The sequence below is a fragment of the Pseudoliparis swirei genome, chromosome 5, assembly GCF_029220125.1.
Source record: "Pseudoliparis swirei isolate HS2019 ecotype Mariana Trench chromosome 5, NWPU_hadal_v1, whole genome shotgun sequence".
Classification (NCBI taxonomy): domain Eukaryota; kingdom Metazoa; phylum Chordata; class Actinopteri; order Perciformes; family Liparidae; genus Pseudoliparis; species Pseudoliparis swirei.
The window spans coordinates 154667-225884 of NC_079392.1; the positions used below are offsets into that span (position 1 = coordinate 154667).

The window sequence follows — 71218 nt, forward strand, 5'->3', positions numbered from 1 at the left end:
CCCATGAAGAGAGCGAAACTCTGGGACCTTGGTGGCGCTAGAGAGCCGCGTTCAAATGCCTATTTCGGGGTGATCCCTGGGGGGTACCAAGACCAAAGAGCCATATTTGGGACCGGGTCGACCTGGGCTATCACCCCAAAAAGAGATCCAGACTCTGGGACCTTTATTTAGAATTTACCCCTTGGTACATCTTCTTAAGGAGGTACCTGGAAAAGAACCACATATTCGGGATGGGGTGCCTCTGGGCCAGCACCCCAAAAAGAGATCCAGACTCTGGGACCTTTATTTAGAATTTACCCCTTGGTACATCTTCTTAAGGAGGTACCTGGAAAAGAACAACATATTCGGGATGGGGCGCCTCTGGGCCAGCACCCCAAAAAGAGAGCCAGACTCGGGGACCTTTTTTCAGAATTTGCCCTGTATCTCGAACGGGCCCCTGTTTAAAAACTATTTGACCCATGGGTCATGAGGACCGACCAACCGGGACCATGCACAGCAAATTTCAGCCCCATCGGACCTTCCCCGGAGGAGTTACAGCACAAGTACCGTATTTTTATACCTTGGGGGTGCCAGATAGCAGCGTTCAAACGCCCTTTTCGGGGTGATCCCTGGGGGGTACCAGGGAAAGAACCACATATTCGGGACCGGGCGGACCTGGGCTTTCACCCCAAAAAGAGATCCAGACTCTGAGACCTTTATTTCGAATTCGCCTGTTTCGGGGTGATCCCTGGGGGGTACCTGAAAATGGACCACATATTCGGGATGGGGCGCATCTGGGCCAGCAGCACAAAAAGAGACCCAGACTCGGGGACCTTTATTCAGAATTTGCCCTTTATCTCGAACGGGCCCCTATTTAAAAATTATTTGACACATGGGTCATGAGCGCCTAGTCCCCTAGAACATGTATACCAAATTTCAGACCGATCGGACCTTCCCCGAAGGAGTTACAGCACAAGTACCGCCTTTTTTGGATTTGGCTCGGATTGATGCGCACTTCTCCCCTCTCCTCCCCATGACCTTCCCTCGCTCTGGCTCTCTCGCCATGTCTTGTCTGTCTCTATACTAGAGACTTCTCTCTCCGCCTCAACTAAAACTAAAACACATGGGCGTAATCCCAGCATAATTGACACTGTATCTTCTCGACGAGAAGCCCGGTTTGAGAGAACCTGCCTGTCCTGCTGGGACGAATGTTGCTGGATACACGATGGGCACGATGGGCGAAGTGGCGGGTCTTGTGCCTAGCACCACTCTCCGTGGAGGACGAGAAGACATCTACATATTGAACTTTGATTACAGGATTTCTGCTGTTTGGATTTGGCGCTGCCCTGGCTTATCGGAAAATTAAGGAAAGCGGTGACAGCCGTTAAAAGCCCCTAAGGCTGCCCGACATGCGATTTGAAATCCTATTGGCAAACGGGAGGAAATTGGAGGAATAGTGGGTGAAAAACTGAATTGCAGCTACTGGAAGACCAAACAATCCCAATCTTATCTGCTTTCGGCTCCCTCTACCAGGGCGGGCCCAAGGCCGTGACTGGAATAACAACTCCCCCCCAGATCACTGAAGCGAGTCTCTCTCATTCCCCTTCCCTTCCCCCTATCCACAGACACCTGTGGTTGTTTTCTCCCCAGGCCCCTTCAAGGCCATCTCCATGGCAACGACCATCTTGTGGACTGAGAACTTTGTCTGTTGTGGACTGGGGAGGACGATACACGGGCCATTCACACAGACTTAACAAACTGAAATGCACTCACTACCCCCATCCCACGCCTTCGCCTGCTTTTGCCCCCAGGGTGACAGGACGGGGTTCTGTCCGCGCCGGACGGCGATGGACCGGGCTGGCTGCTTGTCGGTGCTGGTTACCTTCTGCCCCCAATGACGGGCCATCGCCCAGTCTTTGGATTACCTCCCTCCCCTTCCTACCAAGCAAGTCATGTCTAAGATGTATGTGCTTATGTGCAATGGTGTTTTGTTTCTCCTGCTCCCACACTGTACCCTCTAGGGGCATAGTCGGGGTGGCTTTTTTTTCTCGCCTCTTCCCTCATGTTATGCTGTCATCTTTCATCCACCCTTTCCTAGATGGCGCCGCGGACGGCGCCTCGGTGTATTGGTGCGCGATTCTTGCACCTTCCGCCAAAAAAAGTTCCTCGTTTGTTTGTGTTTTTAATATGAACATTCTTTGGCAATAAACATGTTTCTGTTTCTGATTCTGATTTCTGATTTTCACACCTATGTGGCGCTAGAGAGCCCGCCTATTGCGGGGTCATTCCTGGGGGCTACGGAGACCACAAGGACATATTCGGGACCGCGTGGACCGGGGCTATCACCCCATGACGAGATCGAAACTCTGGTACCTTGGTGGTGCTAGAGAGCCGCGTTCAAACGCCTATTCCGGTGTGATCCCTGGGGGGTACCAAGACCAAAGAGCCATATTCGGGACTGGGTCGACCTGGGCTATCACCCCAAAAAGAGAGCCAGACTCTGGGACCTTTATTTCGAATTCGCCTGTTTCGGGGTGATCCCTGGGGAGTACCTGGAAATGGACCACATATTCGGGATGGGGCGCCTCTGGGCCAGCACCCCAAAAAGAGACCCAGACTCTGGGACCTTTATTCAGAATTTGCCCTTTATCTCGAATGTACCCCCTCTTAAAAAATATTTGACCCATGGGTCATGAGCGTCTAGTCCCCCAGAAGATGCACAGCAAATTTCAGCCCGATCGGACCTTCCCAGCCAGAGTTACAGCACAAGTACTGTCTTCCACACCTTGGAGGCGATAGAGAGCCGCATTCAAACGCCCTTTTCGGGGTGATCCCTGGGGGGTACCTGGAAGAGAACCACATATTTGGGACCGGGGGGACCTGGGCTTTCACCCCAAAAAGAGACCGAATCTCTGGGACCTTTATTTCGAAATTACCCCATTTTAAAAAATCAGTGACCCATGGGTCATGAGCCTCTAGCGACCCGGACCATGCATACCAAATTTGGGGTCAATCGGACGTTTCCTCGAGGAGTTATAGCCTTATAAAGGTCTGTCACACGATGGCGATAGAGAGCCACATTCAAACGCCTTTTGCGGGGTGATCCCGAGGTGGTACCGGGACAAGAACCACATATTCGGGACCGGGGGATCAAGGGCTTTCACCCCAAAAAGAGACCCAGAATCAGGGACCTTTATTTCGAATTCGCCTGTTTCGGGGTCATCCCTGGGGGGTACCGGGACCAGAACCACATATTCGGGACCGGGGGGACCAGTGCTATCACCCCAAAAAGAGAGCTAAGCTCTGGCATGTTTGGATCAAAAGTCACCCAAATGTCAGCCGAATGAGTGCTGTCTGGAAATACAATGTCATTGAGGTGACATTGTGCCATCTACTCATTCAACTCGTTCCAATTGGGTGATAAAAAGCCTGTCTGGACCTTCCCTAACCCACATTGCTGGACTTCTCGACTCGGGGCTGAGGGTACAGTAAGAGGGGCTCAGTCGGTTGATTTAATAATTAACACAAATAAGAAGTATAATTAATACTCACCTTTACCTTAATACTCAACTCATGTATAGGTAATGTCATCCTGTTTTCCTGCTGTGGACCAATCTTCCTGAAAACATCATTACTCACGACCCAAATCTGTGGGCCCTACAACATAAAATGTATATTCTGACTGCAATTCCCAGAATACATTGTGGTAGGTCAGAGTTCATAGGACCTTGGCTGAGATCTCTGTGACCCTCCATTGTCCGTTCTTTTCACGGCGGCTCCCCGCGAGGGAGGACCTCCTCCGGAGCCGCTAAGAGGTTTAACTTATAACCTGTTTATTATTATTTTTGTCGCCTGATGAAGGTCTATACTGACCGAAAACGTTTGCGACCGATTTGTTTATTTGTTTTGATTTCGCCGAGTGTAATAAAAAGTTTTAAAAGACTTTATTGAAAAACTCATTTTTTGGCACAACATTTTTTTTAAAGGCTAATTAAGCCGCCACGGAAGATTGGAACCATCCAAAACGACACCAGCAGTATCCGGTACGTGATTTAAGACTTTCTTCAACCCGGAGAGAGGGAGAGAAGCCTCACTGCCGTGAGCAGAAAAGGTGGAAATAGAAAATAAGAGGAGCCAGCGTGCAAGATGGCGTGGCGTTTGCCGTCCTTCTTCATGCCTCGGAGGAGACGGGGGCGCATGCTTCACCACCGCCGGCACGCGCGGGACCGCGGAGCTCAGCCGGCCGGTCTGCAGTTCCCCTCCTCGCCACCAGGGGGTGATGACAGCCCAGCAGCGGCACACGTCAGCAGGTAATGCAGCACGGAGCAAGAAAGAAAAGAAGAACGGACCTCGTCGGCGCAGAACCTCAACCAGGACGTCCGAAGTCTCCTAGCTGCCCTGTACTCACCACCCCCATAACACTGCAGGAAAAGAGAAAGGCAGAGAGAAGGATTCATGAGTCCAACTGTAATACTGTCATCTGTTGTGGTGTAATGTATCACATGCGCCAAAAGGTGGCAGCATTGGACCATGAGTCACTTCCAATATATTTGTTGTGGGGATGCTGCAGCTCTGTGGAGGGAAGTGTGTGATGGGTGGCTGGGCTTTGGGTACGACCCGTACATCGGGTCCCTCACTGTGGAAACACAGTGGGGGACCCCACCCCCACCGAACCTAACCCTAACCCTAACCCTGGTCTCGGTAGCCCCCTGGGATCACCCCGAAATAGGCGTTTGAATGCGGCTCTCTAGCGCCACCTAGTGGTGGAAGACGGTACTTGTCCATGTGATCACCAGTAGATCACACGTCCATGTGATCACCAGGTCAGAGTCAGTCTGACGTCACGGCGCCATGACGAGGCAAAGCTATATCGTGTATCCGTCACTGTGGTTGTGTGGCGTTGGCTTGAAGGGGAGTTCAGTGAATGGGCCTCTGACAGGAGACCCGGGGAAGGTCATGACCTCCATCGTGGCAGAGTGTGTCCTCTTGTGTAACAACACCTGTCACACTGAGGCTCCACTCAGCTCCACGGAGTGACATCATCCGAGCTGTTGGGGTCATGAGGGTGAGATCCTCTGGAGAGAAGTCAACTCTCCCCTCGTGTGCCGCCGGTTCCAGTGCGTCTTGAAAAAGGCTCAGTGTGGTAAGCCAGGGGGCCGTGAGGCAGCAGGTTGTTCTGAAGAAGAGGAGGATCACCACTGGGGTCGTGTTCCCTTACATCTGTCACTCATGATCACTGAAACAGTTACTGAGACATCAGAACACAATTACTTTAGAATTAGCAAAACATAAGTTTAAGGGCAAAGATTCAGCCAGTGAGCCCACCTGGGAAGCCCCTCCTCATCCCTGCAGCTGCTCCCAGGCAGAGTGATGTACGTGTGATGGATGTTCACCACTCTCTCTCCATGCATCACACTCCTCACTGGATTCCTATCCATCATGTTTAGCAGCCTCTCTGCCGGCCTCTGTTGACTTGTTGTGTTGCTGCTCCTTCAATCAGGATGAAGTGTGTGTCTGAGGCGCTGTGGAAGCGGCCGATGCTTCCTTCCTGCTGAAGGAACGAGCTCCATCTCTTGTCCGCGTCACAGTTTCTCCTCACGTAGTTCACAGGACTGTCTTTGTGTCTTCCTGTTTGCTGAGTTTTGCCTCCTGTGTTCCTCGACTGCCTTTCAACTGACCTCCTCTGGATCAGCATCCTCAGTTCTTCCTGCTTCCAGAGTTCTTCCTAGCCAATCAGCTCCTTCCCTGCTTCATATGCGTTTCCCCTGCCAGTAGGCGTATTACCTTTTGTCCCCTCGCCTGAGCTTCTCCGCCCTTCTCTCCACCGACACCACTTCCCCTTGTGGGATAGGTTTGGAGCTGCTGGGTTTCACTGGGTCCCTGGTTTTGTTTGGTCTTGTTCAGTTTTTCTTTGCAAAGACTCTTTAAGTTCCTGTTTCGGCTCCCTGCTCTGTCCTCGGGAGAGAAGGATGCATCCGCCGTGGGCCCAGCAGCTGATCTTTTGATCTATTGCGCCACAGCACTTGGAACGCCCCACAGAAAGAGGTCAAAACAACAGGTCTGGGCGTGGTCCAAACATTTGTGTTTCATCGTTACCTATATGCCTGATCGTAAATATTACAATATATTTATCTCAAGTCATGCCTGGAAGAATCTCGTAAAAGGATTTCAGACACCCCTAAAGTGGACCGTACCATTCCTTAACCAGTCCTTGATGTTAGTGAATGTCTCGTCTTTGATGTGAAGCTCAATCCAGTGGAGACATTAGCGTAAGTAGCTTCAGTCGCTGTCTTGCTACTTCAATACACTTCACATCCTCTGTGAATGTGCAGCGGTGTGGCATGTTGGGCTCCATGAGCCGGGTCCCAGCATGCCACACCGCTGCAGCCAGACTGAAACAAGACACTGTAAGGATTGAGACTCCCGACTGCACTGGGCCACAACATGGTGCAGGAGCTCCATTTACAGAAGGATTTACAATAAACATGCAGAATTTGTTTGTAATAATAATAATAATTAAAGCTGCAAGCAGCGTCGAACGGGTCCTCGCTCACCCGCGCCGGTCGGGGGAGCCGGCGCCGAGGACCCGGGCGCGCCGGTCGGACTCGACTCGGGCCGTGACTTGCGGATTCGACAAAGTCCAGTTCAGCCACTAGGTGGCGCTTTAACTACGTGAACATATTCATGCGTCATGTGTCCCTACGTGAAGTATAGACCACGTCATGGAAGAGAGAGGAGAGAGAGAAGAGAGAGGAGAGAGAGAGAGGAGAGAGAGAGAAGAGAGAGGAGAAAAAGAGAGAGAGAGAGTTCTTATTCCATTCTAAATAACGGGCTAGTCAAACAAATTTGGGGCGGACTGAAGGAAGTCCAGTTGAGCCACTAGGTGGCGCTTTAACTACGTGAACATATTCATGCGTCGTGTGTCCCTACGTGAAGTATAGATCACCTCATGTAAATTCAATGTAAAAAAAAAGTGATGAAAAAAAGCTGCCTTGTCTTGGAATCGAACACGCATCTCCAGGTGTCCAGACCAACACTTAACATGGTGAGCTATGAGCCAGCTGGTTTAGAGGCAGCCGTAGGAGCTCACATTATTTTGGGCAGAAAAATTTGGTTATTTTACTTCTCAATAGGTGATCAATAGGTGTTCCTGGAAGAAATGTGCTTGTTTCTTCATGTGAATGTGTTCAGGCCTTGACTGGCATCACACATGATTTTTTGGGAAAGTATTGGATGAGATTAAGCAATAGTTTTTAACATAAAGAAATCACAGAAAGTAAAAAATTATTGGCAGTAAAAAAACGTAAATTTTTTACCGACGAAAAGTCCGTTTTTTTTCACAGTGTTCATTATTCAAGTCTTGAGATTCTATAAAACTGATTTTTAGCCGATTCTGTTGGCGTTTTGTGGGAGAAATAATCGATGGGGGAAAATTGGAAAAGGGCCAAATCAAGCAAAAAACGCAAAAAAACGCCAAAAACGGCCAACTTTGGTGAATTATTGTAGCGCCCCCTACGGTTCAAATTGCACGAAATTTGCTGTGAATGTTCAGGCTCCATTCTGCACATATCCTGAGAGTCTGTTATTTTTTTCCCAATAGTGTTGAAGTTATGAGCATTTCAAAACAGGACACGCCCCTAAAATGTTCGTTGGGCCATAGATCCTTACCACAATGATATATTTGAAAAAGGATGATAGATCTTAGATGATGTAGCTTCCATAATCATTATCTCCAATAGGATTGGTTTGAATTGGACCCCGTAGGTCGGAGCAAACGCCTCTGATGTGTTTTTCACCAAAAAAAATATGGTGGAAAATTTAAGTAGGCGGAGCTTAGGGTACTGAGAGGCTTTTTTGTAGAGCAGGTCCAAGTGGACTTGTGAAAAAAAGAGCTAGTCATTTGAACAAACTGGGTGAGGGGCGTCGCCGGTCAAACTTCCAGGTGGCGCTAGAGAGCAATTTTTGAAAGCCGAATTTCGAGGTCCATGTCATCTGGCTATTTTCACCAAGCCTGACAAGCTTGCCAAATTTGGTGAGTTTTGGGATATGATACATACCCCCAATATGCCCCCAATGTTCAAAAATAAAAAGTGGAATAATAATAATTCCCCTAACAATTTCAATAGGTTCCTCTCGGTCAGACTTCGTCTGTCGCTCGGACCCTAATAATCATTTATTTTATATAGCGCTTCTCTAGACACTCGAAGTCGCTTTACAGTCCAGAGTCCAGTAGTCATACACACACACAGTCATACCGGTGGTGGTAAGCTACATCAGTAGCCACAGCTGCCCTGGGGCAGACTGACGGAAGCGTGGCAGCCAATCAGCGCCTACGGCCCCTCCCCCACCACCAACATTCATTCACATCCATAGGAACCGGGGTGAGGCTGCGGTGTATTGTAGTCGACTTCTTCCTCCCTGTTACCTCCTGACTTTGCAGACTTTGAGCAGTCCTATTTCTCTGAGGAATTAAGGGGTCAAACACCTTAGGGGAAACATAGGTCTCTAAAACATTGATTTTGTTATAACCTTGAGTCTCTACAGCCCAGCACCAAACCAGACCCTGACCCAGACCCTGACCCAGACCCTGACCCAGACCCTGAACCAGACCATGAACTAGACCCTGAACTAGACCCTGAACCAGACCCTGAACCAGACCCTGAACCAGACCCTGAACTAGACCCTGAACCAGACCCTGAACCAGACCCTGAACCAGACCCTGACCCTGACCCAGACCCTGAACCAGACCCTGAACTAGACCCTGAACCAGACCCTGAACCAGACCCTGAACCAGACCCTGAACCAGACCCTGAACTAGACCCTGAACTAGACCCTGAAACAAACCCTGAACTAGACCCTGAACCAGACCCTGAACCAGACCCTGAACTAGACCCTGAACCAGACCCTGAACCAGACCCTGAACCAGACCCTGAACCAGACCCTGACCCAGACCCCGAACCAAACCCTGAACTAGACCCTGAACTAGACCCTGAACTAGACCCTGAACCAGACCCTGAACTAGACCCTGAACCAGACCCTGAACTAGACCCTGAAGCAGACCCTGAACTAGACGCTGAACCAGACCCTGAAATAGACCCTGAACCAGACCCTGAACCAGACCCTGAACCAGACCCTGACCCAGACCCTGACCCAGACCCTGAACTAGACCCTGACCCAGACCCTGAACTAGACCCTGACCCAGACCCCGAACCAAACCCTGAACCAGACCCTGAACCAGACCCTGAACCAGACCCTGAACCAGACCCTGAACTAGACCCTGAACCAGACCCTGAACCAGACCCTGAACCAGACCCTGACCCAGACCCTGAACCAGACCCTGAACCAGACCCTGAACTAGACCCTGAACCAGACCCTGAACCAGACCCTGAACCATTCCCTGAACTAGACCCTGAACTAGACCCTGAACCAGACCCTGAACTAGACCCTGAAGCAGACCCTGAACTAGACCCTGAACCAGACCCTGAAATAGACCCTGAACCAGACCCTGAACCAGACCCTGAAATAGACCCTGAACCAGACCCTGAACTAGACCCTGAACTAGACCCTGAACCAGACCCTGAACCAGACTCTGAACCAGACCCTTAACCAGACCCTGAACCAGACCCTGAACTAGACCCTGAACCAGACCCTGAACTAGACCCTGACCCAGACCCTGAACTAGACCCTGAACCAGACCCTGACCCAGACCCTGACCCAGACCCTGAACTAGACCCTGACCCAGACTCTGAACCAGACCGAGTCAGACATCCTGACTCATGTTGCATCTGCTCCTGAATCGGGGTCCCAGCGGTCGTCAAGGTCCCAGCGGTCGTCAAGTCCTTTCCAGAGTGTAAGACGCCTCATCTGTTCTCAGGTGAGAGTCCGGCCCCCTTTGCTGGGTCCCGGTACTGCAGCCTGTTGAAGCTCCTGAGCTGTTTGGAGTCCTTTAAACCAGCTCCTCCTGTAAGGGTCACAGTCCGAGCTGCAGTGAAATGTTTCAGTACGTCACACACCCAGAGACGCTGCCTGTGATGACGAGGGCAGTCCCCCATGGACGAGCAGCAGCACTCACGTCTTCCACGTCATTGGTCTACACTTCTGTTCCTCCACAGATAAGTGGGAGTGAAGTGTGACGTGCCGTTGCTCTACAGCGTTATCTCAATGAGCGTTTCTGTCTGCGAGGAGACAGATCCACCTCTCTGCACCTCCGGGGATCAGACGTCCTGCTGCCGGGCTTCACCACACACACACCTTGTGAGACGTTTGAGTTCAGGCAAAGGTCAGCCGGGTCTCTCCTCCATGACAGTGCACAGCTCTTTGAAGCGAACAGTGTGCCTGGAGCTGGTGTTCATAGGCAGATGCATGGCGCTAGAACCATTTACGGTAGATTGAACTATTTTTGTTTATCCGAAGATAACTGAGCAGGAGCCATTTCCCCCTCCAGTCCCCTTCAGGGAGATGAGGTTCACACCGAGAGATGAGGTTCACACTGAGAGAGATGAGGTTCACACCGAGAGAGATGAGGTTCACACAGAGAGAGATGAGGTTCACACCGAGAGATGAGGTTCACACCGAGAGATGAGGTTCACATAGAGAGAGATGATGTTCACATAGAGAGAGATGATGTTCACATAGAGAGATGAGGTTCACACAGAGAGAGATGAGGTTCACACCGAGAGAGATGAGGCTCACACAGAGAGAGATGAGGTTCACATAGAGAGATGAGGTTCACACAGAGAGAGATGAGGTTCACACCGAGAGAGATGAGGTTCACATAGAGAGATGAGGTTCACACCGAGAGAGATGAGGTTCACATAGAGAGAGATGAGGTTCACATAGAGAGATGAGGTTCACACCGAGAGAGATGAGGTTCACATAGAGAGAGATGAGGTTCACATAGAGAGAGATGAGGTTCACATAGAGAGAGATGAGGTTCACATAGAGAGATGAGGTTCACACAGAGAGAGATGAGGTTCACATAGAGAGAGATGAGGTTCACACAGAGAGAGATGAGGTTCACACCGAGAGATGAGGTTCACACCGAGAGATGAGGTTCACACACAGAGAGATGAGGTTCACACACAGAGAGAGATGAGGTTCACATAGAGAGATGAGGTTCACACAGAGAGAGATGAGGTTCACACCGAGAGAGATGAGGTTCACATAGAGAGAGATGAGGTTCACATAGAGAGAGATGAGGTTCACATAGAGAGAGATGAGGTTCACATAGAGAGATGAGGTTCACACAGAGAGAGATGAGGTTCACATCGAGAGATGAGGTTCACACACAGAGAGATGAGGTTCACACAGAGAGATGAGGTTCACACCGAGAGATGAGGTTCACACACAGAGAGATGAGGTTCACACACAGAGAGAGATGAGGTTCATACAGAGATGAGGTTCACACACAGAGAGAGATGAGGTTCACACAGAGATGAGGTTCACACAGAGAGAGATGAGGTTCACACACAGAGAGAGATGAGATTCACACAGAGAGAGATGAGGTTCACACCGAGAGAGAGATGAGGTTCACACACAGAGAGAGATGAGGTTCACAGAGAGAGATGAGGTTCACACAGAGTGAGATGAGGTTCACACACAGAGAGAGATGAGGTTCACAGAGAGAGATGAGGTTCACACAGAGTGAGATGAGGTTCACACACAGAGATGAGGTTCACACACAGAGAGAGATGAGGTTCACACACAGAGAGAGATGAGGTTCACACAGAGTGAGATAAGGTTCAGATGAGGTTCACACACAGAGTGAGATAAGGTTCACACACAGAGAGAGATGAGGTTCACACAGAGTGAGATGAGGTTCACACACAGAGAGAGATGAGGTTCACATAGAGTGAGATGAGGTTCACATAGAGAGAGATGAGGTTCACATAGAGAGAGATGAAGTTCACATAAAGAGAGATGAGGTTCACATAGAGTGAGATGAGGTTCACATAGAGTGGGATGAGGTTCACATAGAGTGAGATGAGGTTCACATTGAGAGAGATGAGGTTCACATAGAGAGAGATGAGGTTCGCATAGAGTGAGATGAGGTTCACATAGAGTGAGATGAGGTTCACATAGAGAGAGATGAGGTTCACATAGAGTGAGATGAGGTTCACATAGAGTGAGATGAGGTTCACATAGAGAGAGATGAGGTTCACATAGAGTGAGATGAGGTTCACATTGAGAGAGATGAGGTTCACATAGAGAGAGATGAGGTTCACATAGAGTGAGATGAGGTTCACATAGAGAGAGATGGTGTATCTATGGGCTCATGTACAGCATCAGAATCATGGTTTGAAGTCACTGAAGTAAGAAATAATCTAAGTTTTAAAAAGAATCAGATTTGATTTTTGTGAGATAACAGGGAGTATCCAGCATGTTCTGTATGAGGAAGGTGTACTGTCGGGTTCCAGGAGGGACATCGTTCCTGACTAGAACTTGTGGTCCAGCTGTTGACGTAATGTTAAGTCACTCTCACCTGTGGAGCGGCTCTGGAGGATCCTGGCTTGTGCATTGTGAAGTCAGATGCAGGTGGAGGGATGGTGACGTCTACTTCACTGGAATGGAATGCGTTGGGCAGCCCGGCGTGGCTCACAGCAGGAGGGACGGGTTCTGACCCGATCCCGGTCCTTCTGGTGGACTGTGATCTCCCTGTGATTCCCTCCGGGTTCTCCGAGCTCCTTCTTTTAGCTATTAATGTGGAATGTGAGGATATTTCATAACAGTGATGAGATGAGGAATACAGGTCAAATGTATTGTGTGAATCCTGCATCATAAACTATATGATTGTGAACGCGTCATAAACAGATGAATGAAACGGGGAAAAGGAAACATTCCTTTCTTCAACAGATGTACAGACGGTTGCTCAGGGAAGAGAGTTCTGGAATGTTTTATAAAGTAGACGTGTGCATATTTATTTATTTAATGTTTTCTACCACCACTAAACGCTTCCCATGTTGCATCTCTCCACAGATGTTCCCCATGTGTCTCCACAATGGCCTGGTTATGGTTATTTACTTATGGTTATTTACTCCTGGTTATGGTTATTTACTCATGGTTATTTACTCATGGTTATTTACTCATGGTTATTTCCTCATGGCTATGGTTATTTACTCATGGTTATTTACTCATGGTTATGGTTATTTACTCATGGTTATGGTTATTTACTCATGGTTATTTACTCATGGTTATGGTTATTTCTCATGGTTATGGTTATTTACTCATGGTTATAGTTATTTACTCATGGTTATTTACTCATGGTTATTTACTCATGATTATTTACTCATGGTTATTTACTCATGGTTATGGTTATTTACTCATGGTTATTTACTTATGTATTTATTGATGTATTTACTCATGTGTCATGAAGCAAAGGAGGAGCATCTTCTTCTGGAAGTTGCCGGCGTGCCACACGGACCGTCTGGACTTGAAGCTCCAGCTGTTTGTCCTGAGTCTGGGAACCGGCCGTTCCCTCCGAGCAGATTGCCTTGATGGAGATGACGTCTTCCTGTTGCTCTCCGGCTGCAGCCCGGTGCCGGTTCTGGTTGCGTTGATTGGATGTCGTACATTCCTGTGCTCATCTGGTTTCTCTCTGCACGCTGCATGTGTTTTTAGAGGTTTTCTTTCTTTGTTGCATGTATTCTCTCAGACTGTGTATCACTAGATCTCAGCAGCTGAGGCTGCACCACGGTCTGGAGGAGCTGGCCTTGAACCCACAGGAGCCTCCACCCCCCAAACACCGCCCTCACATGGGAGACGCAGAGAAGACGTGACGTAGCATTGCCGCAGCTTAGTGTGAACATCGTGTCAGAGGTCACAACATTCACAGCAACACTTACACGAAACACTTGAACTGGAGGAGGAGGAGGAGGAGGAGGAGCAGGAGGAGGAGGTTCCGTCTGCTTGTTCAACGCCGCGTCTCATCTGGGCTTCACTCTGCTTCTCTCACACACCAAGTCTGTAAAGCCCAAAGGATTCAGTGTATAAACTGAAGAAATTCATGATCTCAAGGGATGGATGAGGATGGATGAGAGGACGGATGAGGGATGGGTGAGAGGATGGATGGATGATGGATGAGGGATGGGTGAGAGGATGGATGATGGATGGATGAGGGATTGATGAGAGGATGGATGAGGGATGGATGAGGATGGATGAGGGATGGATGAGAGAATGGATGAGGGATGGATGAGGGATGGATGAGGATGGATGAGAGGATGGATGAGAGGATGGATGAGGGGATGGATGAGAGGATGGATGAGGGGATGGATGAGAGGATGGATGAGGGGATGGATGAGAGGATGGATGAGGGGATGGATGAGAGGATGGATGAGAGGATGGATGAGAGGATGGATGAGGATGGATGAGGGGATGGATGAGAGGATGGATGAGAGGATGGATGAGGGGATGGATGAGAGGATGGATGAGAGGATGGATGAGGATGGATGAGGGATGGATGAGAGGATGGATGAGGGATGGATAAGGATGGATGAGGATAGATGAGGGATAGATGAGGGATGGATGAGGATGGATGAGGGATGGATGAGAGGATGGATGAGGATGGATGAGGGATAGATGAGAGGATGGATGAGGGATGGATGAGAGGATGGATGAGGGATGGATGATGGATGGATGAGGGACTCTCTCTGGTTGGGGGGCTCTACTCTCTCTGATCGGGGGGCTCTACTCTCTCTGATCGGGGGTTCTACTCTCTCTGATCGGGGGTTCTACTCTCTCTGATCGGGGGGCTCTACTCTCTCTGATCGGGGGTTCTACTCTCTCTCATCAGGGGCTCTACTCTCTCTGATCGGGGGTTCTACTCTCTCTCATCAGGGGTTCTACTCTCTCTGATCAGGGGTTCTACTCTCTCTTATCGGGGGGCTCTACTCTCTCTGATTAGGGGGTTCTACTCTCTCTCATCGGGGGTTCTAATCTCTCTGATCGGGGTGCTCTACTCTCTCTAATCGGGGTTCTACTATCTCTGATCGGGCGGCTCTACTCTCTCTCTGATCGGGGGTTCTACTCTCTCTGATCGGGGTTCTACTCTTTCTGATCGGGGGTTCTACTCTCTCTGATCGGGGGTTCTACTCTCTCTGATCGGGGTGATCTACTCTCTCTCATTGGGGTTCTACTCTCTCTGATCGGGGGGCTCTACTCTCTCTGATCGGGGGTTCTACTCTCTCTGATCGGGGGCTCTACTCTCTCTGATCGGGGGTTCTACTCTCTGATCGGGGCTCTACTCTCTCTGATCGGGGGTTCTACTCTCTCTGATCGGGGGGCTCTACTCTCTCTGATCGGGGGTTCTACTATCTCTGATCGGGGGGCTCTACTCTCTGATCGGGGGTTCTACTCTCTCTGATCGGGGGCTCTACTCTCTCTGATCGGGGGTTCTACTCTCTCTCATCAGGGGCTCTACTCTCTCTCATTGGGGGTTCTACTCTCTCTGATCGGGGGGCTCTACTCTCTCCGATCGGGGTTCTACTCTCTCTGATCGGGGGTCTCTATTCTCTCTGATCGGGGTTCTACTCTCTCTCATCAGGGGCTCTACTCTCTCATTGGAGGTTCTACTCTCTGATCGGGGGGCTCTACTCTCTCTGATCGGGGTTATACTCTCTCTGATCGGGGGGCTCTACTCTCTCTGATCGGGGGTTCTACTCTCTCTGATCGGGGTTCTACTCTCTCTGATCGGGGGTTCTACTCTCTCATCAGGGGTTCTACTCTCTCTGATCGGGGGGCTCTACTCTCTCTGATCCGGGGGCTCTATTCTCTCTCATCTCATCGTGCGTCTCCTGTGATTGGTCCACAGCCTTCAGCCCGCTGCTCTTCATGAGGTCAGATTCAAACCTCAAACAGAGGAAACATCTGCTGATGGAATGTCGAGCGCTTATTTATTTATTTATGTATTTATTGTGTCCCGACTGTTTGAGGATCTATTGTCGGTGTTTTTAATGACTTCACTTCATTTGCTCTGTTTCCAGTTGTTGTTGTACAGCTTTGATAGAAATTATATTATTCAGGCTTTAGACTTAGAAACAGATAATATAATGTAAAGTATAATACAATGTAAAGTATAATACAATGTAAAGCAGGGGTGCTCAATACGTCGATCGCGATCGACCGGTCGATCGCGGAGACCTACCAGTCGATCGCGGAGACCTACCAGTCGATCGCATGAAAAAAAAAAAAATTGACGTCAGGCGCTGGTTGTCGGCCGTCGGCTCGCTGGTCTGGGATCAGCTCCCGGGGTTGCTGAATCCAAGATGGCGCGACGCATGTGTGAACATAACCTCTACGTGCGACGTAGAGGTTACGTTCACACATGCTCCCGTAGAGTCTACTCTATGAAGTCAACACGTCTTGTTTATTTAATGGATGATAGGCTGACGGTCAGCCCACCGCGCATGCGCCAACAACGGCGCTAAGTGCAGCAGCAAAACGAACAAGCTAGTCAGCGAGTTACCTTCAATTTTAAGCCCTCGCTTTTTTTTTAAGTAAAGAAAGCTTATGGTCATCAAAAATGAGTGAGGGAGCTGAATCAAGTAGTAAGAAGACAAAAACGTATCACTTTCACACGGAATGGGAGGTGGACTTTTTTTTCACGATGTCATTTTCAAAGTGCGTTTGCCTCATCTGCCGGGCTACCGTCGCAATACCAAAGAAGGGACATTTGGAGAGGCATTTTCGGACTGTTCATAGAAAATACGACACCGACTTCCCGCTGAAAAGCGATCTTAGAAAGAAAAAGTTGAAGGAACTAAAATCCCAGTTGTCCGGTCAGCAGTCATTGTTCACGCACCATCATTCAAAAGCGAAAGCCGCCACCGAAGCATCGTTCCGGGTGAGTCACGTCATCGTTAAAAACAAGAAGTCCTTCCAAGACGGAGAGATGGTAAAAGAGGCATTCGTTGAAGCAGCTGACTCATTGTTCCAAGACTTTAAAAATAAGGCAGAAATAGCATCTTCAATCAAAGCTCTGCAGCCGTCAAGAAGTACAGTTACACGCTCCTGTGAAACCATGGCTGAGGATGTCACCCAGCAAATGTGGAAGGACATCGGAGATTGTGAGTGTTTCTCACTGCAGTTGGACGAATCTACGGACGTGAGTGACACTGCCCAGGTGTGCATTTTCATTCGTATGGTGTTTCGTGATATCACTGCAAAAGAGGAGCTATTAACAGTACTTCCCATGAAAGAACATACACGAGGAGAGGACATGTTTCAGTCGTTTAAAAACTTTATTGAGAAAACTCAGCTCCCAGTGTACAAATTGGTGTCTATCACCACGGATGGAGCACCCGCAATGGTTGGCCGCGTGAATGGCTTTATTGCCAAGTGCAGGCAGGACGATGCTTTCCCAGACTTCTTGAATTACCATTGCATAATCCACCAACAAGCGTTATGCGCTAAAATGCTCAACATGAAAGAGATCATGGATGTGGCAATGAAGATCGCCTGTTCTATTCGAGCCAGATCTCTTCAAAGACGGTTATTCCGTGCACATCTGGAGAAGGCTGACTGTGACCACTCTGAGTTGTTGCTACATACAGACGTGAGATGGCTTAGTCGGGGGAAATTCCTGCAAAGATTTCGAGAGCTCTGTCCGGAGATTAAGGAGTTTTTCCGTGTAGCTGGACATGCAGAATACGAGCAACTAAATGATGGTCAGTGGCTGTTAGACTTGGCATTTTTAACCGATCTGACAAACATGTTGAGTGACCTCAATCTAGAGCTGCAAGGAAAAGACAAAACAGTGATCAATATGATCAGCTCAGTTAATGCTTTCAAACGAAAGATGAAACATATCTCCTCAAAGCTGCAGCGCCATGATTTGGCAAATTTCCGGAACCTGGAGTCAGAGCTGGTGATGCAAGGGAAGGCCTGTGTGCAGCTTGACGGTGCACGCTACACAGAGCAGATTGACAATTGTCTGTCAGAGTTTGACAGACGCTTTCAAGACTTTTCTTTGCTCGAGCCAGTCGCTACATTCATGTGCTATCCTTTTCAGGAAGATGCTGATGTTGATTCACTCGCATCAAAAATTGCAACACTGTTTCACCTGAACTCTTCTAGAGTGGAAGATGAGATGTTGACTCTACAAGACGACATTGAGCTTAAGTCCAGAGCTCATGGACAGTTCTGGAACTTACTGACAGAGATAAAGTACCCCAACATGAGGAAATGTGCTACCTCCTTGACTGCTTTATTCGGCTCCACTTATTTATGCGAGTCAGCCTTTTCCCACATGAAGATGATTAAATCCAAGTACCGTTCCACCATGACTGATGAACATTTGGAAGTGTGTTGAGGCTGGCTGTCAGCAGCTACTGTCCGGACTATGCATCCCTGGCTGATTCAATTCAGTGCCAGTCATCAAAGTAAACGTGGGTAATTACAAAAAATGTTCATAGTTAATTATGTTGTGTTGTGTAATATTGGCTCATGCGGTTATGCAAGGTATATCAACATTCATTGTACATTATAGTCCTCAATATATTTGAAAATAAATACATGTTCCACATTTTTGTCGTGGGTAGATCATTTTGACTTGGTCATTTCTATGCTTAAAAAGTGTGAGCACTACTTCTCGGCTCCCCTGCTCGCGTGCCGCAGAGCTCCGGTTAAAAAAATAAATAAAAAATAAAAAAACCTCACCCCCCCCCCCCCCCCCCCGGTCGATCGCCTTGACTTGACCACATAATAAGTAGCTCGCAAGCTGAAAAAGTGTGAGCACCCCTGATGTAAAGTATAATATATGTAAAGTATAATATAATGTAAAGTATAATATATGTAAAGGATAATATAATGTAAAGCCTCTCGTTTAGCTTCTCTTGTCTCGATGCAAAGAAGAAATCACATGTTGGAGTCTTTCATTAACCCTTTATAAGCTGGTGGGACCCCTCCACCTCTCCACCCCTGCACCCCTCCACCTCTCCATCCCTCCACCTCTCCACCTCTCCACCCCTCCACCTCTCCACCCCTCCACCCCTCCACCTCTCCACCCCCACCTCCACCCCTCCACCCTCCCTCCACCCCTCCACCTCTCCACCCCTCCACCCCTCCACCTCTCCACCCCTCCACCTCTCCACCCCTCCACCTCTCCACCCCTCCACCCCTCCACCCCTCCACCTCTCCACCCCTCCACCCCTCCACCCCTCCACCTCTCCACCTCTCCACCAAAGAAAAATGGTGGATTTCTTTTGGGAGGGTCTACACTGGGTGCCACAGGGGGTGCTGTTTTTAACCAGAGAGGAGGGGGACCAGGGCCTTGTCCACCTGGCCAGCCGGATGGCCACTTTTAGATTACAGTTTGTTCAGAAGTTTTTAACGAGTCCGGGGTTTTTAGTGTGGCGAGACGTGGCCAGCTGCATCCTCAGATGTGTTGACAACCTGGGGCTGGATACTGCTCTGTTTTTAATAGACCCCAGCTTTTTTAAACTAAGTGGGCTGCCTCCTTTTTATCAGGGTGTTTTTAAGTCGTGGGCCCTTTTAAACACGAAGGTGCCTACAGTCTGACTCTGTTCTGGTTGTTGAGAGAACCATTAATTTATAATGCAAGAATGGACATTAGCAGCGTCACCCCTGGACTAACGGGGCTGCTGCGAACAAAGACTCTTTGACTGCAGCAGTTGGTGGATGCAGTGGGGCCGACGCTGAGCGACCCCCGGCCCTGGGCTCCTGCTGGGGATGCATTCCGACTGGTGGCGAGGAGGCTCCTGGAGCTGTGGAGGCAGAGGCTGACCGGGTTGGAGAGGAGCCTCCTCAACGACTACAGCCAGCAGAGAACAGAGCCGGACCCTGCAGACCCCTTCCCAAACATCTCCTCAGCCGGGCTAGGGGGACTCACCGGCCCCCTGCTAAGAACGAGCCACCCAGAAACATTTACAGTGAGAAAAGCAGACAAAAAGACTTTGTATTTTAACCTCGTGAAGAGCATTAACAGGTCCAGACTGTGCAACAGACCGCCCACTGTGTGGTCAGAGAGACTTGGGCATGGAGGCCCTGGCCCGCAGTGGGGGGTCCTATACAAGCCTCCCCTGAAGAAAAGGACCGCTGACCTCCAGTGGCGGATTTTACACGGTGCTGTCGCGTCCAACGCTTTTATTTCCGTAATTAATCCCGCTGTCCTCAGAATCAGAATCAGAAACAGGTTTATTGCCAAAGAATGAATGTTTTCACAAACAAACGAGGAATTTTTTTTGGTGGAAGGTGCAACATTTGGACATGACAAACAACAATCAACGCAAGGAGGGAGGAGGAGTGGGAGGAAGAGGGAGGAGGAGGAAGAGGAAGGAGCGGGAAGAAGGAGGAGAGAGGAAGGTGGAAGAAGGTGGTAGTCCTGGGGTGACAGTCAGTCAGTCCCGGGGTCCATTGATGAGCCCGACCGCCGGAAAAAGCTATTGGTGTGGCGGAGGTCGTGGTCATGATGGACTGCAGCCTCCTCCCGAGGGAGGGACTCGAACAGGAGTGTCCAGGGTGGGAGGGTCGGCGACAATCTTTCTGGCCCGCTTCAGTGACCTGGAAGTGAACAGGACCTGGAGGAAGGCAGATTGCAGCCGATAACCCTCTCGGCCGAGCGGATGATGCTCTGCAGCCTGCGCTTGTCTTTGGCTGTGGCTGCAGGGTGCCAGACGGTGATGGAGGAGCAGATGATGGACTCAACGATGGCCGTGTAGAACTGTACCATCATCTTCCTGGCAGGTTGAATTTCCTCAGCTGCCTCAGGAAGAACATCCTCTGCTGGGCCTTCTTGGAGATGGAGCCGATGTTCAGCTCCCACTTGAGGTCCTGGGAGATGATGGAGCCCAGGAAGCGGTAGGACTCCACAGCGCCGACGGGGGAGTCACACAGGATGTGAAGGGCGGGTGGGGCTGCATTCCTCCTGAAATCCACAACCATCTCCACTGTCTTCAGAGCGTTGAGCTCCAGGTTGTTCTGGCTGCACCAGGTCACCAGGTGGTCAGTCTCCCACCTGTAGGCGGTCTCGTCCCCGCCAGAGATGAGTCCAATGAGGGTGGTGTCATCCGCGAACTTTAGGAGCTTGACGGACTGGTGACTGGAGGTGCAGCTGTTGGTGTACAGGGAGAACAGCAGAGGGGAGAGAACACAGCCTTGGGGGGAACCCGTGCTGGTGGTCCGGGAACCTGTGTTTCCCCAGCCTCACGTGCTGCTTCCTGTCGGTCAGGAAGTCTGTGATCCACCTGCAGGTGGAGTCGGGCACGTGCAGCTGGGAGAGCTTGTCCTGCAACAGGGACGGGATGATGGAATTGAAGGCAGAGCTGAAGTCCACAAACAGGATCCTGGCGTAGGTTCCTCGGGAGTCCAGATGCTGGAGGATGTAGTGAAGGGCCATGTTGACTGCATCGTCTGCAGACCTGTTGGCTCTGTAGGCGAACTGCAGGGGGTCCAGGAGTGGGTCGGTGATGGTCTTGAGGTGTGACAGGACCAAGCGTTCAAAGGACTTCATGACCACAGAGGTCAGGGCGACGGGCCTGTAGTCATTGAGTCCTGTGATCTTGGGTGTTTTGGGGACGGGGATGATGGTGGAGGCCTTGAAGCAGGCTGGAACGTGGCATGTCTCCAGGGAGGTGTTGAAGATGTCGGTGAACACCGGAGACAGCTGGTCCGCACAGTGCTTCAGGGTGGAGGGGGAGACGGAGTCCGGGCCCGCTGCTTTGCGGGGGTTCTGCTTTTTAAACAGCCTGTTGACTGCTCTCTCCAGGATGACGAGGGGTCGCTGAGTTGATGGAGGGTGCTCCAGAGGTGTGAGCCCCTGATGGGCTGGGGGAGGGTGGGCTGATGGTCTGTGGCTTGTTGGTGGGGCTGTGGGGGATGGTCTCAGGACTGCTCCATTGTCTTTCAAAGCGGCAGTAGAACTCATTTAGCTCGTCTGCCAGAAGCACATTGTTCATGGAGTGGGGTGATTTGGGCTTGTAGTTGGTGATCTGCCTGAGCCCTCTCAGACAGAAAGCAGAGTCGTTTGCTGAGAAGCTGTTGTGCAGTTTTCTCAGAGTATCGTTTTTTAGCATCTCACCTTTGCTAAAAACCTGTATTTTGACTCTGTGTACAGGTCCTTGTCCCCACTCCCTGAATGCCTGGTCTTCTGCAGTCTTAGCTTCTGGCCTGAGCCTCTCCAGGGACAGAGCAGAGTCGTTTTGCTGAGAGCTGCTGCAGTTTCTCTCAGAGTACAGTCGTAGCATCTCTCACTTGCCTCTAAAACTCCTATTTGGACTCTGTGTACAGGTCCTGTCCTCACTCCCTGAATGCCTGGTCCTTCTGCAGCTTTCCTTCCGCTGTGAACCAGGGTTTGTCGTTGTTATAACTCACCCTGGAGCTGGATGGAATACAGCTGTCCTCACAGAAGCTGATGTAGGAAGTTACAGCCTCTGTGTACTCATCCAGGCTGTTGGTAGCAGTCCTGAAGACATCCCAGTCAGTACAGTCAAAGCACGCCCAGATCCTCCAGAGCCTCACTGGTCCACTTCTTGAACTTCCTCACTACAGGTTTGCAGAGCTTTAGTCTCTGCCTGTATGAGGGAATCAGATGAACCATGACGTGGTCAGAGTTTCCCAGTGCAGCTCGAGGGACGGCGTGATAGGCCCTGCTGATTGTTGTGTAGCAGTGGTCCAGAATGCTCTTCTCTGGTAGGGCATTTAATTAACTGTCTATATTTAGGAGTTCGTGGCTGAGGTTTCCTTTGTTAAAATCCCAGTACAATAACTAAAGAGTCCGGAAGGTCCGCTCCACACCGTATCTGTTCAGCGAGTGTCTGTTGTGCCTCGTTCACGTTCCCCCGCGGCGACATGTAAACTCCGGCCAGGATGAATGAAGCAAACTCACGTGGGGAGTAGAAGGGTTTGCAGTGAATGATAAAGATTCCAGGTCCGGCGAACAGTGCTGTAGTAGAATCACCGCGTTGCACCAGCCGTTGTTGAGGTAAAAGCAGATTCCTCCACCCTTTTTTTACCGGAGAGCTCCGTGACCCGTCCGCTCGAACAGCTGGAAGCCAGCGAGCTGGAGCGCAGAGTCTGGTATCGAGCCACTAAGCCATGATTCCGTGAAACACAGAACGGAGGATGAGGAGAAGTCTCTGTCTCTCCCCACCAGCAGCTGGAGTTCGTCCAGTTTGTTGCACAGTGAGCGGACGTTGGAGAAATATGCCCGGCAGCGCTGTACGAGATCCCGCTTCCGTAGCCGCATAAGCGCCCCGAACGTTTCCCTCTCCGCGGCGTTTCACCACGTGGGCGAAGGTGAGCACACCTTTTACAAAAATGTCCAGTAACTCCACAGAAGTTAAAAACGTTGGAAGTAAATCCGCTGGAGTTGTTCCCCTGATGTTCAAGAGCTCTTCTCTGGTGAAAGAGCTCTGGGAATCCCAGCAGAAAACAGTATTTAAAACGAAAACAATAAAAAACATCGCGCACCAACACACCGAGGCGACCTTTCGCGGCGCCATCAGATCATTGTGGCCCTTCTGTGACCTCCGGGAGACTATTTACCATGTTTTTAACAAGTGTAAGAGACTTTTGAGTTTCTTCGCTCTTTTAACATTGGTTTTTACTCTTTTTAATGTGGTTTTTACAGAGAAGGTTTTTATCATGGGAGCTGCCTACAAAAAGACAGAAAAAGAAAAGTGGCAGCTCCTTAATTTTTTATCCGGCGAAGCAAAAATGGCAATTTATTTAACTAGGAAGTCCCGGGTGGAAAACAGAGAGGGGCAGGAGGCCGGGGCAGTGTGGCTCTGTAACATCAGAGCCAGACTCTGTAACATCAGAGCCAGACTCTGGCTGGATTTCAGGTTTTATAAACACAGGAGGCGACAGGAGGGTGAAACATTGAATCGGGTCAAATTGACCCGAAGGCAACACAAGGGTTAAACAACGCTGGTGTTTTAAAGATATTGTTTGTTCTGTGGTGGAGGACGAGCTGGTATTTGCACCATTTTTTTATTCAGTAAAACATGTTTTCTTTTTTTAATGTTTTTTTGTTTTGTTTGTTTGCTTTTATTTTAAACAACCTGATTTTTTAAAACACTTTATTTGTAGAGAAACGTTGTAATGTAAAAAATGTAAATAAAGTGTTTTTCAAAAATCAAAACAAAAAATCTCTATCTGTCTCTCTCTCTCTCTGTCTCTCTCTCTATGTCTCTCTCTCTCTCTCTCTCTCTCTCTCTCTCTGTCTCTCTCTCTATCTCTCTCTCTCCTCTCTCTGTCTCTCTCTCTCTGTCTGTCTCTCTCTCTCTCTCTCTCTGTGCTCTCCTCCCCCGAGCCATTCCCCTTCTGTCTTCCGGGGAGGGGTGAACTGAGCTAAAGGAAGCCTGACTGGAGGGAGAGAGATGAGTATCTACGGGGGAAGGGAGATGGTCACAGCCGGCTGCAGTACTTCAGGCCTTCTTGAGCTGGGACTTGGTGTACGTGGAGAAGTTTCTTCTTCTTCTTCTTCCTGTGACTCTTCTTTGGGTTATTCGTCTCATCGTGCAGTAAGATGCTCGGCACGGACACACTTCTCCAATGAGACTCAGCTTCTGTGATGGTAAGACAAATGTTTTTATCACCCAGTCAAACACGTGTGAAGCCAACAGCGATGCTCGTGAGTAGATGATGTCACAGATGCAGTGGAAGTTTCATTAACGTACAACAATGTGAAACAGAGGATGTTTTACAGGCGTCAGGAGACGTGTGTGTTAGCCTCGACATTTAGGATCACAGTGCTCAGGATCAGTTATTCAGATGAGCCGTCAGGACACACAGCTGGGAGAAGAAGTCTTCAATAGTTGCTTTGGTGCTTTCAGTTAGCAACCAATGTGCCCGTGTTGGGCAGAGTGTAATGTTGGCTTCTTTGTTCACCATTTTAAAGAGAGGTCATTCGAAAGGTCACGGCACATTTAGAGAAGCGTTCACTTGAGCCCAATGGGTGATGCATGACATCAACAGACTTCATCAATGAACTCCCAACGATGTTAAAATACACCTAAGACGGACTGATGTGGGAGGAGTGAAACTAATTCTATTGCCCCTAGATTTGGGGGAAGGTGTGGCTCCAGGGCAGTTTCAGAAAATACCTCCTCAGGTCTGAAGGCTGCACAGCGTCCGTGTGTTTTCCTCTGAGGCCCACAGCTGGGGGAAGATAGTTATCTAGTCATGTGGACTTGGGTCAAGCATCCAAAGAGTTGTAGTTGTTCTCAGACCGACTTCTTGCTATCATCCTGTAAAAAACACAAAGTAATTTCCTCAGAGCCAGCTCCAAAATATTCAAAATATATAGTCAGCATCAACATCGTGTCAGACTTCTTGCATAAAATCAGATTTTTTAAAGAAGGTTGTCTCTGACTCCAGACTGAAATGATGCATTGTACCAGGTACCTGCTCCGGTGTCTATGGTTGATAGGATCCATTAGATCAAAGCATTTTACACCAGTTCATTTGATATTCTGCTTCTTTATTTTGAAATGTTGATGAAGAAAACCCAGTGAATCCGCTTGCTGTCAAGTGTCTGTTATTCATTCGCCTCACAAATCACTTTATTGGCCAAATACACTCAAATGGGTTTCTGATTTATATTCCACATATTTATTGTTCACTTGTGCTTTAATAAAGTAAAGTATATTAACCTTTTATATAAAGGGACATTATAAATACAAGGAAGACAAATCATCGTAACTGGTGGATGGAGCCGACTATTCAGAAGGCCTCAATGTTTCCATGTCATGCCCCCATCAGTGCAGTAGATCCCGTGTGTGACCACAACATCGATGTGAACCGTCTCTTGTGGAAGCCGAACATCTGAACTGTTGTCTTTGGGTCTGCTGCTTGGGAACCTCTCCACATGTGTTACACACATTCTGCCTCCGAGGGGTTTGAAGATGTCGGGTTGATTTAGAGTCACGGCTCGTCTGGCTAATGCCTCACAAGGTTTCTAGGGGCAGCTGGCGCCAAGCACCGTCTCCTCTGATTATTCTCTCAGGTGTGAAAGCACCTGATAATAGTGCACTTAGCTTTTAGCAGAAGATCCAAAGGTTTCCTTCCATTTCACTCGTTTCTTTCACTTACTTGATTCCACGTCAGTGTCAGCAACACGTCGCCCTCCATCTTGCTTGTTGCCAGTCAATGAAGTGTTCAGCGTGCCGTGTGTTGAGGAGAGACCACTAGGGGCAACATAACCGTACAACATGAACTGATTGTGACACCATGTTGGTTTCCTGTTAGTAACTCTGTCACGACTGCATTTCCTGCCAGGACATAACAGCTCTCTATGAGTCGATATTGGTCTCGGCGTCGCTCTCCATCCCTGTCCTGTATTTCCCCGTCTGCCTCTGTGGGTCCTGATGATGAGAGTTGTAAAACGTATTTTACTAAATGTTCTTTGTCCATCGCAGCTTCCAGTCCAATCTCCTGGCGGAACTTGAACTTTAACACCTTCCCTGCTCAATAAGCCATTGACAGCAACACTTTGAGTGCATTGTTTCTACCTCCAGTCTGGATAAGACGTGGTGGAGCGTTTATTGCCTTTTTGTTCCATTTATTTGTGTTGTATAATTCAAAGTTTACCCTTTCCCTTTTTTGCTTTTGAGGTTGAAGAAAGAAATGAAACTCCTCAAACTGCCGTCGCATTTCCATTTCTGAGTCCTCTGAGATCAACGATCCACCCCAGCTGAACACCATGAACGCCTCAGTCCTGCCATTTGCCAACCACACCCCGATCTGCTACTCCATAAACAGCCCTCCCTTCAAGTACCACCCGACCATCGCCTCGGCATACTTCTCATCCATCTTCACCACTCTGGGAATGATCTCCAACCTCATCGCCTTTGTAGTTCTCCTCAAGTCCTTCCGGCGGACTCATAGCCGCTCCCGCTCGTTCCTGATCTTCCTGGGTGGCCTGGTTGTCACCGACTCCATGGGCCTCCTGATCACCGGCTCCATCGTGATCTCCTTCCACGTTACGTACTTTAACTGGCGCCGGTTGGATCCAAACTGCCACTTCTGCAACTTTATGGGCATGTCCATGGTCTTCTATGGACTGTGTCCACTGCTGCTCGGAGCCGCCATGGCCACGGAGCGCTTCATTGGCATCAACCGTCCCTTTGCACGCTCCGCCAGCATGCCCAAGAGCCGGACCATCTCCATGGTGCTGATGGTCTGGTTGGTGGCTGGCTGCATAGCTCTGCTGCCCCTCACGGGCGTTGGCAGCTACCACATGCAGATGCCTGGCTCCTGGTGCTTTTTCAACATCAGCTCTGAGGGCAGCGACCTGGCCTTCTCCCTGCTCTTCTCGCTGGTCGGCTTGATGTCCGTTGCCGTTTCCTTTCTGCTGAACACGGTGAGCGTCGTGACCCTGATCAAGGTGTGCTGTGGACAGGATCGGACCCAGCGTCGCCGAGACCACGAAGTCGAGATGATGGTCCAGCTCATCCTCATCATGGCCATTGCTTCTATCTGCTGGTGCCCCCTGTTGGTGAGTTTGCCTCTTTGAAATAAGTAAGCCTTATTATACGTGTGTATGGAATGTTCAGAATTGGTTTTATAACCAACGATAAAGCTGCAATGAAAAGTAAATGTTCAACGAGTAAACATATGTCAGTGTAGCATTCTGAATTCCTGGTTCCTTGAGTTGCATTTGCCAACATCCCACTCAAGACAACGGCTGCTTTACAGCTGCAGTCAGCAATTATGAGCCAATGCACTTCGTCAAATTCAACAAACATCTGGTCCCAGTCCTCCTGGAGTCCTCCTAGAGTCCTCCTAGTGTCTTCCTGGAGTCCTCCTAGAGTCTTCCTGGAGTCCTCCTGGAGTCCTCCTAGAGTCCTCCGGTCGCAATCCTCCTAGTCATCTGGTCCCAGTCCTACTAGAGTCCTCCTAGAGTCGTCTGGTCCCAGTCCTCCTAGAGTCCTACGAGAGTCCTCCTGGAGTCATCTGGTCCCAGTCCTCCTAGAGTCCTACGAGAGTCCTCCGAGAGTCATCTGGTCCCAGTCCTCCTAGAGTCCTCCCAGAGTCCTACTAGAGTCCTCCTGGAGTCCTCCTAGAGTCATCTGGTCCCAGTCCTCCTGGAGTCCTCCTAGAGTCATCTGGTCCTAGTCCTCCTAGAGTCATCTGGTCCCAGTCCTCCTAGAGTCCTCCTGGAGTCCTCATAGAGTCCTCCTGGAGTCCTCCTAGAGTCATCTGGTCCCAGTCCTCCTAGAGTCCTCCTAGAGTCATCTGGTCCTAGTCCTCCTAGAGTCATCTGGTCCCAGTCCTCCTAGAGTCCTCCTAGAGTCATCTGGTCCCAGTCCTCCTGGAGTCCTTTCTGACAAAAAGTCTGAAACTTGTCCAGAATTCAGTCAATGAGATAAATGTTATTATCCTTTGTCAAAATGACTTTCATATGAAGTGTTTTTCTCTCCAAATGAATTCTTGGACAAAACGCATTTAAATGGATCACTATTCTTTTCATAAAGAGCCCTAAGCCACTGACACAAACTGACACTGACTCGATGAGTCATTGGGGAGCTGCTCTGGCACCGGTTCTGCTTCAATAAGGGGGGCCTTGGTTCTGCTTCAATAAGGGAGGCCTCGGTTCTGCTTCAATAAGGGGGGCCCCGGTTCTGCTTCAATAAGGGGGGCCTTGGTTCTGCTTCAATAAGGGGGGCCCCGGTTCTGCTTCAATAAGGGGGGCCTCGGTTCTGCTTCAATAAGGGGGGCCCCGGTTCTGCTTCAATAAGGGGGGCCTTGGTTCTGCTTCAATAAGTGGGGCCCCGGTTCTGCTTCAATAAGGGGGGCCTCTGTTCTGCTTCAATAAGGGGGGCCTCGGTTCTGCTTCAATAAGGGGGGCCCCGGTTCTGCTTCAATAAGGGGGGCCTCGGTTCTGCTTCAATAAGGGGGGCCCCGGTTCTGCTTCAATAAGGGGGGCCTCGGTTCTGCTTCAATAAGGGGGGCACCGGTTCTGCTTCAATAAGGGGGGCCTCGGTTCTGCTTCAATAAGGAGGCCTCGGTTCTGCTTCAATAAGGGGGGCACCGGTTCTGCTCGAATAAGGGGGGCACCGGTTCTGCTTCAATAAGGGGGGCCTCGGTTCTGCTCTAATAAGGGGGGCCTCGGTTCTGCTTCAATAAGGGGCCACTGGTTCTGCTTCAATAAGGGGGGCCTCGGTTCTGCTTCAATAAGGGGGTCCTCGGTTCTGCTTCAATAAGGGGGGCCTCTGAGGTATGTGATGCTGTATGTGGTGTTAAGACCCTGAAGGGGCCTTCAAGCAGAAGAGGAATATGAACGTGTATCTTTTTGCACATTTTTACACAATTACCTACTTTGAGTATCCAGCAGAAATCTCTCCATGAAACACAACCCTTCATATGTCTTTATATGTCTTTATATGTATTTTCATGTTTTCATGTCTTTATATGTCTTTATATGTCTTTACATGTCTTCATGTCTTCATATGTCTTTATGTCTTTATATGTATTTTCATGTTTTCATGTCTTTATATGTCTTTATTTGTCTTTATATGTCTTTACATGTCTTCATGTCTTTACATGTCTTCATATGTCTTTATTTGTCTTCATGACTTTATATGTCTTTACATGTCTTTATATGTCTTTACATGTCTTCATGTCTTTATATGTCTTTATATGTCTTTACATGTCTTCATGTCTTTACATGTCTTTATATGTCTTTACATGTCTTCATGTCTTTATTTGTCTTTATTTGTCTTTATATGTCTTTACATGTCTTCATGTCTTTACATGTCTTTATATGTCTTTACATGTCTTCATGTCTTTACATGTCTTTATATGTCTTTATTTGTCTTCATGTCTTTATATGTCTTTACATGTCTTCATGTCTTTACATGTCTTTATATGTCTTTACATGTCTTTACATGTCTTCATGTCTTTACATGTCTTTATATGTCTTTATTTGTCTTTATTTGTCTTTACATGTCTTCATGTCTTTATATGTCTTTACATGTCTTTATATGTCTTTACATGTCTTCATGTCTTTACATGTCTTTATATGTCTTTATATGTCTTTATTTGTCTTCATGTCTTTACATGTCTTCATGTCTTTATATGTCTTTACATGTCTTTATATGTCTTTACATGTCTTCATGCTTTTATATGTCTTTATTTGTCTTCATATGTCTTTATATGTCTTTATTTGTCTTTATATGTCTTTATTTGTCTTTACATGTCTTTATATGTCTTTATTTGTCTTTATATGTCTTTACATGTCTTTATATGTCTTTATATGTCTTTATGTATTTATATGTCTTTACATGTATTCATGTCTTTACATGTCTTTATATGTCTTTACATGTCTTCATGTCTTTATATGTCTTTACATGTCTTTATATGTTTTTATATGTCTTTATATGTATTTATATTCAATTAATTTCAATTCAATTCAGTTTATTTGTAGAGCCCAATTTCACAAATTACAAATTCCCCTCAGTGTTTTACAATCTGTACACATAGACATCCCTGACCTTTGACCTTTGACCTCACATCGGATCAAGAACAACTCCCAAACAACCCTTCAAGGGGAAAAAAGGTAAGAACCCTTGAGGAGAGAACAGAGGAGGACCCCTCTCCAGGATGGACAGAACAATAGATGTCATGTGACCAGAAGGACAGATTATAGTTAAATGTCTTCATATGTCTTTACATGTCTTCATATGTGTCTTTATGTGTCTTTATATGTCTTCATATGTGTCTTTTCTCATACCCAGGTTATGATTCTCATGTGTTGAATACTTTAACATCTCGATGTGTGACCTGAGAGACGTTTAGGGACAGTGAGACATCACGTATATGAGAACCAATGGGAGGATACACATAGTATGAGATTGCAATAGTGTCCACCAATAGAATGTGTTCCTCAGGTAAAACCGCCGACCCGATGAATTCAGCTCTTGTTCCACTCAGCGTTGCCAAACGATTATTCAATCCATATTACAGTTTTTCTCCATTGCTTTGGCTCAATTCTTGAAACAGAAATTACATTCTCAAAGATCTTAGTGCATTTGGTAAAATAGCATATATGGTTCAGCACAACTACATAGATCCCCTTCAAAAGGTCATATCTCACCCAAAACAGTTAACTCAAGCTTCAAACCCAAATCATTTTCTCATAAAAATAGTCAGTGCCCCCAAAATGAAAACTTCCTTCTCGATTGCTGTGGCTCATCTCTCTCGGAAAAAAAAGGACGTTCTCAAAGCTTTAAATACATTTGCCAAAATAACCTAGATGGTTTAGCAAAACACTTTGGCACACCTGCAAAAGGTCATATCTCTCCCAAAACACACAACTCATCAGTCAAAACTCATTCCTTTTCTCATAAAAATAGTCAGTGCCCCCAAAATGAAAAGTCCCTTCGTCATTGTTTAAACACTGCAGGTCAAAATGTTTAGATGTTTTGTCAGTATGGCAGTGGACCATAGAAATATCCCTCATGTGCACATTTCAATCTTGGCTTCGTCCTTTGACACTGAATGGTTACTGTAGGAGATGTTGTCTTTCCAGAATACTATGTGTATCAAACAGAAAAAAGATTCATTCAAGAGGAGCCAACAAGGTTTCACATCACATACTGTATTGCACTTATACTGCCATGGAAATTCTTACAGTAATTGCAAAACAGAAACAGAAAATGTGTACAGCAAAAAATAGTGTCAAACAAAAAGCACATAAAAAATAAAATTAAGTATAGCCTACACGACTGTAACAAAACATACAGTAGGAAAGTAAAGCAAAGCTGGAGTTCAAAGCTGGAGTTCATCCTCACTCTCCTGCTCAACATCGCATCTGATGTTCTCCCTTGCGATGCAACGGGGGAAGAATCGCCGTGCATGACCCAACCATCCCCTGCACTGATCTGCCGTGACATCGGCACAAGCAGCATCCATTGCCTGGAGAAGGCACCTCTGGTTTAGAGCCCGATGCTCATACACCCTCCACCACCACGCACCCTTGCTCCTCTTCCTCTTCTTCTTCCTCCTCTTCCTCGAACAGGCAGTTGCCCTTGTTCATTTACCTGGCCAGGTGCTTCCATGTTCATACTGTAAACTGTACTGAACTTTGTCAAGCCCTAGATATTTGATGGAAGCATTTATACTCCTGGATAGCACCTGTCAGCTCACTAAAATGACTGTGTGATTGGTGATCGGATGTGAGAAACTCCCCCTTGAATAGTAAAGTTCTAGTTGCACCTGAAAATGAAACCGATGATCCAAGAGATCCATATTACAGTATATACCATGATATTTTTCATGGTATTATGTGCCTGAACGATTTTGACAGTGGAGTGAACTATTGTGCAGGTGATGATGTACACAAGGAAAGTATGCCAAGATGTTTTGCAGAGAACAACCACTTGACTGAGAAGCAACAGTCGGTTTAGACCAGCAAGATGTATTCAATTGGTAATTGGGCTAACTGAAGGCAATTGTACCGAACCGTTTGCACAGATGTGCTTAATCATTTGAAATGTGTGCAAGCTGTAGGCAATTGTACTTGTCATTTGCAAGGAGTTTCTAAAACAATTGCAATTTGATTAAAGGAATGAGAAATTCAAATCTGTTGTGAACAACTGCCCAGTGGTTTGGAGGTTTGCACGAGTTGTTTTGAGAATGTCATTTCTGTTTCAAGAATTGAGCCAAAGCAATGGAGAAAAACTGTAACAGTCACTGCCTAGGATAGCTGTGTGTGTGTGTGTCTCTGTGTGTGGGTGTGGGTGTGTGTGTGTGTGTGTGTGGGTGTCTCTGTGTGGGTGTGGGTGTGTGGGTGTGGGTGTGTGTGTCTCTGTGTGTGTGTGTGTGTGTGGGTGTGTGTGTCTCTGTGTGGGTGTGTGTGTGTGTGTGTGGGTGTGTGTGTGTGTGTCTGTGTGTGTGTGTGTGTGTGTGTGTGTCTCTGTGTGTGTGTGTGTGGGTGTGTGTGTGTGTGTGTGTGTGTGTGTCTCTGTGTGGGTGTGGGTGTCTCTGTGTGGGTGTGTGTGGGTGTGTGTGTGTGTGTCTCTGTGTGGTGTGTGTGTGTGTGTGTGTGTGTGTGTGTGTGTGTGTGTCTCTGTGTGTGTGTGTGTGTGTGTGTGTCTCTGTGTGTGGGTGTCTCTGTGTGTGTGTGTGTGTGTGTGTGTGTGTGTGTCTCTGTGTGGTGTGTCTCTGTGTGTGTGTGTGTGTGTGTGTGTCTCTGTGTGGTGTGTGTGTGTGTGTGTGTGTCTGTGTGTGTGTGTGTGTGTCTCTGTGTGTGTGTGGGTGTGTGTGTCTCTGTGTGTGTGTGTGTGTGTGTGTGTGTCTGTGTGTGTGTGTGTGTGTGTGTGGGTGTGTGTGTGTGTGTGTGTCTCTGTGTGTGTGTGTGTGTGTGTGTGTGTGTGTGGTGTGTGTGTGTGTCTCTGTGTGGGTGTGTGTGTGGGTGTGTCTGTGTGGGTGTGTGTGGGTGTGTGTGTGTGTGTGTGTGTGTGGGTGTGTGTGTCTCTGTGTGGGTGTGGGTGTGTGGGTGTCTCTGTGTGTGTGTGTGTGTGTGTGTGTGTGTGTGTGGGTGTGTGTGTCTCTGTGTGTGTGTGTGGGTGTGTGGGTGTCTCTGTGTGGGTGTGTGTGTGTGTGTGTCTCTGTGTGTGTGTGTGTGTGTGTGTGTGTGTGTGTGGGTGTGTGTGTCTCTGTGTGTGTGTGTGTGGGTGTGTGTGTCTCTGTGTGGGTGTGTGGGTGTGTGTGTGTGTCTCTGTGTGGGTGTGTGTGTGTGTGTGTGTGTCTCTGTGTGTGTGTGTGTGTGTGTGTGTACCCGCACATTTGCAATAATAACCCATTTTATCTTTTACCATTTGTTCCTTATGTCCATCCCTGTCTATGTTCTGATTCTTGTGTCCCAAGCTACTTGTTTGACTTCCTCTCTTCCTCCACACCTTCCCTCCATACTTTCTGTCCTCTCTTGTTCTTTCCTTCATCCTGACCCCCACTCCATCCCTCCACCAAAAGGTCTTTATTGCACAGACGGTGCTGTCCGGTGGACCCCTGAGGATCAAGTACCTGCTGCTGTGGCTACGCTTCGCCACCTGGAATCAGATCCTGGACCCGTGGGTTTACATCCTGTGTCGATGGGCCATCCTCAGGAGAATCTACCCCCGCTTCCACTGGCCTGGCGGCTCCGTCGCGGCCGTGTACCCGTCCTTCAGACACGCGGTCCGGAGGTTCACGCGCTCGTCCCTGGGGAGCACTCTGGGTCCAGATGAAGCAGAAGAGGCTCACAAGTCCAATGTGACCCCCCCATCCACATTGAAGCCCCCCCCTCCGGCCCCGTGATGGGCTGAGTCGCTGCAGCAGTGGCAGAATGTGTTTGACTGTTAGCGCGGAAGCTCGTTGAGGAATGTGAACCGTGGCCAGAAGCAGCGGTGCACTCATGATCTGAAGGAACGGAATCGTGTTAATTCACTGCATGAAACTGAACTGTTCAACAGCTTATCAACGACCCGTTAGCGCTAGTGTTAGTGCTGGTGTTAGCGTTAGTGTTAGTGCTGGTGTTAGCGTTAGTGTTAGTGCTGGTGTTAGCGTTAGTGTTAGTGCTGGTGTTAGCGTTAGTGTTAGTGTTAGTGCTGGTGTTAGCGTTAGTGTTAGCGTTAGTGTTAGTGCTGGTGTTAGCGTTAGTGTTAGTGCTGGTGTTAGTGTTAGTGCTGGTGTTAGCGTTAGTGTTAGTGCTGGTGTTAGCGTTAGTGTTAGCGTTAGTGTTAGTGCTGGTGTTAGCGTTAGTGTTAGTGTTAGTGCTGGTGTTAGCGTTAGTGTTAGCGTTAGTGTTAGTGCTGGTGTTAGCGTTAGTGTTAGCGTTAGTGCTGGTGTTAGTGTTAGTGCTGGTGTTAGCGTTAGTGTTAGTGCTGGTGTTAGCGTTAGTGTTAGTGCTGGTGTTAGCGTTAGTGTTAGCGTTAGTGTTAGTGTTAGTGTTAGTGCTGGTGTTAGCGTTAGTGTTAGCGTTAGTGTTAGTGCTGGTGTTAGCGTTAGTGTTAGTGTTAGTGCTGGTGTTAGCGTTAGTGTTAGTGCTGGTGTTAGCGTTAGTGTTAGCGTTAGTGCTGGTGTTAGCGTTAGTGTTAGTGCTGGTGTTAGTGTTAGTGCTGGTGTTAGCGTTAGTGTTAGGGCTGGTGTTAGCGTTAGTGTTAGTGCTGGTGTTAGCGTTAGTGTTAGTGCTGGTGTTAGCGTTAGTGTTAGCGTTAGTGCTGATGTTAGTGTTAGCGTTAGTGTTAGTGCAAGTGCTGGTGTTAGCGTTAGTGTTAGTGTTAGCGTTAGTGCTGGTGTTAGTGTTAGTGCTGGTGTTAGCGTTAGCGTTAGTGCTGGTGTTAGCGTTAGTGTTAGTGCAAGTGCTGGTGTTAGCGTTAGTGTTAGCGTTAGTGTTAGTGCTGGTGTTAGTGTTAGTGTTAGTGCTGGTGTTAGCGTTAGTGTTAGCGTTAGTGTTAGTGCTGGTGTTAGCGTTAGTGCTGGTGTTAGCGTTAGTGTTAGCGTTAGTGTTAGCGTTAGTGCTAGCGTTAGTGTTAGTATTAGCGTTAGTGTTAGCGTTAGTGTTAGTGTTAGCATTAGTGTTAGCATTAGCGTTAGCATTAGGGTTAGCATTAGCGTTAGTGTTAGCGTTTGTGCTAGCGTTAGTGTTAGCATTAGCCTTAGTGTTAGCATTATCGTTAGTGTAGAGTTGAGTTGGAGTGAGATCGTCCCGCTGCTTCTCAAACTCAAAGTTCATGTTTTAAATCTTTTCTACTGTCAACTTAAGAAACGCAAACTAGATATAATAGTAGAAAAAGGAGATGTTATGCTGCATGAAAGGTCTTATATCAATACTTACATAAATAGTTTGAAAATCTCTATCTACTTCAAAAACTACTTGAAAGTTGCTCTTCAGTATTTCTAATTTAAATATCTGAGGAATGCAGTGAAATGAAGGTTTAGAAGTTGCTTGGACAGTGTTGTGTACATTACAGTTTTTCACAGTTGTTAACACCCAAAAAGCGAAAATTCTGCACAATTTGCACAACCTTCTCTTCATGTACCAATCGTTCGAACCAATTTGGCACTACTTCACACTGCCTTATCTGCATTAGACTCTGATTTTCTTTGTTTACACTCTGATGTCAATTACACATCACCTTGTTGTCAAAACACGACACACAATGTTCAGTTGTTGCACACACTTCTCAAGTAAAATCTCAAAGCATCAACCTACAACACACAAATAGTCAAATCTCTAAACATTCAGGTCTGTTGAGCAATTTGCAATTAGGACTGCAGCATTACAGTTTTTCTCCATTGCTTTGGCTCAATTCTTGAAACAGAAATGACATTCTCAAAGCTCTTAGTGCATTTGGTAAAATAGCCTATATAGTTCAGCACAACTACATAGATCACCTTCAAAAGGTCATATCTCACACAAAACAGTTAACTCAAGCTTCAAACCCAAATCATTTTCTCATAAAAATAGTCAGTGCCCCCAAAATGAAAACTTCCTTCTCGATTGCTGTGGCTCATCTCTCTCTTGAAAAAAAGGACATTCTCAAAGCTTTAAATACATTTGCCAAAATAACGTAGATGGTTTAGCAAAACACTATGGCACACCTGCAAAAGGTCATATCTCTCCCAAAACAGACAACTCATCAGTCAAAACGAATTCATTTTCTCATACAAATAGTCAGTGCCCCCAAAATGAAAAGTCCCTTCGTCATTGTTTAAAGACTGCAGGTCAAAATGTTTAGATGTTTTGTCAGTATGGCAGTGAACTATAGAAATATCCCTCATGTGCACATTTCAAGGCTTAGTCCTTTGACACTGAATGGTTACTGTAGTAGATGTTTTCTTTCCAGAATACAATGTGTATCAAACAGAAAAAAGATTCATTCAAGAGGAGCCAACAAGGTTTCACATCACATACTGTAATGCACTTATACTGCCATTGAAATTGTTACAGTAATTGCAAAACAGAAAATGTGTACAGCAAAAAATAGTGTCAAACAAAAAGCACATCAAAAATAAAATTAAGTATAGCCTACACGACTGTAACAAAACATAGAGTAGGAAAGTAAAGCAAAGCTGGAGCTCAAAGCTGGAGTTCATCCTCACTCTCCTGCTCATCCTCGCGCTCACGTCTGTCTGGCTACAGATTTTCGTCAACATTGCATCTGATCTGTGACATCGGCACAAGCAGCATCCATTGCCTGGAGAAGGGACCTCTGGTTTAGAGCCCAATGCTCATACACCCTCCACCACCAGGCACCCTTGCTCCTCTTCCTCTTCTTCTTCCTCCTCTTCCTCGAACAGGCAGTTGCCCTTGTTCGTTTACCTGGCCAGGTGCTTCCATGTTCATACTGTAAACTGTACTGAACTTTGTCAAGCCCTAGATATTTGATGGAAGCATTTATACTCCTGGATAGCACCTGTCAGCTCACTAAAATGACTGTGTGATTGGTGATCGGATGTGAGAAACTCCCCCTTGATTAGTAAAGTTCTAGTTGCACCTGAAAATGAAACCGATGATCCAAGAGATCCATATTACAGTATATACCATGATATCTTTCATGGTATTATGTGCCTGAACGATTTTGACAGTGGAGTGAACTATTGTACAGGTGATGATGTACACAAGGAAAGTATGCCAAGATGTTTTGCAGAGAACAACCACTTGACTGAGAAGCAACAGTTGGTTTAGACCAGTGGTCACCAACCTTTTTGAGCCCAAGATCCCTGACCTCCGCCTTCATGACCGGCAAGATCTACCTTTGAGGCGTTGAGAGAAAACGACTGTCCAGACTGGACTTACAACTTTTTATTTGGCCTAATTGTCATTTTGGTCCAGCGTTCAAATTGATGTGACCAGGTACACAGAATTTAAGTGTAATATAACAAGTACGATATTTGTTAACCGCACACAATATGAACAAGAAAAAACACATTTGCAATGAGCAGCTGGATGAACTACCAATATAAATGTTGTATTTATTTACATTGCAGCACAACACTGACAACATGATCAGTCAGTGCAACTCATGTAAGTTCAGCTCTCATCATAATGCCATCAAGCCATGTGACTCCAGTCAGTGTGACGGCTGTGACTGAACTCTGTCTGTGAGCTTGTAGTTAGTTCATAATCTCAGACAGCCAGTCTGGGGCCGTCTGTCAGCTGTCTGTCAGTAATCCAGCTCCTGGTCTTTGATTTGGTGATTTTCTCAACTCCACTGACGAGTTTTTCGGGGCAAAATTGGTATTCATGAAAGTTTTCTCATCTGGGATTGGTTCTGAACTCAGACCGTTGGTGATTACGTTCACATCAGCTCTACAGACATCCTCAGATTTAAATAATGTTCATAATAATAAATATGAGAATCACCATTTGTGACTCCTGCATCTGTCCCTTTTCAAATAATAGAATAAATGCAATTGCAATCACTTTCAAGTAAACCAGATTGCTCTATCAGACAAGAAAAAAAGCTCAATGTTGAGCTTTTGTTTTGAAGGACAACAGCAGAAAAGCCCAACTCACGGAGGTAAGACCTGGCAAGTCGCCAAGAATCTCGGCTGTCGCGCATGCGCAGGCGTAACCTGTTAATGCCGTAACGTAAAAATGTACACGAAGGTACAGGCATTTCAACATTTATTTATTGATGACTTAGATGTATGTCGGTGTACTTTGAGCTTGTGTAATATGTGAAGTTATCAATAAAGGTCTTTCTGCATTTCCCCCTGCCTCACCTGTAGTGGTACGTTCCCCTCTTTCAGGGCGCACAGCTGACAACACGGCTGTGTAAGCAAACCCGTTTTCAGGCGTTCATGAATCAGGCGGAGATCTTTTCTGGCCTCAATCTTCCAGTCAGAAAGGAAACATTTCAGAAGACACCTCAGAAAATGTTCGAAAACAAGGAACAATGTGTTTCTGAATTTATTTTCATTTTATTTTGGAGATCGACAGGGAACGTCTCCGAGATCGACCGGTCGATCGCGATCGACGGGTTGGCGACCACTGGTTTAGACCAACAAGATATATTCAATTGGTAATTGGGCTAACTGAAGGCAATTGTACCTAACCGTTTGCACAGATGTGCTTAATCATTTGAAATGTGTGCAAGCTGTAGGCAATTGTACTTGTCATTTGCAAGGAGTTTCTAAAACAATTGCAATTTGATTAAAGGAATGAGAAATTCAAATCTGTTGTGAACAAGTGCCCAGTGGTTTGGAGGTTTGCACGAGTTGTTTTGAGAATGTCTTTCTATTTCAAGAATTGAGCCAAAGCAATGGAGAAAAACTGTAAAAGCTAGGATCCTGGCTGACCGTGCTATATTTAGAAATGTCCAGACTGTCAGCCTATCCACATTAGGAATACTATGAGGATGAAACAAGTGTACAGGGTCCCATTTGAACGGAACACAGACCGTATCAAGGAGTTTTCGGCGAGAGTTTGTGCTTGTAAGAACCATACATTCAGCACTGACACATGCATGTACCTGTAATTCAATATTGTGCCTTCTCTCCAGTGTCTCACTGTAGCCCACTGTGTTGACCTCTCTGTGTCCATACTGTAACTTGCATTCTCATGCTCTGTGTCAGCGGATCCAGGAACATGACACAGCAAATGTATTTTACCAGTACATCTTTATTGATGAGGTGGGTTTCAACCTGGTAAAGAGGAGGCGAAGGGGCAGAAATGTCATTGGCCAGCGGGCCATTGTTGAGGTCCCCGGCCAGCGTGGTCGGAACATCACGATGTGTGCTGCGATGAATCAACATGGGATTTTGCACCGTCATGCCCACCTAGGGGCCTATAACACCGCCCGTCTCCTCGTCTTCCACCTGGCCAAATAGGTGACCAACAGAGGGTCGATCATGTTGTCATCTGGGACAATGTGAGTTTCCACCGGGCTGCTCAAGTGCGCGAGTGGTTCCAGGACCACCCACATTTTTCCGTTCTGTACCTTCCACCTTATTCACCCTTCCTGAATCCTTTGGAGGAATTCTTTTCAGCTTGGAGGTGGAAGGTATACGAACGGAACCCACAGGCCCAGGTCCCAATGCTCCAGGCCATGGAGGAGGCTTGCGGCGACGTGACTGTCGAGGCCTGTCAGGGCTTCATGCGTCACTCGAGGCCATTCTTCCAACGCTGCTTGGACAGGGATAACATTGCCTGCGATGTAGATGAGGCCCTCTGGCCAGACAGGAACCGGAGGCGTGATGCCTAATTACTGGAATTTCTGCGAAGGGGGGGCGGTTGAGCAGGCCGGTTTACAGTACTGTACTGTTGTCTCTGTGTACCAGAATAAACCTATTTTTGCTGCATATTTGTGTGCTGTTTTAAGTTTGACTTTGAAAAAAGTAGGCCTAAAATGTCTCAGTGTACTGAGACATTTTACAAAAGGAGAAATGGCTCATTCTCCTGAGTCATTGTCATTCGTATGGTGTGTTCCATTTCGATGATTGTGTTTTCAATTTTGCCCTTCTGTGTGCAGCAAATGCTTAATTGTGTGCACTCAATGAATGTATGTGTGTGTCTTTTGAAAAAATGGCTGTGTACCAAATGAAAAAACGAGTTCCATTTTGTGAACAGTAAAGAGATTTGATGGCAAAGAGTCATCTTGCAAAGGGAGTGTCAGGTTTAGCATTTTGTGTGTGAGGTTTTCAGTTTTCTGTGTGCAGTTTTGAGAAAGCCATTATTGTTTTGAAAAACGTGTGTTAACAATTGTGAAAAACTAATAATATGACTTGATGGTATCACTATACTGATTGAGAAGGTTTTATGTAAATAAGGGTAAGTGAGAATACACATGTTTAAATATGAACTGACCCTTTAAAAACTCCAGCTCCATGATCTTTTGTCCGGATCCTGTCTCGGGTTTAGATCTCGTCTTCAGGGCTCGAAGTCTGGATGTCACGAAGCAGCAGTGAGGTCATCAGCTCCTCCGCGTAGAGCGTCGTGTCTCTAGCGACGTTTCACTTCACGTTGCTGTCGGCGTGAAGCTGTTCGTGACTCAACAGGGAGATGAATCCACCAGCTGATTATTAGAGGAGTGGGAAACATCGCAGCAATAACACGTTGGAGGACATCACAATTCAACTGGTGCGGCTTCTCTTCATGTTCATCTGTGATTATATCATCAGTCACGCCTCCACCAATGAGAAGCTTCGCTCTACCGCCGCTGCAGTATCATTCATCCAATTCACAGGAAGTGTAAATATTGAATGTGCAGGACAGAAATGTGATTTTACATATAAATAAAGGATTCAAATCTCAACTCTTCTTCATGGGCTTGTCTGTTCAACAGAGTTGACGACTACTCTATGATTGAAACCTTTTGACCAACATGTGAAGGTGCAGTACCCAGGTCTTCATCAAGAGGTGGCATCATACAAAGTGTTCCCCGTGAGACACACAGCAACAACACAAGGAGCAGGAAGAGGATTCACAGCAGGAAGCTGGCGGCTTGTTTCTCCTGGTTTATTGTGAGCATCGTGTTCTGGATTCATGTCGTCATGGTGACGATCATGTGACCGTCTTCATAGTTTTAGGTTTGAGTTGCTCTGCGGCCACTTTATTCAAAAATAGAAATACAATGACAACCTTATCATAAGTTATTGATCATGTAGACCTCTTCATTCAAAAATAGAAATACAATGACGACCTTATCATAAGTTATTGATCATGTAGACCTCTTGATAGGTTATTGATAACGGAGAAATAGAACACTACATTTTAACTGTGGGATAAAGCCCTCTCTCTCTGTCTCTCTCTCTCCATTTCTCCCTCTCTCTCTCTCTCCCTCTCTCCCTCTCTCTCCCTCCCTCTCTCTCTCCCTCTCTCTCTCCCTCCATTTCTCTCTCTCTCTCTTTCTCTCTCTCCATCCATTTCTCTCTCTCTCTCTCCCTCTCTCTCTCTTTCTCTCTCTCCCTCCATTTATCTATCCCTCTCTCTCTCTCTCTCTCTCTCCCTCTCTCTCTCTTTCTCTCTCTCCCTCCATGTATCTCTCCCTCTCTCTCTCTCTCTCTCTCTCTCTCTCTCCCTCCATTTATCTCTCTCCCTCCATTTCTCTCTCTCTCTCTTTCTCTCTCTCCCTCCATTTCTCTCTCTCTCTCTCCCTCTCTCTCTCTTTCTCTCTCTCCCTCCATTTATCTCTCCCTCTCCCTCTCTCCCTCTCTCGCTCTCTCCCTCTCTCTCCCTCTGTGGTGGTAAACATCTACATCCTCCCCCTCTTCACGTCTCCTATCGCCCCCCAGACGTCAAACAGAAACACGTCAGGGAAAGCGAAGTCTCCCAGCACGGAGTCCAGCGCCTCGGCGAAGTCATCCGGGCTCTTCTTGTCTCTGCCGGCCTCCACGATGGTGGTCGCTGCAGGGAAGAAGGGATGCAACATGTTTTCATCCATCCCCTTTGGACCGTAGTTATTGCAAGTTTTCTTTCTCAGCAGCCGAATCCAAAACAATGCATCAAACACCCATCGTGAAGTCCGATTAAAGACATTTACCTCGTGAAATTGACCAATGAATCATTCAAATTACCTTTGGGATTTGGGATCAGCAAGCAAAAGAAATGTCCTCCCCACTATGACTGTCAGACTATTTAAATGGTTTAATACGATCTCAGGAGGACATAACAAGAACACCTCAAAAAGATCACATTTGGTACTTTTATTTGACCATTAATTTTAAATTAACACGATATTTCTTAGAGATTTTAGAGGATTAACTATAAAACAGAGAGCCGATAAATAAATCATGAAGCGGTTTTGAATGCCGGCCTTGGAGGTCTTAAAGGACTCGCTGCCGTCGCTGGACGTCTGAAACATGTCCACTCACATTCCTTCAAAAGGGTCAAGGCAAAGTAAGTTACACGACACTGCCGTGTACACACACACACACACACACACACATTACAGCTCCCTGAAGGAACACTTCATCCTTACGGTTATTAGTGGTATGTATAAATCCTGAGGAGGAATTCTCCTTGAATACGAGCCAGGTGAAGTGGGCAGGCCTCTCTCAGCATAGAGGGTGAGGTGTGTGTGTGTGTGTGTGTGTGTATGTGTGTGTGTGTGTGTGTGTGTGTGTGTGTGTGTGTAGGTGTGTGTGTGTGTGTGTGTGTGTCTGTCGAGCCGACAGCAACACAACTGACTCCGGATCAGTTTGTGAACTCACAGCTGAAGTCCATCTGAAGGGCTCGGGTTCATGTGGGTGACCTTACCCAGCTCCAGGTCTCTGATGCCCATGTAGCTCTCCAGCAGGTCGTCCACTCTCCTGGTGGCCTGCTCTTCAAACTCGTTCTGCTGAGAGCACAGAGGCGTTAGTGTGTTTTTGGCCTCCACGCTCTCACTCTGGCGGTAGAACTCTGACAGGATACCTTCTCCCTCCAAAGCACGGGAGAGACGATGCTGTAGAGCAGTTATCTTTATGTTACCTACATACATCAACATTATAGATGAAGTATTACTTCACTGCCTGCCAAGTGTTCTGTCACATGAACTCCAGTCAACCTTCTGTGTATCGACCTCACACTTCAGTTGAAGTGAGACGTCCTGCGTTGAAGTGGAGGAAGTGAGAGTTCTTTGTTTCCTGAGATCTGGTCCAGTGAAAGTGAGAGAGGCATTGTCCCACGAGGAACCACGGATACGGTGTGTGTGTGTGTGTGTGTGTGTGTGTGTGTACACGTCCGAGTACATGAGGAGGTGAGTGTCCATCAGACCTCTGAACTCACCACTTCCTGGACCGTGGCTGAGCCCTTGGAGCGAAGGCGAAGCGTCTCCTTCCCGCTCACCATCTTGCCCTCAGTGGACTTGGGCGCTCTGGTCCTCGTTCCGATCATATCTACCAACACACAGGATGCTCTCCGTTATCTGAAGTAAGCATGTTTAAGTTGCTGTGGCTCTCAAAGCTAACTCCTGAGTTCTTCTATCATTACCCAACAAACTGCTGTGCTGTCAGGAATCAAAACTACATCTGGTTTCATGGTCAGATGAACAGAGAGCAGCCAGGCTCCATCCTTCACATGGCCTGCCCTCATGTGTACCCCTTGTCTCACAAATGTACAAAACATCCAACATGTGTAACTGGATGGATCGTTCTTCATCCTCCGGTCACCCTAACCCTCCCGTGGTGTCATCACATACGGCGGCCTGTATTCCTATCAGCCTGCACATGTTAGCATGCTAACTGAAGATGGTCACATTCAGGACTATAATTTGTTTGATCAATAATCTAATCTGTCCGATGCTGATTTGGCAGCCAGCCATCAATTACTGAGGGATTGAAGCCACGCCCATGATAATTGTGACTGGCCGGTCCATCTGGAGGAATGAGGGATGTGTTCCATCACTTCTTTAACTTGCTGTTTCTGCTGAAGCCTCTTGACCTCAACACAGCAGCTCACAACATGGATGAGTTTCACCAGCAGCAGTTCCATGACAGCTCAACCCGCCGGCGAGGACCTGAAGTTTAAGTCGATAGTTGGCAGGGTGACAGTGCTCGATACTGATTGTTAACAGGAAATAAGACTGCTGCCCATGGCTTCAGCTTCCTGTCTGGAACATGAGGCTGCAGACAGCTGTGCTATAGTCTGCTTCAGCATCCTGAAGCGGGAACCTACTTTCTTTCTCCATGTTCTTCACCAGATGCAATCAATCAGACACGCATTGTTCTTTTGACGGATCAAACATTTCCTGGAAGGGAAAAGGTCGTCGCCGGGATGAAAGAGACCTGAGACGAGGTCACCGGTTCACAGTTAACTCAAACTGTAAGAGCAGATTACAAAGATTAAATCAACTTCTCAAACTTCAATCATAACCAATCTAATCCCAGTGGTATAGATAGAAACACGTTAAGAAATATAGTAGAACTCAGAGAAAAGCCAAGTCCCTTTACCAGTGAGTCTCTTGGTGTTGCTGGCCGATAGATAAATGAACATGAACGTTCTGCTGCAGGGGAAGAACAACAAGACACCGGGATCAGATATTTACAACTTCTCTGGCAGAGTCTTCTGTGACTGCAAAGGGAACGATGAGCTTCCACAAGGTTGTTTCTGTTTCCCCATCACACGTTCGCTCTGTTTCTGTCGGCATGTCTTCTTCCTGGAGCTAGCAAACTAAAAGATAGTGAAATGTCTTCTTTCTGAAGAGCTTCAGATTCTCCCTAAAACATTTCAAGAAATGTTAGCTATACATGATTGGGAATGAAAGTGTATCTTAGTAACTGAATTGACAGAAGTTATTTCCTATGCTCTTCCTTTTTACTCCCCTCCCCCCAAACAATGATCTTCAATGTTTCTGCAATATTTCAGACTCTAGTAACAAGAGCTGAATTTACTGACAGCCATATTCTTCCCTGCATAGCTACTTTGGAGCATCTTCTGTAGCACACAGTGCTTATAGCCTGAGGCTCGGCAGCCACGGTCTACTGTTCAGGTCACTGGAGCGACATCCTTTAACTCCACAGGCTCATTGGCAGAGAGCCAGTGAGCCTGAAACATGTTCCCGTCACCCCTTCATGGTTAGCTGCTGAGATATGGAAAGTTACCAGAGAAGGATGAAATCCATGGCCCACTGGGCGCTTCTCTGGACCCCAGGGGGGGTCCTTCAGAACAATGTGGTGCCAGGTCAGTCCTAACATAACATACACCCTGGAGGAAGCTGCTGAACCAATCACAGCCAGCACACACGGAGAGCTACGCAAGAAACAGATAGGTTTATATGTCAAGGAAGGAAGGAAGGAAGCAAGGAAGGAAAGAAGGAAGGAAGCAAGGAAGGAAAGAAGGAAGCAAGGAAGGGTCAATAAGTCATTGTGCAATGATGCCAAGCTAAGTGCTCTCTGTGATGCTTCTGATTAATTAATAGTGGAAGTGAAAAAGCCTCTAACACCTGGACCGGTACCACCGACTGGACTTCTCTCTGTGAACGGAGTGAGCGGCCACACTTTGCTCTGCTAACTTGAACTGGAGTGCGATATCCTAGTTGAGACGTCAGAGGAACCTGCAAAGCGGAAACGTACAACTACAACTGTAAATATAATATGATGTTATCCTGACTGACTGAGAAGGCCGTGACTCCATCAGGCCTGCACAGCGAGGCCCAGTCCTCCGTGAACAGGTCCTACGCACCAAAGGCCTTCTTGGGCCCCACCAGGCGGAGCGTGAAGGGGACGCCTCGAGGTTGCTCCTTCAGCATCTTCGCCACCTCGTAGTGTCGACAGCCTACGATGCTCTGGTCATTGATGGCCTCGATGTGGTCCCCAACACAGACCGTCTTCAGCTGGTCTATGGTGCTGCCTTCCTTTATCCTCTGAAAGAAACACATGTTCCACACGAGATTCACAGTTTGGAGCCTTCTACAACAATTGAGACATCGTGGTCAGCCCGCCTCTGCCTCGTGTTCACCTTGATGAAAGCATATCCAGCTCCGTTGTCTGTGATCGTGAGGCCTAAGGCGTCTTCAGTCTTGGTCAGCTCCACCTCCTTGGTCTCTCCTCTGACGTGAGCGAAGATGAAGTCTTCCAGTCCGATCTGCCCCCCCAGTAGCTTCTGCATGTCCACTTTATGAGAGTTGAGGGTGCAGAACAGAATCTAAAGGGAAGAAATGCAACACATTGAGTTAGTGGTTTCTGAGAATCAGTGAGATTTCAGATTATTACTGGTGTGATGCCCAGAGTTTACAATACAAAACATATGAAGACATGGTTATTATTTAGAATACATTTACCTTTTCAAAAGGGCCCCTACATCTTTGATAACACATCATTCAATTTGAAAAAACAACTATGGAGGACTCAAAATGACTGAAGTATAAATAAATAAATGAATAAATATAGGAATAAATGCTTAAATAAATGTATAAATAAATGCTTAAATAAATGTATAAATGAATACAGGAATGAATAAATATAAGTTATAAATCAAAAGGACATCATTAAATAAATATATTTCTACATTTCTGTATTTCTTCATTTATTTATTTCTCTATTTATGTGTCCACACGTATTTCTTCATTTATTTATGTGTGACATTTACGTGTCCGTATATTCAAATGAGCTGGGCGGTCCGAACCTCATTGTTGAACAGGATTGGTCAAGTCGGAGAGCAAGACAGAAGCAATCGATCCCTAGCACTTGGATCTGTAGACGAACAGCGTTTATTATGCATTCTTGTCTGTACATTCTAAATACTACTGTTGTTGAGTCACGGAATGTAATTTAAGGATGTTTTCAGTCGAGAAGTTAGTAGTTTAAGCATCAAATCTGTGGTCGGTTTATCTTGATTCAGCCTAATAAGCAGTGGTGTATAGTAACGAAGTAGAAGTACTTCGTTACTTTACTTAAGTAGTTTTTTTGGGTATCTGTACTTTATTTTACTACTTATATTTCTGTTTACTTTTACTTTTACTTCACTACATTTTGCAATGAAAACTTGTACTTTTACTCCGATACATTTCCCCTGAAACAGTATCGTTACTCGTTACTACGGAAAAAAATAATCATGAGAAACATCAGGGACTGTTGTGGAACACACCGCAGCGCACCTGAACGCAGCACGAACACGCAGGTTGGGGGTCAGTGGTCCTTGCCGCGTGTTTTCTCTTCCCAGTGATGCCCAGGATGTTAGCGAGCGGCTACAGATACGACTCATTTCATGTGGAGCAGCAATGGAAGCTACTCGAACAACCACGGGCACCAAGATCAACGTCCGTGGCCATATTTGGGCGAACTTTTTTCTTTTGTCGGAGTGAAAGTTTCTTCCTACCGGATGAAGTGCCTCTTATGCCGACCGAAAGCTACGGAGATACTGGCCTTCAAAAACACACCAACCTCAGGAAACACATTGAGGTAAATTAAGATTAACCCCATGAGCCGCAACGTTAATGTTTAGTCATCATAAACCTGTTAAGATATCTAGCAGTGTTGTCCTCAGGATTGTAGTAAGTTATATCTTTGGCAGGAGAGGGGAAGACAGGTGTCTGATTGTCCTACGCATGTTGTATGTTAGGCTAACGTTCACTAGCTATCGTCAATTAAATGAGACAATTAGCGTGAGTGGAGTAGACGGATCTCTAGCGAGTTAATGAGCTGAAGAAGTGTTGACAGTTGTGAGAATTTGTTGATTTGAGTCGTCTTAGCTATAATATAATGCTAATCATTACAGCATTATTATCATTATTTGTATTAATATTATAAGAGTGACGGTCCAGTAATGGCGACGATATTGATTTGGGACTGTTGTTGTGTTTAACTACAGAGATACAAGTACATATTCACAAATCAACTCTGGATGCAAGGACAGTGCATGAAACTAAATGTATAAACTTCAAATTAAAACAAACTATTTTGTACAAAACTTTAGGTTGGGGTCATGACATGTTAGGAAGTGTTATTAATTCTATCATGTCTATAATACTCTCACTTTATTTCAGGAATGGACTACATCAAGCAGCACATGGAAGAACCCTCCCTGCAGCTATGTGATGCCACCAGGTCCAGTTCATCTGATGAAGAGGACTTCTTCTTCGTCATCTCAAGCGCATGAAGCAGCAAACAGCTGGATGGAGACGTGGATCACGTTGACTTGCTGAAATGCTTCCCAACTGTGTGCAGGCTGTCTGTGAAGCTAGACACACTCTACCTGCACCATGTGAACGGCTCTTCAGCATCGCAGGACTCGTCTTCAGCCCCAGAAGAGCGACACTGAAATCTGTCCATTTTAAAAATCAACTTCTTTTGAAGATGAACAATACATTTTTCACTTTAAAGTGATGATTCTGGTTGTTACTTTTGGTTCTGCTTTTTTCTGTGTTAATCGTGTTTTTATATTTTAGTAATTTCATAGTATTCATATATTGCTAAGTTCATCCTAGCTCATACTCCTTGTTCATGGCGGCCACAGCACCCAAACAAATAAACTTCATAATTCTCAAAATTCTGACCTTGTTTTTTTTATTACCAGCATTTACTTTTACTTTTACTTTCAATACTTAAGTACATTTAATATCAGAAAATTACTTTTGATACTTAAGTACAAAAAAAATCAGATACTTTAATACTTTTACTCAAGTAGTATTCTCATAGGTGACTTTTACTTTTACTTGAGTAATTTTCCAGTCAAGTAACTTTACTTTTACTCAAGTATGACTTTTGGGTACTTTATACACCACTGCTAATAAGGATATGCGACGGAGATTTGAGGTCCTGCTCGCGGGACCTCTGAGCTCCGGGCGCTTAGCGCGCTGTGTGGCCGCCGAGAGAAGCCTGATCTGGGCAGGACTTTTTGAAATGCTCCGCTGGCTCTGACGTCTCCGTAGCGGCTAAACATGAGATATAATTAGGTTTTGGAGGATCTAAAGAGCACAACGAATTTATTATTTATTAAAAGATAACGTAACGTGAATTTGACTGAGATTCATAACTTCATATTGTAGCGACCCTGGGTCAGGATGGAAAGCTACGAGACGTTTTATCAGGGCTCTCAAGTTTTGAAGACAGGCAAGCGTGAGATTTCCATCATTCTGATTGGCTGATAAGTGGCTCCTCACAGCAGAACTCCAGGGGAGCGCTTGATTCCTCCACGGTGAGGGCAGCGCGGCCAGCTCATGTTGGCGCGCTGCGGCACATTAAAACATGAAATAGCCGAGAATTTTTTTCAGCGTGAGAAATACGATGTGTGGCGGGAGTGCGTGACTTAAGACCGAAATGCGTGAGTCTCACCGCTCAATGCGTGACACTTGAGAGCCCTGTTTTATAGTTATTACCGTTTATTCGGGAACAAGTAGCAGGCTACTATGGGCGGAGTATACGCCAAACGACAGTGAACACCGCAACACATTATAAAGTATTTATAAAGTATTATACTTTTAAAGTATTTTACAGTGAATAATTGGAGTAAATTCATGAACAAGAACAGTTGATGTGGTGACGTCACACGACCAGAAAGACCGTCCTGCGTCCTCGAGAGTCTGGACTCCCAAGACCAGACTCCAAAAGAACACGAGTCTGTACTCAGTGTACTTGGAATTGATAAACGGCTGAAGTCAAAAAGCTGTCGAGGCTAACTTCTGCTCACGGTGAGCTGAGCGAGTCAACTTCAGCGTCATGTGCCAGGCAGAAGTAGTAGAGCACAACACACCAGGTGCATCACACTCCTGTGACCAATCATGCTTCAGACAGAGGTTCGGACCGCCCAGCTCATTTGAATATACGGACACGTAAATGTCACACATAAATAAATGAAGAAATACGTGTGGACACATAAATAGATAAATAAATAAATGAAGAAATACAGAAATGTATAAATATATTTATTTAATGCTGTCCTGTTGATTTATAACTTATATTTATTCATTCCTGTATTTATTTATTTATACATTTATTTAAGCATTTATTTATTTATACATTTATTTATACTTAACCCTTGTGTTGCCTTAGGGTCATTTTGACCCGAATCAATATTACACCCTCCCCCCGCCTTAGGATTAATTTGACCCCATTCAATGTTTAATGTCGGTGTTCTTTCGGTAGTCAACAAACAAACATAAAGTGCCTCACACTTAAACTTGGAAAACAATATAAATTCTAATAATTTTCTGGAGGTTTTAATTGCTGGCGTCAAATTGAACCCATAGGGTAACATATGTTAGTAAATATAAAGGTAACAGGAGGGTGAAACATTGAATCGGGTCAAAATGACCCATAGGCGGGGGGAGGGTGTAATATTGATTCGGGTCAAAATGACCCTAAGGCAACACAAGGGTTAAGTCATTTTGAGTCCTCCATAAACAACAACCATTCACAATATTATTACAACAGCAAAAAGAGTGCTTCAGAATGTATGTCGCGGTGCTGTACAGAGACTCGCCAGCAGAGGGCAGTGCAGCCACATTATTTGCTGTTGTGGCCATTTTGTTAAGAGTCATGAATGTGACCAAATTAAAGCCTTTGTTTATCAATCAGTCAAAATAAATGTGTTTGTTTTCGGGGATAAGTGATTACATCGGATGTTCTCTTAAAGGTGTGTGCTTTAATTATGGATTGAAATGATAGTAACACTTAAGACAAATACCTTTTTTTCCTAGAGATAGACGTCATCAAATGTGACCAATAATCGGTGGCATGTGTAATATTAGCCACGTTTTGAAGCAGATGTTTTTTAAAGAACAGCATTAGCACATCTGGTGTTGTTGGATTGAATGTCCGACTCATCTCCACCTGTTTTCTAATAGTGTTCAAAGTTTAGAACTATAGTGGTCTTTGTTGTTGAAATTAATTAGTGTTTGCAAATTGTATTTGTTTATTATTCTGACACCTGAGGTTAAAGTTTAAGTTTGACTTTATAATCCATAACGGAAATTGAAGATAACCTGAGTGAGCTCTTATCTCTGTTCCTGTGACATATTGCTCCTTGTATTTCTCTTCAGTGGATCAGTAGGACTGCAGTCCAAGGTCGCCTCTGGCCTCCAGCTGTCCTGGAAGGTTACGCTGCTCACTCCACAGGAGGTCAAGGGAACGCCTCGACTTCTCACTATCGCAGCTAATTGCTGTTATTTCCCAGAGGAGGGCGTGTTTCTTCACTCCAGTTCAAGGGCTTGTTGATGTCCATGCAGCTAAATCGACTTTGATTTAAATCGTGCCGGATAAAAAACATTCAACTGTTGTTGAAAGACTTTTGAGATGGCTTAAATGACAAAGCATCCAAGATAAGGAAAGGTGTGTCTTCATTCATCATTCTAGTTTCTTGCATTAGATATAAAGTGTTCTTCAAAAGTGACAAAGAAACGTACGGTCTGGAAGGTTTTCAGGAGAACGTTGGACTAGTTGTGCTTTGTTTACTATTCGTGATCTATTGAACCGTCATCTGAACATATCGAAGAAGACAAACACTGATTCAGTTCTGACAGGGACAGCATGCGATAGGCTGGGACCGGGGGTCAAATGATTCTTCTGTCCACTCATCAAGACGTTTACAACAATATCATCAAAAGATGAATGAGAGTGACAATTGAGATGTGTATTTGTACTTTAATGTGGTTTAATGTTGCATTTAGGAATGTAATCTTATACAACACAAGAAAAGCGTCTGATATCTGGCAGTCGATACGACCATCAAGGTTAGCTCCTGTGAACATGGGTCTCTATCCTTCATCTCCAGCCTTCATGTCGGCCTTCACGACTGATAAGTGTGAGATAAGGCCCGTGTTGAATCTTTATTGCTCTGTTACCAGAATGGAGAAAAGAGCAGCTCATGGCTGAATGAACAGGTTATCCTTGTCCTAGAATATCAAACTACACAAACAACCACCGTATTTTACAGGAAACAATTTTCTACAAACAAAACATGCTCAACACCTCAAATTGATGACTTGCCATTGAAGCCCTCTGCAGTCTTTCCTCCACTATCAGTTTCCAGCTACACCTCTGATCCTTCTACTTCACCTGCTGTGGACACGTGGATGAGCCCTGAAACTCAAGCCGGCCGCGGTGAGTCGGGCTCTGCCGTCTCTCGCTGGCGCTGGTGGCCTTTGTGTTGAGCGGCGGGCTGCTTTCCCGTGACTCTGCATTGTGAGCAGCTCCCTGCTGTTACTGAGCACTATGTATCCAGTGTAATGTCTCTTAAACTGCTCACGCACTTGTTACAGCTACACTCAAAGCGTATCAGATAAGTGCCTTGGTACTTCTTCAAGTTGTCTAGATGGGAACTTGGCGAGCCCGGAGTCATGTGGACCGTGACAACTGCTGTTTTTCTTATTTCTCATGTGGCTCAGGAGCAGCTTGTCAAATATGATCAAATAATCCTTGTGATGTCATCAGTGTGTTCCTCTTTGATTGGGCTTGGGTGACACAACATTAAAAACAAAACCTGTTTTTTAGGTACAGTAATAGTATGTTAACAATAGCTTTACATGTTGAGGATCTTTGGATCAATGTAACTAAGCACGCATTATCATTGACCCTGTTTTGTTGTTTGAATAACTTTCAAAGCTAAACTGTCACCACCTGGTTTTGTTGTGCTCTTGTTTACAGTGTTTACTGACCACATATTATTATGTATTGGATTCCATTATTGATCCTGATCGAGGCTCAGGCCCGTCAGATGAGGCATCGTGGGCAATAGCCTCTTCCTCTTCGCAGCTGGCCTACCGACCAGAAATGCAAGAGAGAAATAACAATACTTAAAAAAAGAGGAGGATGTACCTCTGAGGGGGAAATGTTGAACACTTCTGCGATCTTGGTGTACAGCTCCTTGACGTTTGTGAATCCATGAATGCGACCTGTCGGACTCCCATGCGCCAGCTGGGTGTGGAAGATGAGCCGAGGCCTCGGGTATTCTGGTGGCCCTGGTGGTGGTGGTGAGGGAGGAGGAGGAAGCGGAGGTGCTGTGGGCTCCAGACAACCATGATTCTGGCCCTGGTCCTGGGCCTCGGCCCCGGCCGCCCTCGAGTCCAGCGGGCTCATAGCCTCCCCGTTCTGCATCGGGCCCCAGCTTCGGTATGGTCCTCCTCTGGGAGCCCTGGTGGTGCACTGCTCTGGAGAAGAGAGAAACTCTATCCTCATCCCGCTTGGCCGCCCAACCACTCGACCAAATAGCCGCCCAGAGCTTTGGGGTGAGGAGCGCAGATGAATTAGTGATGAGAGGAGCTTGGTAAGAGGAGCTGCAAGAGGCCAGAAACCCAACACCCTTTGAGATGAGCATTGTGTGTGTTACACCTCAGCTTCTGGCAACGCCACAGAGAGAACAGACCGACGCATCAGGTAAAGCTTCCTTTCTACACGGGACACAGTCCAGACTCTCATCTGCCACATCCGTCTGGGCACCAGACACACACGACGTGAACGCCCCTCTGAAGGGTGGAGTTGACCAGCAAATCAGAAAATGATTTCCAACGTGGGCCGCTTGGAGATCCCAGACAATGTCCCATCGGGGTAAGATGATCTCATTGGATCTGGAGAAAGGCGCTTCCTCCTTCGCTGGCCTGGTTGAATGGAGTTGGCTGTTGCTGTGGTGAATCCTTGGCGATGCACTGACCTCTTTGACCCCACGGACACTCAGATACAAAAGAGGACCGTTACAGACGCTAAGCTGATGTTTCATTCACGGAGGCATTTGATACTCACTTGACACATGACAGGACAGCCCGTGAAATCAGAATAAATAACACAATATATCTTGGTCTTAAAATCGGAGAACCAATGGAGTATCTTGACACGAAAAAAAAATGCTCAATATACAATCAACAAATAATAGTATCAGTATTTAAGTACTGTATAATGTAGTATGAGACACACATTTGCTTTATAACTTGAATCTGAGACGGATGGATTCAAACATTACTCAAACGGCTTGTTCAGGGGACTCCAGACGACGACAGATGCTTTAGCAACTATCTCTTTTGAATCATGGATGTTGAGTTGTGGAGCACTGTTGCAGCAGCTACCGTTGCATTCGGAGGAAAGAATAAATGATGGATTTATCTTTAGCCGTTGTATTTGTCGGCGTATTTATTTAGCAAGCTTCAGACACATCAGTCTCACGGTCAGAGCTACTTCTACTGAACAAATAACATGTGACACATTAGCCTTTATAGCCTGAGCCCTAGCGCCACCCTGTGGTGTAACCATATATACATACCACAGTACAGTATCACATTACATATACATATACATCTGAGTACATATCTCAACACCCCCACTTGAACTCAGGTTGCTATACTTCAAGCAAAAGAAACACACAAAACAGAATGAATGTGAACCTCTGTCATACACATATCACTCTCCAAAAGAGCACTTGCAAACCTCTTCAGTTTCAACTTACTTACAGGTTTGGTCATCACATCAGCAATCATGTTATCGGTAGAACAATACATCAAAATCACCCTTCCTCCATCACAGTTGACCTGATAAAGTGGTACTTTATGTCAATGTGTTTACACCTCTGTCTGTTTACAGGGTTTTGGCAAGAGCTATTGTTCCTGATTGTCCTCATGTACAATAGTTTGTGTGTACTTGTAGTTATCTATACCCCTAATAATTGCTCCAGGTATAGACATTCCTGTATGGTTGAAGCCAGTGCCATGTATTCTGCCTCGCAGGTCGCAGGTGGACAGCGCAACTGTGGGTTGTTTTCTAGTCTTCCACGAGACTAGAGAGCTGTTCTGACTAAGACTGACACAGTATCCTGTGGTACTGCGTCTGTCACTGGTATCAGCCGCCCAGTCAGCATCACTGTAGGCTAGTATTCCTAGCTCCTCACTGTCATTTCTCCTAAAGTTTAACCCTTTCTCTGCAGTGCCTTTGAGATACCTTAGCACGTGCTTCACTGTGACCCACTGCTCCTCTGTAGGCTCTGCAAAGTACTGTGATAATCTGCTCACTACAAAACTCAAATCTGGTCTGGTACAAGTAGTGAGGTATATAAGACTACCCACAGCCTCCCTGTACATCCTGACATCTTCCATCTTTACTGCATCATCAGTATACTCTAGCTTCTGCTCACAGGGTGTTTCTCTGGTCCTACAATCTTGCATATTAAAACGCTGTAGTATCTTGTTAGTGTACCTTTCCTGTGACATGTTTACACATCCATCTGATTGACTGAAATCAATACCCAGAAATGTTTTGAGTTTGCCTAAATCTTTCATTTTAAACTTTTCATGAGCATTTCTTTCACCTCTTTCAGTCTCTCTTCATTGCTTGCTGCAATGATCAAGTCATCGACCCATATGATTATGATCACCTTTCCATCTTTTGACTCTTTGGCATAAACACAGTGGTCGGCTGGTTTTGTGTGAATCCATCCTCAGTAAGGCAATTGTGCAAAACCCTATTCCAATTTCGCCGGACTGTTTAAGACCGTAGCGAAAGTTTCTAGCTTATAAACTATACCCTCTTTTTCTTCATAACCCTCTGGTGGATTGATGTAGATCTCATAATCTATGGGGCGTGCAAGCGTGTGCAGTTTTCACGTCCATTTGGTGTAGGAGTAAATTCTCCTGTGCAGCTTTTTGTAGCACCACCCTTACACTCGTCATGTCTGCCGTGGGTGAAAACGCTCCCCATAGTCTATTCCTTTCTCTGTCTGTAACCCTTGGCCACAAACCTTGCTTTGTATTTGTCTCCCATCTGCATCAGTCTTGATGGCGTAAACCCATCTACCCCCACTGTCTCCTTGCCTATTGGCAGTGATGTCGGGTAAAGGTCTTGTTCTCGTTTAAGGACTGGATTTCCTCATCCATGGCTTTTGTCCATTGTTTTGAGTTAGCTGACCCCATTGCCTCCGCAAATGTCTGTGGAATGCCACACACCGCTCTACAGCAGTAGTCTACTGTGATATGAAGCGCATCACTGACACCGTTTTCAGTTATGAACTCATCTAAATGACTCGGCTTCCTTCTTTCTCTAGATGGATACCTTTTACTCTCTGGTTCGCCACTTGTCACACTCTGTTGCGTTTGATTATGGTCACTAGACCTCGTTTCTGTACCTGGACTATCACTATTTTCAGTTTTCCTACTCACCGCCTGCGTGGTTTCAGTAGTCCTGGGTCTCACAGTGTCATCATAGCTATCGCTTGGATCTGGCTCACCTGTCTGTGTTTGTTTTTCCACAGTTGACTGCCTCACAAACTTTACTAGTCTGTGTTTTTGTACTTTGTTTGTATCTGGATGATACACCAAATACGCTGGGCTGTTCTTGTCGTGACCTACAAAATGCCCTTCTCACATCTGGAATCAAGCTTCCTTTGCTCTGTTTGTATGTGTAACATACAGACCCAAATTTTGCATTTTGGATACATTGGGCTTTTTGTTGGTTAGCAGCTCATAAGGAGTCTGCCCTGTACGTTTGTTAAAACATCTGTTCCACCATTGCTGCTGTTTGTACAGCGTAGGGCCATAGCTGCTTGTTTAATGCACTTTCAGCTATCATGCACCTACCCATCTCAAAAGAGTACGCCAACCCCTCTCTGCTGTTCCGTTCTGGTGTGGGAATAAGGAGCTGACGTTTCATGTCTGATATTATTTTTCCTCAACACTGCTTGGAAATCACTGCATGTAAACTCTGTTCCGTTGTCGGATCTGATGCACCTCACCTTCCCATAAGGGATACATCTGCTAGGAACTTTTCCGTAGCCTGTGTTGTGTCACTTTTCTTCTTTAGAAAATAAACAAACACTGCGCTTGAGTAATCATCAGTAAATGATTGCACATATTTGTAACCTTCACTCGACTCAGTGGATACAGGACCTGCAAGGTCTGTGTGTACCATCTGTAAGGGAGCCTTTGCTCTGGTATCAGGGTCCCTATTTCTGGTTTGGGCAAACTTTCCTGAATACACACCTCACACTCTTGTTCGGGCCTACCTGTTTTACCTTTGATCTGCATACCTACAACAACATTTTGCAACTTCGCAACATCGTCATAGTTACAATGGCCTAATATTTCATGCCATGTCTGTATGTCGTGACAGGCATTACACTTATCATTAGATTCACATTCAGTATGCAAATAATACAGCTTTCCATACACATGAATGTTAAACCTGGTACCGCCTCTGGTTATCAGGACATCTTTATCTTCTTTGAAGACAATCGTAGCTCCACTCGTGGTAGCTGCCTTCACCGAGAAGATGCTCTGGGGATATGACGGTACAAACAAAGCATCTCTCAGCCCGCTGTCCGTTGCTGTCGATGAGGGAAACCTCAGCATTCCCCTCCGCTGAGCAATTCCGCTGCATCGGGTGCCGCTGCCAGCTCGACAATGTGCGTTTCTTGCTTGAACGCTGTCGAAACTTTTGAACCAGGTTATGTCAGTGATGACATGAGGTAGCTCCTGTGTCCACCATCAGACCCTTCTCCTGGATACTGCACGCCGGCTGCCGCTGGGTTCTGGTTCCTCCTCTCACCGTGAGCGTAGTCCTCGGGGCATCTTCTGAGACTTTACTCACACCATCTTGTTTGTCCTTACGCCTACATTGGCATCTTTGTGTGTGTCGCTTTTGCAAAACTACACCATGTCTTCTGTCGACACGCTCTCGCCTGTGGCCTTTGATGCCACACTTGAAACATGACATTTCTGTGTCTTCTTTGTTCCAGTCACGGGCGACCGCTTTGGCGGACCGCCTCTTCCCTTGAGTCTTCATCACACTGTCGCCGACTCAGCTACGTTTAACTTCTCCGTTTCTTCAAAACTTCGTAGTTTAGTCTTGAATTCTGCAAACGTGATGTTATCGTCCGTATGCGCCCATGTATTGCAAATGGCTTAAAACTCTCAGGCAGTCCTTTTAAAACCATAGCCACTAGCAATCCGTCTCCTAACGTTTCACCCGTTCCTCAGCGCTGTGATGGCGGTTTCTGCTCTGATGATATAGTCCATTATACTCTCATGGCTTGCCTTCTGAAGCGATGTCAACGTGGTGTACAAGTTGATTATACGGGCTTTCCTTCCTGCATAATACTCTCTCAATATTTTCAGAGTTTTTCTTCCATCATCGGGCGCATCCTCATTACTAACGAGAGGCTTTTGTCGTCCAACAGTAAAATTAGCTCTGCGTGTCGTCAGCATTTTACCTGCATCTGCTGCTCGCTCTTGTTCTGACGTCGGTTCTCTCAGAATAGTGTCCTTTAGTCCATTCAAATGGAGATATCCCAGCGTTCCCAGCTGGTTTCCCAAATCTCATACTTGGTTTCGCTCCGTCGAATGTCGGTCGAGGCAACCTGCTCCTCCCTCGTTGTTCCATCATGCGAGCTTGCTTCTTCTTAGCTAGCTGCCCGTTAGCACGCGGTGGACTTTCTAACTGTTAAACTTTTCTTCCGAACGACTCCTGGGCCCATAACCTGTTGAGTTGTGGAGCACTGTTGCAGCAGCTACCGTTGCATTCGGAGGAAAGAATAAATGATGGATTTATCTTTAGCCGTTGTCGGCGTATTTATTTAGCAAGCTTCAGACACATCAGTCTCACGGTCAGAGCTACTTCTACTGAACAAATAACATGTGACACATTAGCCTTTATAGCCTGAGCCCTAGCGCCACCCTGTGGTGTAACCATATATACATACCACAGTACAGTATCACATTACATATACATATACATCTGAGTACATATCTCAACAATGGATAACCCAAACAATGAGAAGCCATGTTCACCTAAATCTAATTTTGATCCGCTATGATGGTCTGTTGGCCCCATCAATTTGATTTGTGATTGGTCACACGTTGAGCCATGTGATCGCTACTCATGAGCAATACACAGGACACAAACAGATATCTATCTTTGTGGACTTTCCACAAAGTCACATTTTAAAAGGCCAGCTGGGAATTTTTCTCCGGGATTTGGGATTCCATTTACTGTTTTTAATACATGCTTTCATCTGCTGATTTCTCTCAGACATTTAAAATGATGTATTCTGACATATATTTGGATTTGTTTGGTCATCTGATAAGTATCTGCTCAAACAAGAAAATCAAGAACACAAATGTGCAAACCATCCTTGTCCAGTAGAGGTCCAGCCTGTGCTGAGCTGGAACTGCTTCATCAGCAGTTCGACACACCTGTGCCGTGTGGCTGCAGCTGTGTGTGCGTCACCGTCCTGGCTTTCCAGGCCAAGGTGTTGCCAGCCTCCCAAGGCCAGTGTTTACACCAGCAGCTGATAATAAGGCTCTCAGCGACTAAACATTATTTTTGCAAAAGATTACCCTCTCAGCAAAGGACATCTCACTTTCTCTTCTTGCAGAGACATACATGGCAACCTCAATCTTTATTTTCCAAAGCAAACAGATGTCCCGTCAGAGATAGCAGACTGGTGTCCCGATGTGTGGCAGGCAGCACGAGTACAAATATTTAGTTGGAACTCAGCTATCATCATATTTGCTGAACAGGAGTGGACCTCCATTTAAGGCCATCGTTTGTTTGCTAATGTTGTGTTACTAAATTATAGGGATAATACATCTATTATATTAAGATGCCGAAATAATGAAAAGTGTAAGATTCCAGCCTTACTCTGCATTTGGTTATGTCTTACAGAGAAGTACAGAAGCAACCCAGAGCCCGTCAATGGGAGCTGCACCGATCACTGCAGAAGTCAAAGTGACGTCTTCTGTCAGCTCATTGGCTGAGAGCAGACGGCACGCCGTCTCCAAACATTGACCACATAGGGTGACTGATGCAGGACCCATGACTCAGAGTATTGATATTCGGAACATGTGTTGTCTTATCGGACAAAAAGAAGAGACGATTAAACATCTTTTATTTTTTCTATTTTCTTATTCGTTCTGGGAAGAGTTGACGTTTAATTCAGTGACAGCCGAGAGTTAACCCGACCTCTCACAGGGTCTTCACTCAGGAAACAGGGCCTCAAGGTCATGACCCTGTGTTACAAAGACCTCAAACTACTCACACATGTGAGTCCTGGTCCTTGCCTAGAGTCCTGGTCCTTGCGTAGAGTCCTGGTCCTTGCCTAGAGTCCTGGTCCTTGCCTAGAGTCCTGGTCCTTGCCTAGAGTCCTGGTCCTTGTGTAGAGTCCTGGTCCTTGCCTAGAGTCCTGGTCCTTGCCTAGAGTCCTGGTCCTTGTTTAGAGTCCTGGTCCTTGCCTAGAGTCCTGGTCCTTGTGTAGAGTCCTGGTCCTTGCCTAGAGTCCTGGTCCTTGTGTAGAGTCCTGGTCCTTGCCTAGAGTCCTGGTCCTTGCGTAGAGTCCTGGTCCTTGCCTAGAGTCCTGGTCCTTGTGTAGAGTCCTGGTCCTTGCCTAGAGTCCTGGTCCTTGCGTAGAGTCCTGGTCCTTGCCTAGAGTCCTGGTCCTTGTGTAGAGTCCTGGTCCTTGCCTAGAGTCCTGGTCCTTGCGTAGTCCTGGTCCTTGCGTAGAGTCCTGGTCCTTGCCTAGAGTCCTGGTCCTTGCGTAGTCCTGGTCCTTGCCTAGAGTCCTGGTCCTTGCGTAGAGTCCTGGTCCTTGCGTAGAGTCCTGGTCCTTGCGTAGAGTCCTGGTCCTTGCCTAGAGTCCTGGTCCTTACGTAGTCCTGGTCCTTGCGTAGAGTCCTGGTCCTTGCCTAGAGTCCTGGTCCTTGTGTAGAGTCCTGGTCCTTGCTTAGAGTCCTGGTCCTTACGTAGTCCTGGTCCTTGCGTAGAGACCTGGTCCTTGCTTAGAGTCCTGGTCCTTGCGTAGAGTCCTGGTCCTTGCCTAGAGTCCTGGTCCTTGCGTAGAGTCCTGGTCCTTGCTTAGAGTCCTGGTCCTTGCCTAGAGTCCTGGTCCTTGCCTAGAGTCCTGGTCCTTGTGTAGAGTCCTGGTCCTTGCTTAGAGTCCTGGTCCTTACGTAGTCCTGGTCCTTGCGTAGTGTCCTGGTCCTTGCTTAGAGTCCTGGTCCTTGCGTAGTCCTGGTCCTTGCCTAGAGTCCTGGTCCTTACGTAGTCCTGGTCCTTGCGTAGAGTCCTGGTCCTTGCCTAGAGTCCTGGTCCTTGCCTAGAGTCCTGGTCCTTGCGTAGAGTCCTGGTCCTTGCCTAGAGTCCTGGTCCTTGCCTAGAGTCCTGGTCCTTGCCTAGAGTCCTGGTCCTTGCGTAGAGTCCTGGTCCTTGCCTAGAGTCCTGGTCCTTGCCTAGAGTCCTGGTCCTTGCGTAGTCCTGGTCCTTGCCTAGAGTCCTGGTCCTTGCCTAGATTCCTGGTCCTTGCCTAGAGTCCTGGTCCTTGCGTAGTCCTGGTCCTTGCCTCGAGTCCTGGTCCTTGCCTAGAGTCCTGGTCCTTGCCTAGAGTCCTGGTCCTTGTGTAGAGTCCTGGTCCTTGCCTAGAGTCCTGGTCCTTGCCTAGAGTCCTGGTCTTTGCGTAGAGTCCTGGTCCTTGCCTAGAGTCCTGGTCCTTGCGTAGTCCTGGTCCTTGCCTAGAGTCCTGGTCCTTGCGTAGAGTCCTGGTCCTTGCGTAGAGTCCTGGTCCTTGCCTAGAGTCCTGGTCCTTGCGTAGAGTCCTGGTCCTTGCCTAGAGTCCTGGTCCTTGCGTAGAGTCCTGGTCCTTGCCTAGAGTCCTGGTCTTTGCGTAGAGTCCTGGTCTTTGCATAGAGTCCTGGTCTTTGCCTAGAGTCCTGGTCCTTGCGTCGAGTCCTGGTCCTTGCGTAGAGTCCTGGTCTTTGTGTAGAGTCCTGATCCTTGCCTAGAGTCCTGGTCCTTGCCTAGAGTCCTGGTCCTTGCCTAGAGTCCTGGTCCTTACGTAGTCCTGGTCCTTGCGTAGAGTCCTGGTCCTTGCCTAGAGTCCTGGTCCTTGCCTAGAGTCCTGGTCCTTGTGTAGAGTCCTGGTCCTTGCTTAGAGTCCTGGTCCTTACGTAGTCCTGGTCCTTGCATAGAGTCCTGGTCCTTGCGTAGAGTCCTGGTCCTTGCCTAGAGTCCTGGTCCTTGCGTAGAGTCCTGGTCCTTGCCTAGAGTCCTGGTCTTTGCGTAGAGTCCTGGTCCTTGCCTAGAGTCCTGGTCCTTGCGTAGTCCTGGTCCTTGCGTAGAGTCCTGGTCCTTGCTTAGAGTCCTGGTCCTTGCGTAGAGTCCTGGTCCTTGCCTAGAGTCCTGGTCCTTGTGTAGAGTCCTGGTAATTGCCTAGAGTCCTGGTCCTTGCCTAGAGTCCTGGTCCTTGCGTAGAGTCCTGGTCCTTGCCTAGAGTCCTGGTCCTTGCGTAGTCCTGGTCCTTGTGTAGAGTCCTGGTCCTTGCTTAGAGTCCTGGTCCTTGCCTAGAGTCCTGGTCCTTGCCTAGAGTCCTGGTCCTTGCCTAGAGTCCTGGTCCTTGTGTAGAGTCCTGGTCCTTGCCTAGAGTCCTGGTCCTTGCCTAGAGTCCTGGTCCTTGCGTAGAGTCCTGGTCCTTGCCTAGAGTCCTGGTGCTTGCCTAGAGTCCTGGTCCTTGCCTAGAGTCCTGGTCTTTGCGTAGAGTCCTGGTCCTTGCCTAGAGTCCTAGTCCTTGCGTAGTCCTGGTCCTTGTCTAGAGTCCTGGTCCTTGCCTAGAGTCCTGATCCTTGCGTAGAGTCCTGGTCCTTGCGTAGAGTCCTGGTCCTTGCCTAGAGTCCTGGTCCTGGTCTTTGCGTAGAGTCCTGGTCTTTGCCTAGAGTCCTGGTCCTTGCATAGAGTCCTGGTCCTTGCCTAGAGTCCTGGTCTTTGCGTAGAGTCCTGGTCTTTGCGTAGAGTCCTGGTCCTTGCCTAGAGTCCTGTTCCTTGCGTCGAGTCCTGGTCCTTGCGTAGAGTCCTGGTCTTTGTGTAGAGTCCTGGTCCTTGCCTAGAGTCCTGGTCCTTGCCTAGAGTCCTGGTCCTTACGTAGTCCTGGTCCTTGCCTAGAGTCCTGGTCCTTGTGTAGAGTCCTGGTCCTTGCTTAGAGTCCTGGTCCTTACGTAGTCCTGGTCCTTACGTAGTCCTGGTCCTTGCGTAGAGTCCTGGTCCTTGCCTAGAGTCCTGGTCCTTGCCTAGAGTCCTGGTCTTTGCGTAGAGTCCTGGTCCTTGCCTAGAGTCCTGGTCCTTGCGTAGTCCTGGTCCTTGCCTAGAGTCCTGGTCCTTGCCTAGAGTCCTGGTCCTTGCGTAGAGTCCTGGTCCTTGCCTAGAGTCCTGGTCCTTGCCTAGAGTCCTGGTCCTTGCGTAGAGTCCTGGTCCTTGCCTAGAGTCCTGGTCCTTGCGTAGAGTCCTGGTCCTTGCCTAGAGTCCTGGTCTTTGCGTAGAGTCCTGGTCCTTGCCTAGAGTCCTGGTCCTTGCGTAGTCCTGGTCCTTGCCTAGAGTCCTGGTCCTTGCCTAGAGTCCTGGTCCTTGCGTAGAGTCCTGGTCCTTGCCTAGAGTCCTGGTCCTTGCCTAGAGTCCTGGTCCTTGCCTAGAGTCCTGGTCCTTGCGTAGAGTCCTGGTCCTTGCCTAGAGTCCTGGTCCTTGCCTAGAGTCCTGGTCCTTGCGTAGAGTCCTGGTCCTTGCCTAGAGTCCTGGTCCTTGCGTAGAGTCCTGGTCCTTGCGTAGAGTCCTGGTCCTTGCCTAGAGTCCTGGTCCTTGCGTAGAGTCCTGGTCCTTGCGTAGAGTCCTGGTCCTTGCAGAGTCCTGGTCCTTGCGTGAGAGTCCTGGTCCTTGCGTGAGAGTCCTGGTCCTTAGAGTCCTGGTCCTTGCCTAGAGTCCTGGTCCTTGCCTAGAGTCCTGGTCCTTGCCTAGAGTCCTGGTCCTTGCGTAGAGTCCTGGTCCTTGCCTAGAGTCCTGGTCCTTGTGTAGAGTCCTGGTCCTTGCCTAGAGTCCTGGTCCTTGCCTAGAGTCCTGGTCCTTGCGTAGAGTCCTGGTCCTTGCATAGAGTCCTGTAACGTAAAAGTCTACTGCTGTTTTTCCCAGTGAGTACCGTCCAGGTGGTGTGTCGCTGTCCAACTCCAACAGAGTCCTGGTCCTTGCCTAGAGTCCTGGTCCTTGCGTAGAGTCCTGGTCCTTGCATAGAGTCCTGGTCCTTGCCTAGAGTCCTGGTCCTTGCGTAGAGTCCTGGTCCTTGCGTAGTCCTGGTCCAGCCGTCTCCCTGGTGAATCAACACAGAAGAGCCTGTGGTTGCCCACGCTGCATCACACAGCCTTACTGCGTCACAGACTTCCTTGTGGAGCGTGATTTCCTCGTCTATCGGCTCTCTTTCCTGTCAGGGAGACAGAGGGAAGACCGGCTGACGGGTGGAGGCATGAGAGGGTGGTGCTGTGGTTGCTGTGTGATGTGGCAAATAACACACAGCCGTTTCTGTTCCTGGTGGCGTGGCAGTGCCTGAGCTGCCGGAGCAGAGAGAAGGTCTTTCAGTAATAAGATCAGCTGCCTGGTAATGATCGGTTATCTCCATCGATACCGTCGTGAAGAGCTCCGTTGGAATCAGAGTGTTTCAATAAGGTGACGTATCAGTGACTTACCCACAAATGCTGAGACAATTCTTGAAATGGACTAATAAAGACCATCTCCCTAAGAATTTAATTCCTGAAACATTGCCGTTAACATCTTCCTGACACAGTGGAAGAACTTCACAGCCAAAATTCTAAAATGTTGTTGGCCAATATAGAAACGTGTAAACTTCAACTGAATGTCAAGGATATCCTTCTTCGTCAGCAACGATCTGTGTTCTGTATTTGATATTTCAGAGGTCAAGGTTCAGGGTCAGCCACAGAAAACCCTCACACACCTTGCTCAAGGACACTTTCAGTAACAGGAAGCACAAACCATCTTAGGATATAAAAACATGTCTAAATAAAACACTTTTGTGGTTATTAGGTCATTTTTCTAACATAACATTTCACAAACACATAAGGTCGTAACAAGTAACAACAACCAGTGTGACTAAATGTGACTGAGCTGATGATTTAGCTGCTTGTTCAAAAGGCTTGTGACTCGGTTATTAGAGGGCGGTTGTCATGAGCTGTCATGAGACATTAAAATAAAAGCATCACCTGAGCTTTTGACTGGGCTTCCGAGTCACTGGCCTCGGCTCCCCAAGAGCCTGGGTGAGCCTCGTTGGTTTTGCTCATTATGATTCATGAGAGTTATTCTCCTTTCTAACTTTAGGGGGCTGCCAGCTGTTGCAGTGCTCAGGACTTGTTCTGTAGTATAATACATATATCACGGTTCAAAGGCCTGAGTGTAGTTATAGCAGTGTGACATAGCAGTCGGCCGATACCGTCATCAACTGAACGTGTGTTATGTTCTGCTGTCATTACTAATATTGACAAAAAGCAGAGTGTCATGTGGTAAATATTTTAGTTTAGTTTAGTTTAGTTTATTTCGATCAGCAATACGATACAAAAATCAAAATTTCAACAAAAAGAAGAAAGTGGCCGACCGAAAGGGTCAAGGCTGAAGCTATCAAGCTTATAAGTGCCCTAACCTATGCTTTCATGAAAATACTTATTTTAGAGAACCATATACATATACCTATATATATATATATATATACATAAACATATAAACATATCCACATGCATACAAATTCACACACCCATATAAACATATATACACACACATACATATACATAAAACAATCAACAAAACCAAAACAAAAAAGCTTGTCCCCATTACCCGTTACTTATGATGCGTCATCAATGCTGATACGTCTGTACTTGTCCAAAGTCATGTCTTTAATTTTTTTGTTGAATATCACCAGATTCTTACTTTCCTTGATGTCATCAGTTAAACTATTCCACTGTTTCACCCCACAGACAGATGCGCACATGCTTTTTAGAGTTGAATGAACAATTGGCTGTTTGAAATTCCATCTCCCTCTGAGCTCATACTCTCCTTCTCTATCTCTAAAAATCTTTTGAATATTTCCAGAAAGTGAATTATGTTTAGCTTTGTACAGAATTTGTGCTGTTTTGAACTCTACTATATCCCTAAGTTTCAGTGTATGTGATTTTAAGAACAGTGAATTGGTGTGCTCAAGATATCCTACATTATTTACTATTCTCACTGCTCTCTTTTGCATGATGCATCATGGCTGTTGGGTGCTTTTGTAGGTGTTCCCCCACACTTCAACACAATAGGTCATGTATGGTAGAATGAGAGTGTAATATAATGTCTGCAATGATTTATAGTTCAGTATGTGCCGTGTTTTGCATAATATCCCTACAGTTCGTGCTAACTTGGACCTTACATACTTGACATGTTGTTTCCAGCTAAAGTTGTGGTCGATTATCACGCCTAAAAACATATTCTCGAAAACTCTTTCCAGCATAACACTATCCAACATTAATTCTACCGGAGTATTCGGATGTATATTTTTATTACCAAAAACCATAAATTGTGTTTTTTTTATGTTTACTGATAATTTATTGACATCGAACCACAACTTTAGCTTACTCAATTCTGCCGTGACAACCTCCAACAGCTGCTGAAGGTTCTCCCCAGCACAGAATACATTAGTGTCATCAGCAAAAATAACATAATTCAATATTTTAGAAACATTGCAGATGTCATTGATGTACAGTATAAATAATTTCGGTCCAAGAATTGACCCCTGCGGAACACCACATATAATATCTAAGAGAGGTGACCTAGTTACTCCCATCTGAACAAACTGTTTTCTGTTTTCAATGTAACTTTTTAACCAATTTAGCCCTACCTCTCTAATCCCATACCTTTCCAGTTTATGTATTAAAATACCATGATCAATTGTGTCAAACGTTTTCATTAGATCGACAAAAACACCTACTGAATATTTTTTGTTATCACTGTTACTTGTTAATTCTTCGACTAAATCCATTAAAGCCATTGCAGTTGATCTATTCGTTCTAAAACCATAGTGTCTGTCCATAAGCAACTCATATTTGTCAATGAAGCTGTCCAACCGCACAACAAAGAGCTTTTCGAGAATTTTAGAGAACTGGGAGAGCAGTGAAACTGGCCTGTAGTTAGTAAATAGGTGTTTTTCTCCAGCTTTGTGTACTGGGATCACTTTAGCAGTTTTCATATTGCTGGGAAAGCATCCCAAGTCAAACGATAGATTACAGATGAAAGTTAGAGGGTCCACTATAGTGTCAATTACTTGTTTTATTAAAGTCATGTCAATACCATTCCAATCCAGAGAAGTTTTGTTCTTAAACTTCTGAACAACGTTAATAATTTAATTTTTATCTGTACCTCTCAAATAGATAGTATCTGGATTTCGTTCTCCATAGAATATTTCAGCACCTCCTCCTTGTGGAGGGTTTATTTCATTTGCCAGTTTGGGCCCCACATTCACAAAGAAGTTGTTGAAGCTCTCCACCACCTCCTTCTTGTCAGTGATTGTCCTATAATTATCTATAAAATAATTAGAAAAGCTGGAGCTATTATTTTTTTCTTCCTAATGACTGAGTTTAGTATGTTCCATGTGCCCCTGATATTATTTTTATTCTTTTCCAACATTAAATTGTAGTAATCCTTCTTACATTTTCTTATAATATCAGTTAATTTATTTGTATATCTTTTATATTTCATTTCTTTTTCTCGAGTTCTATCTTTTATAAATTTGTTGTACAAGGTGTTTGTTTTTTTACAGGCATTCAACAAGCCCTTTGTGATCCATGGTTTATCAGAGCTATTGATTTTCTTATTGCTTTGTCGCATTGGACAGCTTCTATCATATATTGATAAAAAAATATCCAAGAAAGAGTCATAAGCAGAGTTTACATCCACTGCTTCATAAACGGTTCTCCAGTCTTGTCCCAGAAATTCCCTTCTAAATGCATCACGGGTAACTTCTGTTCTTACTCTCCTCTGTCTTGTTATACTTTCATCCTTCATCATTTTATGTTCACAATCATAGATAACAAACACTGGTAGGTGGTCACTTATATAATTGATAAGTAACCCACGAATTAAATTATCTTCCATGTTATTAGTAAATATATTATCTATAATTGTTGCTGATTGAGCTGTTATTCTCCTGGGTTTAGTAATGATCGGGTATAAGCTCATACTGTACATTGTCGCAGTATATTCATCAATCGATAATAGTTTATTTGGATTTAATAAATCAATATTGTAATCACCACAAATGAAAGTGACTTTCTGCTCAGTGTTTGTAAACATACCTTCCATCACTTCCTTGAACTTCTCTACACTGGAGCTGGGGGCTCTGTAAACACAACTAACAATAAGATTTTTCTTTTTCCTCATGAAAATCTCTATAGAAATACATTCACACACATCCTCAATAGCAGCAGTCATGCAGTTAATAATCTTATATTTAAGTCTTCGATCAACATACAAAGCTGTCCCCCCTCCCTTTTTGTTGTCTCGATTACTGAAATTTAAATCATACCCTTCCAGTTCAAAATCCACACCTTTCTCCAGACTAAGCCAGGTCAATCTCTATGTTTAAACCACAACATGTATTTGTAACTTGTTCTCACGTGAAATGTAAAATACAAAATACAAATCCTTATTTAAAAGGACAAGTGAGCACAATACTATTGTGGGCCCTCCCTTCACGGACACGTCTCCCATATACGGTGATGGGCGGTCGGTGAAAGCCAACTCCTCCGTTCTGATTGGAGGAGCGGTCTGACATGCCGGTTCTCACAAGCCGGCGGCGGCTTTGATTGGACGGCTGACTTGGTCCGATTTCAGCTCATTATCCTAATCTGCCGTGGATGGAGTGAGAAGGAGGAGAGAGAGAGAGTAAAAGAGAGCAGATCCAAACAAGGACGCTGGAGTCTGGCGTGGACCGTCCGACACCAACCGGCGACCAGTGGCTGAGGAAGAATGCTTGAAAACAAGAGAGAGAGATTGAAAACCTTCCTCCGGAAGATCGACGAGAAGGCCATCGTGAAACTCAAGCGCTTCATGAAGGAGAGGTGAGAGATGTGCCGGGGATGCTAAGGTTAGCGTCAGGATGCTACGCGTGAGCCTCGTGATAACAACCCGGCTGATGTACCCTTCTTATACGAAGCCTGTAGCTTGACCTTGTTACGGTCCACATGTTGTTCTAACGCGAACCTGCGCCAGCAGAGAGACTAACGTTGCACCGTTCAGTCAATAGTAGCTCATGCTAGCGGTTAGCATCCGGCTAACGGTGCAGGGAGGCACTCCACAGGAACGGCTCCTCTCGGATTCCCAGTTAAAGATACTCTTCAGTGAGAGTGTGGTCCTAAACGGCGACTCTCTGGTGGTGTTGGAGGTCGATGACTATTGGCTCTCCTGAGCTGACCTCAGGTGGTACCTGTGTGATGCTAGCTGACCTCAGGTGGTACCTGTGTGATGCTAGCTGACCTCAGGTGGTACCTGTGTGATGCTAGCTGATCTTGTGATGCTAGCTGATCTCAGCTGGTACCTGTGATGCTAGCTGGTCTCAGGTGGTACCTGTGTGATGCTAGCTGACCTCAGGTGGTACCTGTGATGCTAGCTGACCTCAGGTGGTACCTGTGATGCTAGCTGACCTCAGGTGGTACCTGTGTGATGCTAGCTGATCTCACCTGGTACCTGTGTGATGCTAGCTGACCTCAGGTGGTACCTGTGATGCTAGCTGACCTCAGGTGGTACCTGTGTGATGCTAGCTGATCTCAGCTGGTACCTGTGATGCTAGCTGATCTCAGCTGGTACCTGTGTGATGCTAGCTGACCTCAGGTGGTACCTGTGTGATGCTAGCTGATCTCAGGTGGTACCTGTGTGATGCTAGCTGATCTCAGCTGGTACCTGTGATGCTAGCTGGTCTCAGGTGGTACCTGTGTGATGCTAGCTGATCTCAGCTGGTACCTGTGTGATGCTAGCTGACCTCAGGTGGTACCTGTGTGATGCTAGCTGATCTCAGCTGGTACCTGTGATGCTAGCTGATCTCAGGTGGTACCTGTGTGATGCTAGCTGACCTCAGGTGGTACCTGTGTGATGCTAGCTGACCTCAGGTGGTACCTGTGTGATGCTAGCTGATCTCAGCTGGTACCTGTGTGATGCTAGCTGACCTCAGGTGGTACCTGTGTGATGCTAGCTGATCTCAGGTGGTACCTGTGTGATGCTAGCTGACCTCAGGTGGTACCTGTGTGATGCTAGCTGACCTCAGGTGGTACCTGTGTGATGCTAGCTGATCTCAGGTGGTACCTGTGTGATGCTAGCTGACCTCAGGTGGTACCTGTGTGATGCTAGCTGACCTCAGGTGGTACCTGTGTGATGCTAGCTGATCTCAGGTGGTACCTGTGTGATGCTAGCTGACCTCAGGTGGTACCTGTGTGATGCTAGCTGATCTCAGCTGGTACCTGTGTGATGCTAGCTGACCTCAGGTGGTACCTGTGTGATGCTAGCTGATCTCAGGTGGTACCTGTGTGATGCTAGCTGACCTCAGGTGGTACCTGTGTGATGCTAGCTGACCTCAGGTGGTACCTGTGTGATGCTAGCTGACCTCAGGTGGTACCTGTGTGATGCTAGCTGACCTCAGGTGGTACATGTGATGCTAGCTGACCTCAGGTGGTACATGTGATGCTAGCTGACCTCAGCTGGTACCTGTGTGATGCTAGCTGACCTCAGGTGGTACCTGTGTGATGCTAGCTGACCTCAGGTGGTACCTGTGATGCTAGCTGGTCTCAGGTGGTACCTGTGATGCTAGCTGACCTCAGGTGGTACCTGTGTGCTGCTAGCTGACCTCAGGTGGTACCTGTGTGATGCTAGCTGACCTCAGGTGGTACCTGTGTGATGCTAGCTGATCTCACCTGGTACCTGTGTGATGCTAGCTGACCTCAGGTGGTACCTGTGTGATGCTAGCTGATCTCAGGTGGTACCTGTGTGATGCTAGCTGATCTCAGGTGGTACCTGTGTGATGCTAGCTGACCTCAGGTGGTACCTGTGTGATGCTAGCTGATCTCACCTGGTACCTGTGTGATGCTAGCTGACCTCAGGTGGTACCTGCGTGATGCTAGCTGATCTCACCTGG

At 46.7% G+C, this 71218-nt stretch overlaps 3 protein-coding genes across 4 annotated transcripts in view; 2 read left to right on the forward strand and 1 right to left on the reverse strand.

The window, feature by feature from the left end:
* The first annotated feature begins 24283 nt into the window (after positions 1-24283).
* tbxa2r (thromboxane A2 receptor) lies at positions 24284-34427 on the forward strand. The gene is made up of 3 exons (XM_056415107.1): positions 24284-24508; positions 26547-27430; positions 33910-34427. Exons 2-3 carry the CDS (start codon positions 26636-26638, stop codon positions 34231-34233), a joined length of 1119 nt encoding a protein of 372 aa, XP_056271082.1. The 5' UTR covers positions 24284-24508; positions 26547-26635; the 3' UTR covers positions 34234-34427.
* A 7689-nt stretch (positions 34428-42116) lies between these two features.
* On the reverse strand, positions 42117-53373 carry gipc3 (GIPC PDZ domain containing family, member 3). Its single transcript, XM_056414959.1, has 6 exons — positions 53095-53373; positions 46301-46486; positions 46025-46205; positions 43631-43740; positions 43121-43202; positions 42117-42268 (listed from the first exon to the last, which is right to left on the reverse strand). The coding sequence occupies exons 1-6, from the start codon at positions 53371-53373 to the stop codon at positions 42117-42119; spliced, it is 990 nt and encodes a 329-aa protein (XP_056270934.1).
* Positions 53374-68995: 15622 nt separating this feature from the next.
* The window catches only part of si:zfos-943e10.1 (GRAM domain-containing protein 2B), a 22868-nt gene continuing 20645 nt past the window's right edge, over positions 68996-71218 (forward strand). For both annotated transcript variants that reach the window (XM_056415231.1, XM_056415232.1), the window contains exon 1: positions 68996-69155. In XM_056415231.1, coding sequence (XP_056271206.1) covers positions 69064-69155 — 92 coding nt within the window. In that variant the 5' untranslated portion in view covers positions 68996-69063. The remainder of the gene's footprint in view (positions 69156-71218) is intronic.

Excerpts from the sequence above, each read along its gene's own strand:
- tbxa2r (XM_056415107.1), top strand. The coding sequence starts at position 26,636 with ATGAACGCCTCAGTCCTGCCATTTGCCAACCACACCCCGATCTGCTAC. Across the intron at positions 27,431-33,909 it reads TCTGCTGGTGCCCCCTGTTG|GTCTTTATTGCACAGACGGT; the intron begins GTGAGTTTGCCT and ends CTCCACCAAAAG.
- gipc3 (XM_056414959.1), bottom strand. The coding sequence starts at position 53,373 with ATGCAGAACGGGGAGGCTATGAGCCCGCTGGACTCGAGGGCGGCCGGG. Across the intron at positions 46,487-53,094 it reads TCAACATTTCCCCCTCAGAG|ATTCTGTTCTGCACCCTCAA; the intron begins GTACATCCTCCT and ends TCTTCCCTTTAG. Across the intron at positions 42,269-43,120 it reads CATCAGAGACCTGGAGCTGG|CGACCACCATCGTGGAGGCC; the intron begins GTAAGGTCACCC and ends TCTTCCCTGCAG.